Source organism: Archocentrus centrarchus, chromosome 5 (genome assembly GCF_007364275.1).
Source record: "Archocentrus centrarchus isolate MPI-CPG fArcCen1 chromosome 5, fArcCen1, whole genome shotgun sequence".
Taxonomy (NCBI): Eukaryota; Metazoa; Chordata; class Actinopteri; order Cichliformes; family Cichlidae; genus Archocentrus; species Archocentrus centrarchus.
The window spans coordinates 12627172-12699260 of NC_044350.1; the positions used below are offsets into that span (position 1 = coordinate 12627172).

The window sequence follows — 72089 nt, forward strand, 5'->3', positions numbered from 1 at the left end:
CCAAAGTCACTTTGCTACCTGAGTACACTCACTACACATCAATGAGGTTATTTGGGGGTAAAATATTTGACACATTTTTATTCCTGATTTATTGCTACGTGTTGCTATTACTTAAATATGTTAAAATATAGTGTGTAAAAAAGTGTTTTTACACAACAGTAGTAGAAACACACTGGTCAGCTGTGGACATCATTGGATACACTCTAAATTTACTGAGTCCAGAGGCTGCGTGATGAAGCGTGTACATGTTTGCTTTTGACAACGTGAAGCTTATGTTTCACTGAATATAGATGAGTAAGAAATGTGAAGTCATCAAGTCTGCAGTGTTGCATGCATATGAGCTAGTTCCTGAGGCGTATCAACAACATTTCAGGAATTTGGGGAAGAAGTAACATCAAACTTGTGGCGTTTGTGAGTGATATGGTGGTACAGTTTAATCAATGGGTTAAAGGTTAAATCTTAAGATTTGTGTGATCTAGTAGCACTGAAACAATTTAAAAATTGTGTACCAGACAATAGTGCAACTTACATAAATGAACACAAAGCTAAAGCATGCCAGGAAGCTGCAGTTGTGTCAAATATATCTTGATTCCTAAGAATACTTTTGAGAGAGATTTTTTTTTTCATATCTGAGCATAGTACTAGAAAGAAAAATGATTCTAACACATGCCAGATTTGCCATTGTAAAGGACATTGGAAAAACAAATGTCCTGCTCTTAAAGGAAAAGATAAGTTTTCCAATAGCATGTCAGTAAAACCTGCTGTTCTGGTTGTGTGTGCTTGTGTTCAAGACTGTGTCCCTTCCTGTTTCTCTGGGTCCCACTCTGGTTAAATCTGGACACAAAGGTGATTATACTGCATTCCTGGTTTTCAGGTACCAGTGCACAAAATGAATACACAGAAGCATGCAGTTACTGGGTAAGTTGCTATTAGGGCGTATCCATCACTGCCCATGTAGGGAATCAACATAATTCTCGGCAATGCCCTTGCATCACTGTGGTTTGATGCTAATCTATCAAATCACCCAGGTTCCAGCACCACTGACTCCAAGGTCTGGCATGAAAACACCAGGATCTGATCATGACGTGGAGTAGTTTCCTGTTTGTGTAGTAACTAAAGCAATAAGTTGCAAAAAAGTAATCAAGAACACATAAATTGCAGAAAAATCTGTAGCAATACCTCTGTCATTTATCTCACTTTCTCATAGCGAGTTGGTTCAGGAGCAGAACTCCTTTTCTTAAGGTTTGTTTTGAACTCTTGTCCCCTGTAGAGCAGATTGAAACTATGCCTTAAGGGTATTTTGTGCAGGATGATGTCCTGGTGTGCAGATGGTATGTTCAGGGAGAGGATGGTTTGGGAGAACTGGTCATTCAAGTTGTGGGACTTGTAAAATGCAGAGAATATGCCCTGAATTGCACAGAGCTGGGTCATGATTGGGGCAAAGGCCTGCCTTTGGTTGCTCATAGTTACAAGAAAGGTGGTCCAGGTGAGTACTGGATTTAGTCCTAATGACGTGGTTTTTGGGTATGTGGTGCATCAGTATTTTCAGGCACAGAATGAACATGGCAGGGAAATTGGGAAGAGGTAGGTTAAAGAAATCCCACAAGAATATAAAATTCAATGCGCAAAAGTGACTATTGTGTAATAAAAACTCAAGATACCATAAAGAAATATATTCAACAACCAACAGTTCACAAGACAGAAGCACTACATGCTAAATGTGTAATAATTAGGACACACATGAACATCAACAGGGAGAAACAAAGAAAAATATGAACTCCCAAACTCAATAAATTCTACAATAAACTCCACAATAAACTTCAGCATCAGTGCATTAGATAAACAACACCTACATGTGGTATTTGACAAAAACAAACTCTTTGAAGGAGTCAAAGCTCAAATCCAGCTGCATCCTGATGTTCTCCACCACTGGAAGCTTCTTCTGTTTTGGAGCTAGCTTGGTTAGATGCTCGCTAATTAAACTTGTAGGGTCTTTGGAGCCTCTGTACACAACCTACAGAAGTGTCGGACCTCATGTCCGCGTTTATGCTTGTGTAGCTGTGTGTGTTGTGTGTGTTAATTACCTTGTGGTCGTGTGCTGCAGTGCCAGCTTTGGTCCTCCCTCTTTGTGTTCAGTTTTTTGGCTGCAAACATATTTGTTCCTGTTTTTCCACTTCCTTCATTTCCTCACGTCCATCCCGACAGCAGTCTTCCTCCAGGAATTTGCTGACATTTGTGAGGCCTTATACTGATGCTTTGATTATTATTCCTGATTGTTATTCTCTCACTGATAAAGTAGACGGAAACGCACAAGGACTGAACAGGTTAATCACAGTGTTGCGGCAGCATGGACCCGCTCTGAACCCGATTGGCTCAGAGCGACTCTGCCGCTTTCTCGTGCACACGCACGCACACAGCTGCCCGACGGCGTGCCCTGCTTAAACTCGGAGAGCGGAAAAATGATCAATCCACAATAATTTCAGTTAGTTTTAGTTAGTTTTTTAAACTCACAATACAGTTTTAGTTAGTTATCGTTTTTTCCTTTTAATTGTAGTTTTTATTTATTTCAGTTAACGACAATGTTTTTTCAATTTCAGTTTTCGTTATTTCGTTCGTTTTCGTTAACTATAATAACCCTGGAGGGGGAGCGTGAAGGGTGTTTTGCAGGCACATTTGAAGAGCATTAAAATCCCTGCTGGAAGCTGGTAGCCACTTGGACGAGGGTAAGTGCCAGCAACAGGTTTCATTGATCAAAGGTAATGCAGAGCTTTTTTTTAATCACAATCACACGAGCATGATCTAGATGCCAACCCACCAAGCAACACTTTTATCGTGTTTCCCCTGATATGAGAGCACATCTGGAGAAAGAGGCACATTTCATGCTAGATAATGGCATAGCAGAACTCTCCAACCCCAGCTGAGCAGTTCCCTGTTTACTAATAATAAAAATAAAAGATTTTAGAAGTTTAAACAGTGTCGCAAAAGCAGATGTTTCCATTGCCACGCATTTGTGAGTAAATTTGACTTGTTTAAAGGATTCTGGCAGGTTTAACTGTTTCTTAGGGCCCAGCAGATTGTAACACCAACCAGCCTCTAGCCCTACGAGGTGATGCCTTTTGGTTTGCGTAATATCCCAGCCACATTCTAGTGGTTTATGAACTATGTGGTGCACAGTGTCTCTGTTTGTGCTGTGTAGCTTGATGATGTGGTCATCTTTAGTAACACTTGGAAAAAAAAACATCAACCGTCAATATGTGCATTGTTTGACAGATTTCAGTGGGCATGGTTGACTGAATTTGGCCAAAATTAATGTGAGTTTGCTAGTGCTACCATTTGCTGCTTGGGAAAGGTGGTGGGGCAGGGGGAGGGTCATCCAGCAGAATCAGAAGTCCAGGCCATCAAAGACGTTCCACCTTGTTATTGTGGTGTACTGTAGACGTTTTTGTAGAAATCTCTCTGCAGATGTGGGACCCCACCCCAAAGTTCAATGCATATCAGATGAACTATTCTGTCATTGAGAAAGAGCCTCTTACTTGCAGATTGCAACATTTTAATGTGCCTCTTGGCTGACCCCGTGATAGTGTACACTGACCACAATCCCCTGACCTTTTTTTTTTTTTTCTCCAGTCGTACTGTAATTATGATTCAGTTTCCCCAAATGGATACACATGCCAAGATTACTTGTGAATTGTTTAAAAGCTGGAATGCAGAGCAGCCAGCTGTGTAGGAACCCTAAAGGGCTTCTAAAATCTCCTTATTCTGCTAATGAAGTCTATGGCAGTCCTCACAACCAAAAGATACAGTAAAACACTGCAAAATTTGACAAGTGTGACCTCTTCCACTCTGCCTGCTCGGTCCTTCCTCTTTCTGGTTTGTGTAGGAAACAGGCAGGCTGTGAGAGGTGGGGCCTTGGAGGAATCACATCTGTTGTCACTTAGGTAGTTGTTTAACCTCCTAAGACCCAGCAGTTAATTTTTCTCCTCTGTCAGGGACATGAATCTGAGACCTGTCAAGTGTCATTTATGTAATCTATGAGCCGTACTTTAATGTCAAAGGGGGTATCCTGGGCTTTCTATCGATGCCACATTTGTGGGAATTGTGCTAACAGAGTACACAGACTGTCTTTTCAAAATGAACTGTTTCCACAATTTATGGCTACAAAGGCGGTTAGGTGATGTGATATTATGATTCTATTGCTAAACTCATTGTTTGTTCAATTTGAAAGTCAATATTAATTTAATAAGATTTCAGAAATGTACAGTAATTTTACCCCTTCCAAAACAAAACCTTTATTCAGTGTCCTTTGTAGTGGACAGCAGGATTTAACTGCTTCACATTTTCAACCAAAGTCCATTCAGGAAGCAGAGGGCACGATGAGGCAAAATGGATTTTACTCAGAGGCAGGCCAGGCATTAGAGCAGGAAGGCGAGAGCTCAGAGGAAGACATCAGCTTTTGAGGAGCCTGAGCAGGGACAACGTGATGGCATCCACTGTGTTGTTTAATGTAGGGCTCTGAAGTTTTTAGGAATTGTGAAATCTAGAAGGGGAAATAAGAACATTTTCAGTTGAATATGCAAGCACGCATGCACCAACCAGGGTTATAATAGTTTTGGATTTTACATTATAGTTTAGTTTTAGTTAGTTTTTACTTTTTTTTCTCTAATTCAGTTAGTTTTAATTAGTTTTCAGAGTGGTTTGGCTCATTTTTATTAGTTTTTATTTTTGGTTTCATGCTTAGTTTTAGTTAGTTTCAGTTAGTTTCAGTATTAGTTTTAGTATTTTCATACCTAATCAGGTGCAAGATTCAAGGCGCAAAAGTGACTATTGTGTAATGAAAACTTGACAAAAGATACAGTTTAAAGAAATATAGTCAACAACCAACTGTTCACAAGACATGCTAAATTTGTGTAATATTAAGGACACACATGAGCATAATCAGAGAGAAACAAAGAAAAACATGAACTCCCAAACTCAATAAATTCTACAATAAACTCCACAATAAACTTCAGCATCAGTGCAGTAGATTAATAACGCCTACATGTGGTGTTAAACAAAAACAAACTCTTTGAAGGAGTCAAAGCTCAAATCCATCTGCATCCTGATGTTCTCACCACCTGAAGCTGCTTCTGTTTTGGAGCTAGCTTGGTTAGATGCTCGCTAATTAAACCTGCAGGGTCTTTGCGGCCTCTGTACACAACCTACAGAAGTTGCCGACCTCATGTCCGCATTTATGCTTGTGTAGCTGGATTGTGTGTGTTAATTACCTTGTGGTCGTGTGCAGGTGTTTGTACTCAAAGAACCTCCATACGGGACTCGGCAGACCGCAGCCATTACTTTGCGGACCAGCGCGGTGAGCGCACGCACATGCGCACGCACTCACACAGTTGTCCTGTGGCGCTCCCAGCTTAAACTCGGAGAGCGGAAACAATGATTTCATATCAATCCACAAGGCTTAAAAAAACCCCAAAAAAACAAGTAAATGAAAGTCAGTTTATCGATAATTTCAGTTAGTTTTAGTTAGTTTTGTAAACTCACAATTCAGTTTTAATTAGTTATCGTTTTTTCCTTTTAATTATAGTTTTTATTTATTTCAGTTAACGACAATGTTTTTTCAATTTCAGTTTTCGTTATTTCGTTCGTTTTCGTTAACTATAATAACCCTGGCACCAACTAAGGGTTTATATTCTAAAAGTGAATTCAACTTTGAACTTTGGGAAGTGAGACCTCTCTTACACAGAATGTAACAAGGCTGGCGTGAAAAGATCACAGGCCTGTGTCTTGTATGGCAGTTGAAAAACTAAATCCCACAACTTCAGAGCCCCAGCTTACATAATACTTCTCATCAATAACAGATTTTGGGTGTCGTCATTTTGCCCGTTTTCAGGCTCATCAGAAGCTGATATGTTCTCCTCTTAGCTGTCACCTTCCTGCTCTAATGTCTGGCCCTCCTCCAGCTCATCTCCAGCACTAAGTATGACTTCACTTCCACGGTTCTGAGTAAAATCCTTTCTGCCTCACTCAGCCCTCCATGATCAGTGGTAGTGCCATAGGTGACAAGTGCAGGATGGAGTTTAATAAAAAAAAAAACCCAGACTATTAGGAGTTATCTGTCAAAATGATGTTTTAGTGTTCAGATGTGTTTCCGTCATCTAACCATTTTAATATTCATGGCATATTTTTTTAGGCAGAAATTCAAACATTACATCACATCTGTGAGTAAGGACCTGATGTCCACTACAAGGGACAAAGGAAAAAAAAAAATCTGAAAAAAGAGGAGATAAAAGATGTAGCATGTTTCTTTGACACACAATACTTAAATATTCTAAAACGAAACCTAAATAATAAAATATTTTTTCTTCTGGGTCTCAGGAGGTTAAAGAGGCTTTGTAGTTAATGTTCTCTCTTCTCCCAGCAGTCAAGCCTGTGGATTGTTTAGGCTTGGTTTGGGTTTAATTCCTTTTCTTTTCTGCTCAATTTAATACAATAATTAAATGACATTAAATTTTGTCTGAACTCGGAGTTTCATAACACAAGCTGATTTGGGACAGGTCTCAACGAGCACCCTAAAACTGCTGCATTAAAGCTGGAGGTGTGTTTATTCAAGGTACTACTGGTTTCTTTGAATCACGCCAGGTTTACTGCACTGGATAAGCCCAATTTTAATCTGTGGATTATTTCAGGAATACATCAAATCAAGGGTATTTTCTAAAAATTTCTACTTTAAAAAAATGCAGTCACAACTGAGATTCTAAATTGAATTATTTTTGTCCTTGCACAGTGCTAAAAGTGGACATAGCCATCGTGATGCCACCCACTGATTTGGGGCTCAGTGATAATGATCAGTGATTGCTTTTGAAATTTCATTCACCAGAACTGAAGCACAAGCTTCTTGCATTTTGTGTTACTGCATATTGTGGCGTCTTGGGATTGCTAGATGGAATCTCCCATCATGGAACACTGTATTTACTGTAGTTATTATGCAGCTGTTATAGTTTTGGTTGCCAGTACTACAGTGCTCTACTATGGTTTACAGTTGTTGTTGAAAAGAGATGTTGCACCATCAGTGAAGCTATGTGCAGGGTTAATGATCCCCTTGGAACCATAAGATTACAATGTTTGAAAATGCTGAATAAAAGACAATCCCCTTGTGGCTGTGCTGAGGTTATAGCTGAAGCTTCTTACCTTGGTAACTGCTAAATCCTCAACTCACTACAATATTCTTAGTCTAAAAATTCACGCCCCAAATGCTTTAAAACACCCCATAAAGACACATTTTAACACAGGAGTCTGTGGAGATTTTGTTTTGTCGCCAGCCTCAAGTGGCCATTAGAGAAACTGCAATTTTTGGCACTTGTCAGCTTTATTGAGGTTGTTGCTTCAGTGGGCGGGTGCAGGATTTTATTTACTTTATGTGTCAGTCACAGTCAAACAACATCTGTGCAAATGGGAAGTGAGCAATTCTTTGATGTTTCAAAACAAATCTTGATCTTGGACTTCCTGCCATTTTGAGCAAAATAGACTGTAATGAGCTAAAATACAGTTTGGATAAAGAAATGGTGTGTTGCTTTGAATAAATAATTCTTCTCTCTCTGGAAATTCTGGAGAATTCTGGGAAGATCTGAGGCAAGGAAATGTAAATAAATAAGTCAACTGCTGTAATGGGTCTTTTCAAAAGCTTTGCTTGTTTTTCCGCCACCAATCGTTCCTAAAATTGGCAGAGGTTTTTCGTCAGACCAAATCACAAACATTCTCAGATAAAGCTTAGATTTTTTTTTACTCTGCTGTTAACCTGTTTTTCTCACAGTTTAAGATAACTGCGTGAAGCTGCCGTGGCCTCTGTAACCTGCTCAACTGCTTTGTTCTCTTTATGCTGCCTGCAGCTATATTAATTCTTCTGTTTTGTCTTTTTTTGAGGATTCAATCGAACAAAAGTTTCTGAACCCAGAACATTGCAAAATCACTACAACAATTTATGGTGCTCTCAGTGCTGCCTACTTGACATAGGGTGTGCAATGAATCACTGGAGGATGGATAGAAGTTATTGTGTGTGTGTGTGTGTGTGTGTGTGTGTGTGTGTGTGTGTGTGTCATTACTGGTCGTAGCGTCTCTCTCTCTCTCTCTCTCTCTCTCTCTCTCTCTCTCTCTCTCTCTCTCTCTCTCTCTCTCTCTAGGGGAGGGTCACGTCACACCCACCATCAGTATTTCAAGCACAAAGAGGGACTACAAATAGGAGTGAGAGCAACAGAGAGACACACAGAATTCCTCTGTGAGCTGCAGACTGCCTGAATACACAGTTTGTTCAAAGAGCACAGCAAGAGTCATGGCTCAAGGTAAGGTGTCTCCTACTTGTTTAATTATGGTGATATCATTTTTAGCAGAACTGGAATAAAGTGTCTCTGACAATAAGAATTTGTTACAATAGTTTAGAACTTAACTTCATGTTTTAAAAACAATATTGTCACATAATTTTTTATTGGATTACTCAAGTCAGTTCAGCAGGGATGTTTATTTCTCCCCGCTGTATCCAGTGTGGATGTCTATGTTGATGTTACTTTGACTGTAACTGTGGTATTTAGTTCTCTTCAAGAGAAGAGCATGTTCAGAAACTCCAGGGGTTCAGTGCTGGAGGGAATGGCGAGGACATGTTTTCATCAGACATCTGAAGAACTAAAACAAAATTACTCACCATTATGTTTGAACAGATGATTGTCTCCCCAGGACCCCAACACTTAATAATAGCAGCTGAGAGCAGCTGGAGCTTCCACTAGTTAACTAGTGCTATCTTTACAGGTTCACACAGGACCTAGAAATAATTTCCCCTGTACCCCTAAGAAATTCAGAACTCCAACAAACAGCATGACATGTCTGTTTAATATGAATCCCCACTAGAAATTAAAAGTTGTTGCCCACCTGTGTGTGAAGTCAAAGAGTCCAAGATACCAGAAATATCTGTGGAGTGTGGTTGGACACTCAAATAACCTATGTGATAATTGGAACGACCTAATCTGAATAATAACTGAAGTGAATTTGCTAGACTCTGAATGAAATCTCCAGTTGTTTTCCATCCTGGACGTGCACAACGTATTTATTTAAAAGTGAATGTGGCTGTGATGGAGAACCTAAGTCAGCATGGGTGTTACCTTGAAGGCTGAAAAGTTCTTTTTACTTCAGAGTGTTTGCTTATTTACTTTTCCAGGATTTTAAACACTGTCAACTGTACCTACTAATACACAGTTGTCACCTACAAGATTTTGTGTAATTTTCCTTATAAGGCTTATAGTGGCCTCAGTGACACCAACCATGAGCCACATACCGCAGTCCCCCTGTGGTGTGTGGCTCATGGTTGGTCGAGTGGAAGCGATGTCTGGGTGCTGTCGGTATATAAATGTTAGAGAAGGAGGCAGGGTCAAGGCTCAGGAATCTTTGTCCATGCATTTTAAAAGGAGCACTGTCCTGATAAAGTATGCATCACTGCAGGAGAAACTGCAGTCAGTTTGGCTTCATACCACACATGCATACCATCTGTCATTCCAAAACTGCTTCCCTTTAAATAAAGCATTATGCTCCATTTTGGGAGCAAATTAAAATGATTTTCTTTTATACCACTGATGTAGCCACAACAATCCCCGAAAGAACTACAGAAAGGATGATGTCAGTTTCCCACTGCACCATTAGCCTGTTCTCTCTAAAAGTTTTAAGTCACAGACATACATGTGTTATTAATCTAAGTAATAGTTTTCACATTGTGTAAGCTGAGGGCATGTTTTATTGGATTTTCTTGTCTCCAGGTGGCTCCTATATAACTTTTTATAATAACTGTGCTTCAGTACAATGCTCAATTTTTTTCAAATATGTGTCAATTGGCTTGGGAGCATGAAATGACTAAACAGAAAAGCCCTAATTATGTTCTGACAACACTCTCCAGCTGTGTCAGAATACACTACACTAACGTGTTGTCAGTTAAGACTGGGACTAAGTTCAAGATCGGTAAAACATCAGAGGCATGCCAAATCCTGAGGAATGATCCCATGGGTTTCATGTAAAACAGCAGGAAGTCTTTCTAGTCTAGTCTTTGTTTACTTAAGTCAACGCCAGCCCTTCATGCCTGTTTGGAACAATAAGGCATAAATATATAGGGAGAGGCTAACCTCCTGACATGTCCCAGTGCAGAATGACCAGCGGTTTCACAGCAGCAAAAGAAACTCTGAGTCATCATATAGGTGGGCCCTCAATCAGCGAGTGGAATCCTTTTAGTTGAAAAGGTCACTGGAGCGCAAAGGGAGCGACCGTCTGTCTTTGGCTTCTGGTAAATTAATACAGAAAGATCTGTCAAATCATATCATCCTTGAATACTGGAAATGACCGAACATCTTGTGGTTCACAGTCTTATTTCCAAGTGTGTCTTGACTGGCCTTTATCTGTTTTTTTAAATCAGGCAATAAGGTGAAGTCATCATGAAGCAGAAGCAGCACAGAAAGCATGAGCTGCATGCACAGCTGCAACACATGAAATCCAGACCCTGTTAACTGCTTTTTTTTTTTAATTCACCATTAAAAAAAGTTGTTTTTAGAATATTTTTTTAATTAGATTTCCCCATTTCCTGCTCAGAAAATAGCTTTTAAATGTCTTCTTTGTTGCTGCAACACATGTGCTCCATATACATGAAGTATAAAATATTATTTCCTATTATTGTAAGACACAGGAGCATGATTGATGAGCTAAAAGCATGTATATCCTACACAAATTTAAATGATTATTCTAGACTGAGAGCCTAATTTTTGGGCCAGTATGGAGAAAAATGGCAAGACAAGGGATATTTTTAGAAATAAACAATAATTTAAAATGATTGAAAAAAAATTTAAAAAGTTAAATTATATTGATTATTAGTTAGCAATTTAGAAGTCATTGCTTGACTGCTATCTGCTCAGCTGTGCATGTACTCAGCTAATGTGCTGCAGACAGTGATTGCAGATTATATTAAACAGAATGAGGCACAGGCCAATAATAAAAATAATAATTGCTGACCTATGTACTGCATTTGTCTAGCCTTCCTAAAATATCCTGCAAAATTTGCTGCAGTATGTAGAGTAGTATTTCAACCAAATAACATTTCTACATGAAAAATAATAGCACTCTTTTTTTTTTTTTCTTGAGCTGCATTTTTGTAAAGAAAAATTGAAATTGTCATTACCAGTGTGGCCTACTGTAGCCTGTACTGCATACTTTAAATAAGAAACATCTGTTTTACTGTGACTGAGTTTTTTAACTCTGGTTTGTTTTTTTTATTTTCCATTTTAGGTCTGGATATTGCTCGCTGGGACTTGGAGAGTGAGTTCAACAACACTGACCATCGTACTGATCTCAATGGCATTGACCGCCTCATCGTGAGGAGAGGCCAGCCATTCTCAATCAGCCTGTACCTTCGCTCTGGAAACTACCAACCAGGAGTCAGCACCCTTGACTTTGTTGCAGAAACAGGTGCTACTCTTGATTCTTATATTATAATGTTTTTTTCATATAAATTTATTCTTGTTTTAATTTAACATGCACTGTATCAAAACAATAGGAAAATTAAATGAATAAAACTTCCCCTTCACAATAGGAATGTGAAAGTGTAGTTAAGAAAAAGCATTGTGCCCTCTCATTCAGGAAGTTCACAGCAACATGGAACCACCTTTGACTGTTTTTATACTGAGACGGGAAAGAAACAACAATGTTTATGGAAAGGGAAGTCCTTTTTTCTTGTTCAGTGATCACTGAGACTGAGCTTACTTACAGTAGCTGAAAGACTTTTTCCATTTTGAACCCCAGTGAACTCAGTTGTTTTGTTTGGAGTCCCGGACACTGTATCTTAAACACTCTGACAGTATAAACTGTGCAAACTATCTGTCTCTTGGCCTCTTCTAATATTTGGATAAGCCTCTTATGAAGAGTGTGATAAGACAACTGTTGCACATCATCAAATGCGACTCTTCAAACAGGAAAAGTTGCTTGCCAAGAGGAAAGCATGTGTGCAATCACAGATAATGGTATCAGCCTTTGGAAGTCAAATGTGCTTTAATGGATATGAGCAGCACCATTCATCCCTTCCAGTCTGTGATCCAAAAGCTCGCCCTTGCTTTAGTTGGCTGAGTGGGTGATGTCAAAGAGTTGGCTCTGTGGATCAAAGTGAACCCAAATGATTTTAAAAGTGTGCAACATGCCAGAATTAGCAACAGGTTATATAAGTAAGTAAGTAAGTAAGCCGCTATTCAACAACAATGTTATCTGCTGATTAGAAGGCATGCTGGAGATGTTTGGAATAAACTCAATAAGGGCTGGGAATACTGTGGGTTTCCATTCCCTAGACACAACTGTTTCACTAAGACCTCTTGACCTGTTCTTTCACAGTCAGGGGATCTAAATAAATTTGGTGTTTCATGCAGGTCCTCAACCCTCTGAACAGTATGGCACCAGGGCCTCTTTTGGTCTGTCTGCCAGCATTGACACTTCTCGCTGGAGCGCTGCTGTCACCAGTCCACCTGGGGACATGGTGGCCCTGTCGATCTGCTCAGCACCTGATGCACCCATAGGCCGCTACACCCTCACCCTGGGGCACTCGGCCAGGATCGAATTTATTCTGCTTTTTAACCCCTGGTGTCCAGGTGGGTAAACAGAAGCTGTCACGAAGGGGATCTTGTTTGGATCCACTTTGATGATCATGTTTCACACCAGAGTTAGTACGGGAATTTTTCAGGAGCAAGGGTGAAGGACCGTTTAAGGGAAGGGTTGTTTAGTTTTGTGCTTTTTAAACAAAAGTTATGCATTGTAGCAAAAATGATCAGATTGTTTTTTAAAAGGCTACCACACAATTGCTTAATTTAAAATAAAAAAGCAAAGTGTAAAAGCGACACGTTAACATTGCCAGGGATTACTTGCCAAATAAGATTCCTCGGTTGTAAATAGCCACTTCTTGTGGTGCTGGACTCACAGTGATGTTTCTAGACAGAAGACAGCTTTAACGTTTCAGTTACTTATCTTGAACCAAGCTAGACTTTTACCCCTGATTTTCAGGTTTGCTATATTAAGCTTTCTTAACCATCTGCTGCCGGTAGTCTCTCCTTAGGTACTGATAGCAGTATTTTACTGTGTTTTCAGTTTTCCAATAGTTTAAGACCAGCAGTACATCACTTTTGTCCCAGTTAGGGCATGTTTTAAGACAGTTTTTGTAATGTTTCTTGGCAACAGGTGATGCAGTATACATGGACAATGAGGAGAGTTTGGCAGAGTATGTCTTAGCTCAGGATGGAATCGTCTTTCGAGGCACCTACAAACATCCTGTACCTACTCCCTGGAATTTTGGACAGGTGCCAGCAACAACACTGACACAATCAGTCTGCTTACATCATCCACACAGTCGATCATACAAGTTCACACTCATTCTGATAACAGAAAAAATATTTCCACTTTTGACAGGATTTGTGAAATGTTACATAACTGCAAAGACATAACTCTGAATATTGCATACAGGATATAAAAAGAGGGTTGGCAGCATACACGTGATAAAGTGAGTTTGATCTTCTACTGTATATCCTCCTGAGATACAGGGGAAAAAAAAGGTTTGGGTTTTCTGATATTTTTTAACGCTCTAACTCTGACTCCCTGAATTCTGAATATTCCAAAGGGCATTATTCTTTCCCCACTTATCACAGACATTAAGACAATTTGTTACTTTAATGGACTGCCTGATCTCAACTTATTGAACTCTCTTTAACTAGAACACATTATAATGTAATCCTACGGTATCCAGATGATGCCATGAACTGCCTTTGGTTTGTGTGCTCTGACATTTTTTTTTTCCAAAGATCCTGGTTGCCTATTGACTGCTCGAGGCAACCAGAGGGCCTCAAGTCTTGGTGGTTGTTGGCAGTGTTGTCCTGCTTTCATGTTAAAACCTGTTTCAGCCTGATTTCAGTAGGGTTGAAATTGAATTTATAAAGAAAGGAGAGGTTATAGTTTAAGGCACCTTTAGCAAATATATTCTTAAGTATATTAGGGCTACAACAATTCATATATATATATATATATATATATTTGCATTTAAGAAAATGTTTTCTTCCAAAAATCAGATTTTAATATGGCACATAAATACAATGAAAGGGTCTAGTTTTTGTGTGCAGTTAAACAATTAAAAGTTAAACTTTTAAAATATTGGTTTCTATTTTAGAAATTACATATAGAAAAGACCTATGTTTTTTCCCTTTAGAATATTTATTATTGCTCATTAATGAGACAAAAGTATTTCTTATCCGATCGATAAATTACTTGATTACTAAAATAATCGATAGCTGCAGCCCTGAAGTATATAAATCAACAGAGTGAATAGTTTAACAAATCAAATTTTTAGCTTATTACATACTCTACATTTACAGTATGCATGTGTGTAAAAGGATCCTATTTCCCCTTCTACACAATTTAATGCATAAAACTTCAGGGCGCTAGCTTACACATTGCTTCTTATCCATAATGGATGGTGGGGGCCGTCACTTTGTCCCTGCTCAGGCTCCTTGAAGCCTGGTATGTCCTCTGAGCTCTCACCTTCCTGCTCTAATGTCTGGCCCTCCTCCACCTCATCCCCTGACAGCGGTGAGTCTGAGTCCCCTTCTACAGTTCTGCTGTGCTCAGCCCTCTGCTTCCTGAAGTATGGAGTTAGTAAATCCTGCTTTCCACTACAAAGGACACTGAATAAAAGTTTTGTTTTGAAAGAGTTAAACTGTATGTCTGAAATGCTGCTAAACTGAAGTTGAGAAGCTCACATTGAAAAAATAATTAGATTTTTAGCAATGGCAATCTGCACGAAAAAACAGAAACAAAAAAACAACCCAAAACAGTTCCTTCCCCATTGCCATAAGATGTGGAAGCTGCAGTGCCCATTATTTTAAAAAGAAAAGTCCATTTTCTCTGTTGATCAAACCCACGCAAATGTGGCATCGTTAGAAAGCCCAGGATGCTCTCTTGATGTTCGCTCTATACAGAGGGACTAATATAGATTGCATAAATTGTGCTTGATGTAGAGGGCTCAGACTTTAGTTCTTCTCAGAGGGCAAGAATGAATTGCTGGGCCTTAGGAGGATATCTGAATATACTCTGGCATTACTGGATTATTACTGGTGTAGCTGTTGAATTTTTTTATTATGACATTTTTTTTTTCATCCAATTTAGCATATTCAGAACTGTGCAAAAGTCTTGAGCTATCCCTCATTTCTTTGTATTTTTCTTCCAAGGAGCCAGACTTGTAATTTTTAAGAAGCTTCTCGAAGCTTTCAAAGTTTATACCTGACCATTTTCAGAGGAGTGTGTTTTTTTTTTTTTTTTTTTTTTGTATTGTTTTGTTTTTGTCTGCACATAAAATAAAACTTAGAAAATAACCAATTTTAAATTTGTTTCTTTAGCCACTTTCTTACTAGCAGGCGCTCACATTTGATTCCCAAAGGGCCCCAAGCTTGGCACATTTCAGCAACTAATCAGCATGGATGTGCCTTATGTTACAGTTTGAAAGTGAAATCCTGGATATCTGTCTGAGGATTCTCGATATGAATCCGAAATATCTGAAAAATCCTGGGAAAGACTGCTCAGGGAGAAGAAATCCTATCTATGTGTCCAGAGTGCTGAGTGCTATGGTATGTCCTATTAAGTTCTGGATTTTCTTTTATTTTAAGAGATACTTGTATCTGTCTGTTAACTTACATAGGTATGTTTGTGTTTTATGCTGTGTGTTTCATAAATGTAAAAGCATTTCTTTCTTTTGCCTGGCAGGTGAATTGTAATGATGACAATGGGGTGTTGCTGGGAAAATGGACAGGCGGCTATGAAGGAGGCATGAGCCCCATGTTCTGGAGGGGCAGTGTGGAAATTCTGCGCAACTGGGACACACAAGCCTGTCAGCCTGTTCGCTACGGACAGTGCTGGGTGTTTGCTGCAGTGGCCTGCTCAAGTAAGATAGGACAGAGCCAGGCTTGGTAGCCTATCTCTAAAAAACACTTGCTTTGACTCAAGCAGACAAAACATTATACCGTACCATACATGTAAGCACACAGTTATGATATGCATTTTGCTCCTCCTTTAAATATTATAATACTGAAGTTGTTGTTAAACCCTGTCAGTTTCCAGAGCCCTGGGCATCCCCTGCCGAGTTGTGACCAACTATCTGTCTGCCCACGACACCAACAGCAACCTGGTGATCGAACGCTACGTCAGTGAAAATGGAGAGCCCCTTCAATCCAGAGACATGATCTGGTGAGAAATCTTTTAAGCTGTACATACACAGATGACTCAAAACACTGTAACGACTCATAGATTAATGTAAATAATTAATTGATTATCTTGAAATCAGAGTACAGTATATGTAAGGCCTCAATCTGGGAGTCAGGAGCAAGTCAAAAGACCTGAGTTACTTTGACGATAGGCAGAGGCTGGGTCTCAAGTGTTATCTGAGCCACAGATTCCTTCAACTGGCAGCATACACAACTTAGAGGCTGTTGGTCCCAGATACAAAAGAACGCTTTAGAAGTCTCGTGTGGTCTTCCCCACTGCTTGTTACAGCTGCTCTTGTTCATCATTGCACTTGGTCATGTTGTAGGATGCATCATTATAGACAATGTTCTTGAAATATTGTATATTCATAAATAAAAGCGTATTTAAATAAAATACAAGAAGAGATATTTGTGTAAAATTTGTGGTAACTACTGCAAATTATTTGAAAAGAACAGTGTAATCTAACCATTATTTACAGTAAATAGAAAACACTGCTTAGTGACTGATATAATACAGTATTTACAGCACTTAGGTGCCATTTCCATGAATATAGAAGATGTCTTGAAATAGATTGCTTGTTACAGTTTATACAAGGATGGTAGATATTTACTGAACACTGAGGCACAGTAATGAGATCAGAACAGCCATAGCTGGGATGAGCTGCTTTAAATGTAGCTATCCAGCTGATGGTATGCATTGTATTTGCAGGAACTATCACTGCTGGGTAGAGAACTGGATGACTAGGCCGGACCTTAAACCTGACTTTAATGGTTGGCAGGCCTTTGACCCCACACCTCAGGAGAAGAGTGAAGGTAAGAAAATGTGTGCATTAATGAAAATGTAAAAACATTTGTTTCCTCAAGCAACATGCTCACCTTTTTTTTTTTCTTTGCTCTGGCTTCTTCCTGCTTTCCTCAGGGGTGTACTGCTGTGGCCCCATCCCTGTCAGAGCCATTAAGGAAGGTGAACTCACGTTCAAGTACGATGCCCCCTTTGTCTTTGCTGAGGTCAATGCTGATGTAATTACATTCATGAAGAAGAAAGATGGCAGCATTTCGAAGATTTTTTCCACCGCAGCAGTTGGCCAGAAGATCAGCACCAAGTCTGTGGGCAGTGATGCCAGAGAGGACATCACTCATCTCTACAAATACCCTGAAGGTAGAAAAAAATTCACCACCCCAGCTGGATCAAATGCGTTCTTACGCTTTGTCAAGAAGTTAAATCACAGAACGGAGATCTTACCTAAGATCTATCATTTAAACACTTGTGTGCACGGTAGAAAAAGTACATGTGGGTGCGCCTGGTGTAACCAACAGATAGGGCAATTTACCATGCAAGCCTCAGTTTGCACTGAAGCAAATGCAACATGAACCGAAATGTTTGCATTTGGTGCACTTTTGCTCAGTTTTTCACTGGCTGCATGGCGCTGTAATACATCTTCCCATTCAGCATTGCATAGTTTTTAAACACACCATACATACAAACCATTCTCTCACACCTGCAGGTAAAACCAAGTTCACTTGCTAACTAAATTCCTGAACTGCTTGTCAGTGTTTTCATTACTCTTAATGTACATAAAGTCAACTCAGGACACCTTTAGTCTCCTATACTCCTACAGGCACTTTTCGAGTTCAAATATACAGCAGAAGTTTATTGTCCTAAATAACAGGACATTTGGTTTGAGGTTTCTGTTATTTAAGACATGATTTTTCTTCCATATTCCCAGGATCTGATGAAGAGCGGGAGGCTTTTAAGAAAGCCGACCACCAAAACAAGCTGCTCCAGCAGCAGCAGAATCAAGGCCTAGACCTCACTATCAAGGTGGCATCAGATATGAGGAAGGGCTGTGACTTTGATGTATTTGCCGTGGTCACTAACAACTCGCAGAGTGTGAGGAAGTGCCGCCTACTGTTTGGCTCCTGTGCACTGTACTATAATGGGTCTATGGGAGGGAACTGCGGCTTTAAAGATCTACTCAATGTTGAGCTTTCACCTGGAGCAGGTGAGTCAGCTCAGTATGTGATAGAGTGTTAGTACACACTTATCTTTTCACTCTGGGTTTGAAATATAATGTGCATGTTCTTCTAGAGAGGAAAGTTCCACTAAGGCTGAACTACTCCAAATACGGTGGTCAGCTCACTGAGGACAACTTAATCCGTCTGGCAGCTCTGCTGCTGGACCACACCACCGGAGACAGAATGCTGGCAGTGAGAAATATTGTACTGGATAATCCTGAAATCAAAGTCAAAGTGAGTAGCATGGAACAAAATAGAAACATAACTTGACAGGAAACTTAACTTAAAACTTTTGGGAGGTTTTAAAACCTAGAAGTGAACTGACCTTTCCCTTGCTGCCAAATATATCCCATTTCATGCTTCATTGTTATGAGATAATCAACATTATGTGCTTCATTTGTAATTGGTCACAATTTTTGGCCTGTTTCTGAACAGATCCTGGGAGAACCAAAAGAGAATCGGAAGCTGGCTGCAGAGATCACCCTTCAGAACCCTCTGCCAGAGACACTGGAGAACTGCTGCTTCAGCATCGAAGGGGCCAACCTGACTGGGGGACGCATCATCTCTGAGAGGTTGTCCAAGTGCCTTGCTAACCTAATAGAAGTCATTAAGATATTTTTAATTTTTCAAGATAACGCATGAAAGGACCTTTTAAATTGTATTACTGTGTGTAACGGAAATGTTACTTCCCGATTTTAATTTTGAATACTGAGATACATGTCATATTGTTTTGTGTTTTGCTGCCAAGTCTCGGTGCGGCATCCAGATGTCTGGCTGGATGAACTGCTGTTCAGTCAGGACAGGAGCCCACTGGTAAAGAAGGATGCAGTGCAATGGGTTACTGGAGCAGACAGGACATTAACTGAAAATGAATGACCAGCAGGATGTCTTATTATAGTTCAACAGCAGAAGATAGAAGGAGTATCTCTCTCTCTATATATATATATATTTTTTTATCTTATTCAGTGTCCAATAATTTACTTTACATAAATCCAGCTTTGGGTTTCTTGCCGATGAACCGTGTGGCAGCTATTTTTTTTTTTTTTATCACTGCTTTGTTTGGCCAAATTCCAGAGCAGTTCAAACACTTCAGCTCCAAGTGCACAATTGCCATAAATAGTCATACGTATCCTGGTTTGTTTGACAGTAGCAATTAATCATTTGCATGTTTATGCAATCAGAGGACTGTGATATAAAGTTTCTGGTGTTGTCTCAAAAGTAATATTTAAACATTTACCCTGCAGGTTGGGATCCCCAGTGGGACCTGGAGAAGACGCCAAGGTGAAAATCTACTTCACACCCACCCATTCTGGACTGAGAAAGCTGGTGGTCGACTTTGACAGTAACAAGCTGTGCCATGTCAAGGGCTACAGAAATGTAATTATTGGAAAATAAAGCTTTTCAACCTTTGTAATCCATTACATGGAATTACTGTTTTTCAGACCTTTTATTTTTGTGGAATGCATGGAGTTTAATCCATGTAGTGCCTTTCTGCTCAAGAGCTTTTTCACCGTCTCCTTTCATTGTTTATTAGGGTTTACTACACGGATACATATTTTACTCAGAGCCATAAAAATTTACTGTGATTTATGTATGCTTTGTACTCACTGATGCCAGTCAATTTGTCCCCTTCGCAATCTGACCTGATGATTTGCGTTATAAATACTGTGTGTCATTTGACACAATAAAAAATGTTGTTTGCTGCCTCATTATTTCGTGATGAAGTTATGTAGTTTTTCTGGTTGCAACTGATGTGACAGTCCCTACAATTGGCCTACCAGTACAGCAAAGACAATAAAGTGGAGCTGTGCTTAGAAGTTCTTTCACTTGTTGTTTATATAAAGTAAATATTTCCCTGGCTGATCACGGCCAGTCCTGAATATTTTATTTACTCCTGGGATCCATTTATACATGCATGGCTGTAACCCTGCAAATATTCCTTGTATGGAAGAATCTCCATCCCCAGTAAATATGCTGGTCTTAGGGTTTCACCATATTTCACCGCATGTATCGATAAAATAAACTCAGAACAACAGACTTCCACTTTGAAATCAAATTTTTGTCTCCTAACACATTGCATCATTTCAAACTTTCAACAAAGATCATAAACTCTCTCACTTGTGAATTTTTCATCATTGATTATACACAACCCAAGTTGTGTAATATTATAATACAAATTATGACATAAACCTTGCAGTACTCTGTAGTACTGTAGCCAAACAGCCAAAAAAAGACATTTTATTAACTTTAAAAAAATGACATATATCTGCTCTCTGCCCCATTTCTCCTGCACTTCTTTCCCCTGTATTTCCTTGTGTACTTTAGCCCCTGCACTAGACCTCTCTGGCACCTGTTCCCTTTCATCAGGCTCTCTTGGGGCCCTCGTGGCTCCAGTATCTGTGCTCCAAAGAGAGCCTCTAGCTTTGCAATCCAATCATCATTCTATTAGACAACTGCAGAAATAAATTAATAAAGGTCAGTGCCAAACATATTTAGAACTGGAACATAGCCGCAGTCCTGTGTAGCATACTCAACATTTCACAGTAAAAGGGTTGCTGGTATTGTGATCTCAGATATACTACACGCTCATATCACATGCAAGCTGAACTCTTCAATTTGTGCCGTTCCTCTAAACAAATCAGTGATATTCCTAATTTTTTCTTCTCTCCACATGAGAGTAGGCACAGAAGTATCTCTGCATTTGTGTGTCTTACTGTATTTCAAAGCTCAGAGGGAGTACTGCTCTCTGCTGGTCAGAGAGATAAACTGTTAAGTGTCAAACAGAAGCCCGCAAAGCTTTTGATGCACTGTTTGTGTTGCACAGTAGCTGGCAGCAAAACACAACCTGTCAGTTGTTTGTGGTGGCACAGAATATAATGCAATGCATGAAGAAAATCCTTTGTTTATCCCATCTACAAATGTGTCAGCTTACACACTGTAAAATGTGACTGCACGCTCCCAAACCACAGAACGTGATTCCCCTCCCAAGAACATGATTTACCTGTAATCTCACCAGCAAACATAAACAAGAAATTAAAGAACAAAGGCTCAACTTGATGAAAATAAGACTGTTTTGTCAGTCTTTTAACATGCACATCTGACAGGTATTTTTGTTGAAATCATGCACTGTAAGAATATCAGCTCTTTTAGCCAACAAAGATAAAGAATCGGAAGTTTTAAGCATTCACAAAGAGCCAGCCTGGACACCTTGAAACGCACTTAAATTCACTGAAAACTTTGCTTAATAAAACACAAGACAGAAGGCCAGTATCACAGAAAGTAGTTTATAATTCAAAATGAATGCATTTAACACAAAAAATACTGAACAGTAGCAACAGGGCAAACACAGTCAAGGAGTGATGTGACAAAAGTTTAGCCACAAACTTATATCTTTGTTTAGAAAATGATGGTAAAAGTTTGATGTGATTTACAGATTAGCTGAGGTTTTAGGGATTTAACTTAGTGGAGACAATAAAAGTCTACACAGCAAAGAGTGAATATACACAAGAACTGATATCTTGATGTGATGAGGGCGTACACTTGCATTGTGACAGACATTCTAGTTGTGGGTTTAGAAAGCTAAACATATACTTTTCCTTCAAAGCGTCAAAACAAGGATTACACAATTTGAAACCAATGCTCTCTGAAAAGTTTTCAGATAATGAAAAAGGTGTAAAATTATTCTGTTTTTCTTACAAAGCATTTGTACTGAAATACTGCAGCTTTTGGAAAATGTTCAGGTAGAAGACAAAAGGAGGTACACTGCATCTTCTGTCTGTATCTTAGGGGTTTGTTTTTTTTAAATGACATCTACAATAACACAATAAAACTTCTTCTTTGTCATTACAGCCTCACTGTTACATTAAGATAAACTTAATGCACAGAGATGACGAGCAAAGCAGCAAAAGAAGTCAATCAGATGTACTGCCAGCAAAACCATCCCCGCTCTACTGGCACTGAACAGCAGTGGAATTCAAATAACAATATTAAAGAGCGACAATCAAACCATGAAACACAAAGGGCCCCGTTAGGAGTGACGTTTCAGCCGTGTGGTAAATTAGGGTGTTGATGAGTGTCCCTCTTTACAGAGTGAAGTCATGAGCATGCAAACTGCCAGGCACGTTGCCCATTTTAAAGCACACAGCTCTCATCACAGTCAGATTGATGGGGCGAGTGTGGGTGACTACCCCGTGGCTCATACTCGACGTCCTCTGAGCCCTGACTCCGCTCAGGCTTCACCCGGAGGTAGGCCCGAACGCGGTGGTGCTGCGCCACGGTACCGCTGTAGTCAATCACACGGCACTCGTATGTGCCCTCGTCTTTTGGTTTGACGCTGGAGAGGCGGAGTTTGTGGGATATGTTGCTACCGGCCACTTTTACCACCTAACAAGGAGAAAAGACGACGTATTCTTATTTAAGGCTTGTTTGATGAAACTTAGTAAATGCTGCTACTGGACTTTTTCCAATTTTCCTTTTGGTGAAATGTCAATAGAGCATCCATCAATGAATAGAAATCAGTATTACAGAAATCTATATGTCATATATATCCATAATCATAATAATGACTCTCAATAATTTCAATAAGGAATTTTCTAGGTGGCAGCTGATACCACATCAAACTTACACTAATTTTAGTGGCATCTTTGGTAGTCTCCTCCAAGGGTACAACCTGCATGGAAACATGGATGAAGAGTTAGCAGCAGAAAGCAGACTGAGGCAGCTTTTTTAAAAAAAAAAAAAAGAAATCTCATTCTTTACAGCATCTCACTGGAGGAACGGTAACAAACATGACTGATGTTTCTGTAGTCTTTTTTTTTCTTTTAAAGCAAAGGATTACTTGTTTGAATTGCTTTTCCGGTGTAGTTACCTGGTTCTTGAAGCTGAGGTTTACACGTGCATGTGTATACGCATGCATGCAAGCACACACACTCCACAGTGCCAAGCATGTAAGCCTCTGAGTAGGAGTGTGTGTGTGATTGGGTATGCAGAGGCAGAGGTATTCTTTTGGGCATAGGTATGAATTATGCATGGAGGAGAAAGAGATTTTGAAAATCTATTTCTTTCTCAGCACCAATTATAGTGTCTAGAGGCACAACAGGGGAGCCCGACTCCCCCCCCCCGCGTGATGGGAGAGAGTCAACCTGTTCCCCCACTGCTAGCAAATGCTAATCAGCAATTATACCTTGGTTTCCATGCCAGAGGGTTTCTGCCATTGCATTTCCCTTTGACTGATATACAGTACCCTTTAGGTTGAGTCCAAGTGGACCTGCCATAAGAAATGAAGTATAAAAATTGAGTTGTTGACTGCTGTCAGTGCAGTGATAAAACTGTGCACAATGATTTAGGTTGCAAGAAATCATTTTTATAACGTATGCTCTTTTGTTTGTTTTGTTTTAGGGGCGTTGCAATATATCTTGCACCTTTTAACACCAGAATGATTGACCAAATGTTTGACATGGCATGAAAATAAAACCAGCTGGCGGTACATTTCATGCTGCAGTATTAGTGCAATCGCCTGCACAAATTCAGTGGTTCCCAACCAGTTTTTGTTAAGATTTATCCCCACAAGTTGAACTAAGGTACTCCTTCACCACACAAACATGCTGTAATGAATGGATTATAACTCCCCTGTTAACACCACTTATTGTGTTAAAGCTAACATCAAGGTTTGACTTTGACTGCACTGTGTGTAATTCAGTCATTCGTTTGTATTTATTTCGTTTATAGAAGTCAACTTTCTGGTATTCTACTACTTAGCTATCAGGACGCACAACCATGATAAATATCATTTAGGTAAAACTGATTCTATAGACCCGCGACCTTGAACAGGATAAGTGGTAGAGACGGGATGGATGGATGATTTTATAGATACGCCTTTTAAAAAAATGCTGTAATTTGCAGCTTGACCTTATGGTGGCAGTGCTGCCACTCACAGCAGCACAAAAGTGTTTCATTTGCCTGTTGACACACCAGCATTGTGGCAAGGTTACAGATTTTTTCTTTTTTTCAAGACAAACACTTGTGCCATGTTTTTGTGTGTTATTTATTTGCAGAAGAAATGTTTTACAAGCAAATAGTACATTTAATGGTGAAACTGTGAATGTTCAAGTTGTCCTGGTCAAGTTTGTGTTCATGCTACATTAATATTTGTTAATTATTTCAAATTTATTATTTTGACACATTAATTTTTACTTTATTACTTCTAGCTATTTTTAGTTGTTTGTTCATTCATTTCTAGCCAAAGTACCATTATTTCATCTGCAATTTGAATAAAGATAAATGTTTTTAACAATTAACGTATGTTGTTTGTTTGAGTTGAGTTTAGTTTGTTACGTTCTGAGTTTTTCCACCTTCACTGGGCTACAAGTGACTCCAGCTGGAAATCACTTCACAAATTCAAGAAAAGAACGTTTTTTCTCAGCAGCTTACATTATTAGTCGTATAGGGAGGTTTTTCTTGCCAGTCTCTATGGTCCTTGATGTACCACCACTGGATCTCCAGGGAGTAGGAGGGAGAACCTGCCCCACGGAAGGAACAGGCCATCTCTACATCCTCACCACTGTGTGTTGTGATGTCGTGTGGGATCTCTGTAAAGAGTGCTGCAACAGAGAGAGAGAGAGAGTCAGAGAGAGCGAGAGAGAAAGAGACATGGACTTAAGATGTCCCCAAAATGACAGAAACATTATTTTTCAGAGAGCCTCGTGACAATGTGTCATTACTAAGCCTCAAGGACAAGGTGGTGAAACCTAAGTAAATATAGTAAAGAGGAATTCATAGAAAAAAAATGATATATTCAACTAAACAGCAAGTGTTTTTATAGGTCTGTTTGCACAGCAGTATAATGCTTATAATCAGGTTAGTGTCAATCAGTCAATCCTTCATTTGACCTAATTTGCTTGGGATGCTCACAGAAACAAACATGGGCATTAAAAATTCTTAATGTGAAACCTATGAAACACATTCACAGTAAAAATCTTAACAGAATTAATTGAAACCAGTTAGTTAAAGCAGTAAAAGTGCTCAGATTAAAGATACATTAAGGATATTAAAACATAGATCAAAAGAGAAATGGCTTCAGTGGGTTGTGCTTTCCTTTGTAGCTGTTCGGACAAAAATAAAATGCAATCAGTGGAGCAAACAGGCAATAAAATGAGCTTTTCTTAAGATATCAGTGAGCTGTTTTGAGCACGTTAATAGAATACATTAAATTGTTGGTAAAGCTGACCAAGCTAAACGTTGTACAGACACAATAATTAGGCAATACTTCTGCACTCCAGTCCCACATGCATCAGATCATCCACCTATGCTGAGAACATCATGTCTGAGATGTGGAAAATGAAGCCTGGCTGCAGCAGTGACGGATTTTACAAACTCAGATTTCATTATCAATGACTGATAATTTCAATTAAATAACAATCATTAATTTCAATCCTCTGATTTATTAGAAGTTACTACGCTAATGTGTATAAGGTCTGAGTACACAAAAACATATTACACCCAGACACCGTAACATGAAATGGGATTTATGCAGCTTTATAAATCAAATCAATGCCAACACAATTTTGAGGTTACATACCATGAAATGTTATTTAATTTCAGTCAGCTTAATGCTGTGCTGGCCATTAAAATTAGAATATAATTAATATACTCTAGAGGGAAAGTTAATGCACATAAACCATCACAGGTGATTGATTAAATGCAACTGAACAGTTCAACATTCATGCTTGTTTTGGCTCTGCTCTGGTTTTTTTTTTTTCCTCATCACCTGGGGCGGGGGGGGCATCTTGCTTTTTACAGATTGGTGATTTGAATTGTCAGAACAACTGTTCAGTAAAACTGTAAAAAAAAAAGTACTGGAAGGCCTATTGTTGTATTTGAAGATAAGGAAAGAAGGATTCTATCAGGTAATATTTGAAATCTTATCAAGAGAATAACTCTGTCAGAAAAGTAAGCAAGACAGGAGTTATTGTATTTGCAAGTGATATTCATTCTGCATTCTGCAAAGATGAAAAATCGGCTCGATGGAAAAAAGCTGAGAATAGGGAAACAGGAAGAGGCTTTAGTGTCGTTGGACTGACTGGAGAGCTGTGCCCGTGCACCGCTGCTTGCAGCTGGGCCGCGGCCTCATTTGTCAGCAGGAGACCTACTGCAGTTTCGAGCCTTTGCGGGACCAAGAGGGGTGGAGGAAGAAGAGAAAAAGGCAGAAAAGTAGGATAGACAGAACACTTTGTGACCAAGTTATCTGGCCTGTATAGTAAATGTGTGTAACAGTGTAATCAAGAATGCCAAAACAATGATTTATACTTGTAAGTGACAAACAAGCCTGAACACACCCAACTATGCACTATGCTATTAACATACAGTTGCAATGTTTTTTTTCAAAATCTTAGGCACTTTAAAAATGTAATAAAAAAACAAAAAAAATAGATACATTTAAAAAAACGTCAACACGGACAGTGATGTCACTGTTCACTTATAACATCAGCTGATAAGGCTACATACTGCCAGCAAGAAAACTACTGAGGGATTTATGCTCCTGTATTGGTGTGCATTTACATTATGTGAGTTCCTCCAAAAAAAGACCAACAGCATGTGTCCTGACAGTGATGATGATGCTATGAGCAGGTAGAATCTTGACTGGCTTAATTGGTGACTCAAAGAGGGAAGTGAGAGACAACAGAGCTAACCACAGAGAGAAAGAAACATGAAAAACATTAAATCAATAAGGCATATGTACTGTAAAAACCACAGAGAATTTTACTATAAAGAAGCTCTTTGTGTATTATGAGCAAAGTTATTATAGTTTAGTATTTTTTAATTTGTTTTTATTTTCATTTAATTTTGACTTTTTGTCCTTAATTCAACTTATTCATCTCAGTCTTGTAGGCATCCAGAGTCCCAACAAACACGTCCATCAAAGTCTCAGCAGGCAAGTTGTAATTTTTACCAGTGTAACAAATATTGAAAGAATTTTTCTCTCTTTTTTTTATTTTATTTTGTTTTCCAAGTTCCCAAAGAATTCTTAGTTCTAATTTTTTTCAAAGTCTTTTATTTTTAATTTAGAAAATTGTTTTTTCACATCTAGTTTTAGCTTTTAGTTTCATTTTAGTTAACTATAGTAACCTTGCATTATGCATGTCTTTTCTGCAACAGAGGCTAAGCTGAAGAACCACCGCAAACACAAACAACCAGTGACATTACCAGTTGTTCCACAGATTTTAACACTGCCCCCTGGTGACAATACACAGATGCAACTTGCACACTACAGTCTGCAAAGCTTTGCAGAGCACCAGCGCACAACAATTTTGGCCACCTAAGAGTCTACTTTTATGCAAAGCTGAGCCATGAGACTGTTCTTAGACACAGTGAAGTTTATCTCATATGCAAAAAATGTTTACAGTGACAGTGGCTTGATGCTACTGGTATTCAGCACCAGCATTTTTACATTACATATTTCAATGCAATTCTATATGTTTGGATACTTTTCAGTTTGAGCCAAAGACATCTGGACTGGAAAACCGCATTGCAAGCTTTACAAAGACTGATTTCTTGCAGGATTGGTGTTTTAGTGTACAGGGGTGCCTTTGTAGCCTTGGATGTCTTATCTCAATACCAAACATATTGAAAAATATCGCGCATTGTGTCTCACACAGCCACAGATAATACTGTGCTGCATGGCCCCAAGTGATTTTCTCTATACTGCACTCTCCTTCAACCACAGCTGTGAATACGACACGTTCAACAGAGACTCTTCCACAAGGTCCTAACGTCCTGGTTTCAGTATTTGCTCTGATAAAAACAGCTTTTACATTGACAGACCAAAAACCCAAATATAGACACATTTACTTTACTTACATCTTTGAAAAGCTTCTGAGACATCTCCCAAATGAAATAACTTACATTCAAATACTTGATACTTTACAAATATTATTTATTTATGACAGATAAAAGAGCAGAGACCACCCTGTATGTGCTGTACGGTATCTCATGTAAACAGAGCCCATGCAAAAGGTTTAAAGCTTAAAAATACAGTCTGTAACAAAATATGCTGACATGATGAAAGTGAAATTATGAATAAAAGATAAGGCTTTAGCTCAGGTTGAAATGTCATTGTGGACTACAGAAATAAGATCCACTGGGTAACAGCTAATTCTGTCTCCTGTATATTTCTACACGCACGACACAGTACAGACATTTTATAAGCACTGTGTCCACTCTCATTGTAATGTGAAGATAAAATGGCACTAAAAAGAAAAAAAACCCTTCTATGGACATTATTGGATTTTGTTTTTAAACTTTATAGATCCTTTTTAGGACACATGAGTTACACACATCTGAACAGAAAAACAGAAGGAGGTGCAGATCTACGTAAAGCAAAAGGAAACAAAAACTGTAAATGTATCTGCAGTTTTTTTCTTCTGATTTTGCTGCACAGTAAGCTGCATCTGCTGAGACCGTTTCCTGTAGTGCTAACTACCTCTTCAATGCCAGTGCAGACTGCAATCACAGCAGGCACGAAGATTAACTGTAATCTGATGGTGCATGCCTTTCTTGGTAGGAAACCACAATAAAGCAAATTCATTTTGAACAGATCAAGTCTGAGAGATTCAGAAACAGCACCTGTGAGAAACTTCTGATGATTGTTATAAAGTGAAAGGATCTAGAAAATTGTAACACAGTGAGGCCTATAACCTCTGCCAAAAACCAAAAAAAAAAACTAAATATTTTTGAGAAAAGACATCTTTATGGTTTCATGCCAACGCAGCTCAATGTTCTGCAATGAAAAGCACTCTATAAGAGCATACATCTCATTATTCAGTAGTGGCACTCTGCCTCTCAGATCACTGATGAAGAGCACAGATGTCAGGCAAAGCTAATAACAATGTCTCGTTATATTTCAACATATGGTGCCACAACTGAAGCCAGGAAAGGAAGAGAAGTATGCCACGTACAAAATCTAAGAGCAAAACAACCGAGGGTGGCATTTCAATCATCTGGGTTTTCTTACTTAATGCAGGTTCTTACACTTTTTTGTCCTCCAGATACAGTATCAACAGCCAGCGGCAGAGCACTGCAGCATGTGTCATTTGGAAAAGACTGCAACACTGCAGGAAAAAAAAAGCTGTTTGTGTGACATATTGTACAAAGAAAAAGACACAAGGCAAGTAAGCACAAAAAAAGGAAGTAACACACATTTTCTTAGTGCTTTATTAATTGATCAATATATAGGTATTAATACATCCATCCATCCATTAATTCGCTTCCACTCATCCTGTTCAGGGTCGCGGGGGCGCTGGAGCCTATCCCAGCTGTCATAGGGCGAGAGGCAGGGTACACCCTGAACAGGTCGCCAGCCTGTCGCAGGGCCAACACAGACAGACAAACAACCTTTCACACTCACATTCACACCTATGGGCAATTTAGTGCAGCCAATTAACCTAATCCCAGTAAGTGCATGTCAACAGCCTATTAATGTTTTTGAATCACACTGTAGAAGGAGTCTAAAACAGTGCAAGAATTATATTATCCAGGCGACACGGTGGTGCAGTGTTTAGCGCTGGAGCTCACAGGAAGAAGGTCCTTCCAGTGGTATGTGGCTGTGTGTAATTTGATATAAATAACATGCACTTCTCATTAAAATTAAAGGAACACTTTGAAAACTCATCAGATCTCAGTGGGGAAAAAAAAATCATTCCAGATATCTATACTGATATGGACTGGGTAATTTGCTAGGAATTAAAGGATGCAACATCATTTGATCCATCCATCCATTCACTTCCACTTATCCTGTTCAGGGTCACGGGTCCCAGCTGACGCAGGGTGAGAGGCAGGGTACATCCTGTACAGGTCGCCAGCCTGTCACAGGGCAGACAGACAACCATCCACACTCACAATCACACATGTCAATTTAGAGTAGCCAATTAACCTAATCCCAGCAAGTGCATGTCTTTGGAATGTGGGAGAAAACTCATGCCAAGGGCCAAGGTGGAATCGAACTCAGACCTTCCAGATGTTATTCTAACTGTGAGGCAGCAGTGCTAACCACTGTTGAGGTATTATTACTGCAAAGGCAAATGCAAATGTAACAAAAATGCAAACACTTTAATTTGAAGTCTTTGATGAAGAGCGCAGGCTGTGAAATGTCAAAAGCTTATCTTACATGACACGGATGAATAACATTCCTGAATGAGCATGGGAAGCATGTCAGACCAACAGTTGAGCTAAATAACTTTGCAAAAACCTTACATTCTGACATTGACTGGATCATGACCGGTCAGATAGTCAGTTTTAAAAGGAAAATGTCAAAAATGTTAGATTTTTTTTTTCTTTCAGCCAATTAACAGTTAATGATTAGCCAGTCAGAGTAATAATCAAGCAATGAATCATTATCAAGTAGGGGTGCAACAACTATTTTAAGTCAGCTTTCAATCAACCTCATGCTGAGCTGATGTTCCCTTCAACTATCTAGCTAGCTAGATCTGATAAAGTCTGTTTCTGAAAGGGTTCTTTAAACTTATAATCAAAGCAGAGAATAAAGGAGAACTCTTGAAAAATTACTGATGCTAGCCGGGTCTCCACAGCCACTTAAAACCACAGTGTCTGATGCCAAAGTCAAGTCAAGGAGAAAGCTGCATGGGGAATCCTCACACACTCCATCCGGAGCTACAGTAGCAGTACAGGCTTATAGCTGTAAGGTGTATCTTGCACTTTCCCATTTCCCCAGCCAGCCAATAACACCCTGATCCTGTAAAGGTACGATTTCCCCTCAATTTTCCACTTCTTTCTCTTTCCTTCCATCTCTGTCTCACCAGCCCACCAACATCTTCCTCAAATCTCTACCTACTATTATTGAAAACAACAACAGCGTTTTTACTCTTCTATCTCTCTTTTCTATTACCCTGTCATTTTTACTTTCTAACTATTAAGTCTCCTTTCTCACTTTCCTCCTTTCTTTAATTTCGTTCCCCTCCTTACTATCTGCTCGCTGAGTGGGCAGTAGGTGTCTGTTGCCGTTCCAGTGTCTAGCACAAAGAATTCTTCCAACACTCTCAAGAGTAGCTCACTACATCTCCTGGAGCCTTGCCCACTGGCTTTGGCAGGTGTTCAGCATCCTGGGAGAATTATCCTGTGTGTAACTCACTGTGTGGTGCCCTATGGCTTGAATTCAGTATAGTGTGTGTGTCTGAATGTAGATATGTAGATTTGAAACACAGTAAAAAGATTTAACATATTTCTCTGTCACAAATTGATAGTAATAATGCAGCTGTGTTTCTGCTACATGTTTCAATGCACAAGTTTTCCTAATAGAACAAAATCCACGCTGAGGGATAGGCAGAGAATAACGAGCAGAGGAGCTTCTACAAACATCATTCCACAGCATTTAACATCCGTATGTTTCCGTTTATGTAATATACAGCATGCACACATTAACTGTCCGGCAAATCTCAACAATTCAAAAAAGATAAAAGGAGAAAATAAGAAATCATTTACTGGATAAGGCAGGAAAATGGCAAGTGGAGAAAAACAATCCGTGATTTTTCATATTATTTGGTGACAGCCTAAGAAAAAAGAATATCATCCATCCATCCATCGTCACTTATCTGCGTTTGGGTGGCAGGGGTAGCATAGAGGTCCAGACCTCCCTCTCCCCAGCCATTTCCTTTAGCTCTTCTGAGGGGACACCATGGCATTCCCAATCCAACCCAGAGATGTAATCAGTCCAGCATGTCCTGGGGCTACCCCGGGGCTTCCTCCAATGCCTGGAACGCCTTGCTTAGGAGGTATCCAGGCATGGCCCAATCCACCTTGACTGGCTCTTTTCAATGTGAAGGAAGAGCGGCTGTCCTCCAAGCCCCTCCCAAATAATTGAGGTCCTCACCCTATCTCTAAGACTGAGCCCAGCCTTAGTGTAGGAATGTAGATCGACCGGCAAAACTGACAGCTTCGCTTTCATGCTCAGCTCTCACTTCACAACAACAGACCAGTACAGCATCTGCACCCCAACCTGTCTGTCAATATCCCACCACTGTCCTCTCACTTGTGAACAAGGCCCAGAGATACTTAAAATCCTCAACTTGGAGCAGCAACTTGTTCCCAACCAGAAGTGGACACTCGACCCTTTTCAGACTAAGAACCATGGACTGGAGGTCATCATTAGATGAAGCCAACACAGCCACATTGTATGAAAAATCAGGATCTCTGCAAAAGCCAGAGAGGAGATCCTAAGACCACCAAACCCAACACTTTTCACCCCTTGGCTGTGCCTAAATTGTGTCCATAAAAATTACGAACAGACTCAAAAAAGAAAAAAAAAAGGCTCAAGAAATGGAAAAAATAAAAATAAAATTTTTGTTAAAATCTTTGAATCAATGACAATGATTTTTTCTTCTTTTTTTTCCTGTAAAAAGGAAAATAGTTCCAAAGTAAAGTTGGACACATACTATAGGATTTTTGACTCTTCCAGATAAAAGAGCCACTTGAAAGAATTAGGGTGACATCATAATCCTACACTGATGGGTTTAAAGTTGGCTTTCTTGCAATTTAGTTCTCAAAGATAGAAAACGGGGGGGATCTGACAGTGTGGATGCAAATTAAGTCTACTAAACAATAATAATGCATTAGTCTTATATAGCACTTTTCTAGACACTCAAAGACACTTTACAATTTCATACAATTCAATTCAATTTTATTTATATAGCGCCAAATCACAACAAACAGTCGCCTCAAGGCGTTTTGTATTGTGGGTAAAGACCCTACAATAATACAGAGAAAACCCAACAGTCAAAACGACCCCCTATGAGCAGCACTTGGCGACAGTGGAAAGGAAAAACTCCCTTTAAACAGGAAGAAACCTCCAGCAGAACCAGGCTCAGGGAGGGGCAGTCATCTGCCGCGACCGCTTGGGCTGAGGGGAGAGAAAAGACATGCTGTGGAAGAGAGTCAGAGATTAATAACAATTAATGATTAAATACAGAGTGGAGTATAAACAAAGTAAATAAGGTGAATGAGAAGAAACATTGCATTGTGGGAACCCCCCCAGCAGCCTAGGCCTATAGCAGCATAACTAAGGGATGGTTCAGGGTCACCTGATCCAGCCCTAACTATAAGCTTGATCAAAAAGGAAAGTTTTAAGCCTAATCTTAAAAATAGAGAGGGTGTCTGTCTCCCGAATCCAAGCTGGAAGCTGGTTCCACAGAAGAGGGGCCTGAAAGCTGAAGGCTCTGCCTCCCATTCTACTCTTAAGTATCTCAGCAGTCTGAGAAAACCAAAGCACTTTGGTTTTAAATGTGCTACAATATAAATATAAATACATTTTATATTTATATTACAGTAGACATACAGGACCAGTCAAACTTTTGACTGATCCTGTATAAATAAATAAAATGTACTTACTTATCATATAATGATTGCTAAGAACTCATACTCTGTAGGCACCTCTAGGAAAGCTAAGTTAAAAATAATATAACTGTGTCATATTATATAAATTTATAATATTAATATATAAATATTGCTGATGCACACAAAAAAAAAATTCTCTCTGAACTCGACTGTAGTTAATTTGCCAGTGATAATTATCCATGGCAATAACCATAACTAGAAGGCTCGTAAAGACTTCTGTCATAATGTAAAATGTATTTCATGCAAGAGTGCAAATAAATACATAAATACTGGTATTTGAAGTGTATTAATTGATTCAAAGAGTTATCTCATGCATTAAATAAAACATGCAAGAAGATATTCTGCTCTCTATAGCTGCCACCTTCAAACAGGGACTATGGATTTAGCATTACTTTTTCCTGTCTACTTACCTCAATAGCTGGAGATGCCTGACCTTTTCTGATTCCTTTTTTTGGTAAGCATTGTCGGTCATGTTTTAGTATTTTACATTCTCTCCCAGTCCTGAGACTCACCTTATGACAGCTGGGAGAGACCTCAGCCCCCATGCAACACTAAACTGGATAAACAATGGATGGATCAATGGATATTCACTTCCACTCTGTTAAAGTTACTGCATTACATTCTTTATACACGCTCAACATTTCTTTTATCTCTTTCAATTTAAGAGCCCTCTAGATTTTCACTTGACAGAAACTCTCCATTTCTTATTATAAGAATTATTGAGAACATATGGTACATAAGATTATCCATGGATATGGTATTAATCCTTGACAAGTCCTTATTAATTGACAACTTATTATACCACACAAGTGAATATGTGAAGGACAGACACAAAGGTGGAGAGTGGTAACATAAGGGAGGCCGATCGTACAGCACATTTAGGTAGAGCAAAGAGATGTGAGGAGGATGTAGCGGCTGGTGAAGATGGTAAGAAATCAGAGATCATTCCAACATCTGATCATGTAGTTGGTTCTAGTTTACTGATGTATGTAAACTTATCTCTGTGTCCTGCTTACATGGAAGCCACAGTTCAACCAGTACTACACACTACACCTGTAGTGGTGTATCATAGCATACAATGATTCAAACATGACAAAGTGCAGTTAAACCCTGCATGATCCTCGTTGCTCAGTAGTAATTTTAAATGGAGCTATATTTATGCCTCTCCCAATTTCACATCTAACTAATGGATGGTGTTTCTTCGGTTTTCCATCAAGGAGCTCAAAAATTTTTTAACTGAACTCTGGCATATTGATACATTCTGTCTGATTCTAATGTGCAGTAAGTCTTTTTTTTCCCCACCGCATCACACTTTCTTAAGTCTATGAATACTGGGAATAAAGTCATTTTTCTATTGTAAGTAAAACATCATTATTTAATGCAGGGACTGGAAGCACAGAGATTTCCTTTTACTAATTTCACTTTAAACACTCTAAATATGAAAAATGAAACCCAGCAATGTATCTGAATTTATCTGCATTTTTTTTTCTTTGCAATAACTATCTCGTAACACTTGATAATACAGCCAGAAAAAAGAAAGAAAGAAACCAAAGGGGGAAAAAAAAACATCTGGGTAAAAAAAAAAAAAAATCAGATTTCACACTCTAGTTTAACAATTCACAATCTTTTAGGGGGTCAACTCAGCAACTCACTTGTGCACATTCTGCTTTATGATCAAAAATGATGTACCTTTATTGTTCTGACTAAAGAAGAGATGAATACAATGGAAGGAGAAAAAAATGCCAAATCGCTAAAGACACATAAAGTCGCAAAGATTGTAAACTCTGCAGACAACTTGAGGTGAACACAATAAATGAGAATATTTAAACTTTATTACTGCTAAATGCCCTTCATTCTCGCTTAAATCAATGCTGTCAAAAATATAAGCAATATACAGTGTGTGCCATTCTGTAAGCTCAGACCCTTTATCAGGTTTTGATTAGCCATCTGACAGCTGTCAAATTGCCTCCAGTTAGCTATGCAGGAGCCCTTCTCAGCCCTGCCTGTGAAACACGACTTGTTGACAAACAAATTGTCTGCTGGTGTGCAGTGTGCCAGTGTCGGGCCGTAACAAGCCTGCTCAGCAGACATCCAACTGTTTCCTGACTTTAATCACACAAGCATCACCAGAAAATCAATCAAATAACCTTGGTAGAATGCTAAATCAACACAAAAGCCGACTGCATTGGTGGATTTTCATGGCCCCCGAACTGGCTGAGAGAACAACGAGAACGTGCACTTCTGAAGTGGATATTGACTCCCAGGGAAATCTTAAGCACACTGGGTTGTCTCATTTATAATGCTATATAGCTGGCAAGGAATGAGTTTGCTTGGCTTGGCCTTGTCTTAGTATGGATTTTCATAAAGGCAGTGCTGTCGGAACCATCCTTTAAGCAGAGGCAGGGGGACGCTTGTCTGAAGATGCAAGTACAGTACATGCATTTTTAAAGTGGCCCTCCTTGCCATTTTTCACTTTATTGCTTAGAGAGCAACGATAGAAGTGAGCCCATGAGAACACAGGGGCAGCTGCTCTCTAGCCACCAAAGACTCATTAAAAATGAAAAGAGGAAAATAATGAAAGAAAACAATCCAGTGGAGGACATAAATATATAAACAAAGGCAAATACATTGTTCATGCTCCAAAGAGACTATACTTTTCTAGTAATGGTGAATATTTTTCAACTTCAGGTCTCAGGCAAAGTGACAGGGATAAATCCAGTATGAGTGGCAATGTAAGGTCAATGCATCAATCCTCTCTTTCTCTCTCTCTCTCTCTCCCTGGTATGGAGGAGCTTGAGCCATTTGAGGATGACTAAATTACAGGCGCCTCATTAGCATGGATGAGAAGCAAGTGTGACACCCGTATCTTTCCTTGTCCATGCTTGTATGCTTATGTGAGCAAGCGAGAGAGAGAGAGAGAGAGAAGCTTGCAGTTTAAGATTGTCAGCACCCCTGAAAGCTTCTGGGTTTTTTTCTTTGTGAAACCATTAAAGGATATGTTGTTCTATATTCGTCTCACTGTCAGTTACTTCAAGAGATGAAAACCAACAATCTCTTGGTTTTTCCTTTGCTCTCCTCAATATGCAGTTGTTCCACCTAAGAAGGGCTTACATATTTACCTAAAACAGCCTGCCACTGTAGTTTTTAGTTCAATCAGGACGACTCCAGTCAAAGAAAGATTCGTATCTCCACCTGAAACGACGTACATATGCACAATCATGCATATAATCAAACAATGCGGGCAGCAGGGTGGCGTGGTGGTTAACACTGCTGCCTCACAGTTAGAATATCATCTGGAAGGCCTGGGTTTGATTCCACCTTGGCTCGGGCCTCTCTCTCTCTCTCTCTGTGGAGTTTGCATGTTCTCCCCGTGTCTGTGTGGGTTTCCTCCCACAGTCCAAAGACATGCACTTACTGGGATTAGGTTAATTGGCTACTCTAAATTGCCCATAGGTGTGAATGACAGCATGATTGTGAGTGTGGATTGTTGTCTTTCTGCCCTGTGACAGGCTGGCGACCTGTACAGGATGTACCCTGCCTCTCACCCTGCGTCAGCTGGGACCCGTGACCCTGAACAGGATAAGCGGAAGTGAATGGATGGATCCTAGCAAATTACCCAGTCCATATCAGTATAGATATCTGGAATGATTTTTTTTCCCACTGAGATCTGATGAGTTTTCAAAGTGTTCCTTTAATTTTAATGAGAAGTGCATGTTATTTATATCAAATTACACACAGCCACATACCACTGGAAGGTTAGAACCCAGGACCTTCTTCCTGTGAGCTCCAGCACTAAACACTGCACCACCGTGTCGCCTGGATAATATAATTCTACAGTGTGATTCAAAAACATTAATAGGCTGTTGACTATAAACTGCTAAAGCCAATATGTAACACTGGGACACAAACTTCAATACAAGAGCAGTAAATTTAGGTCAGAGTAATATCACAAACTAACCACCTGCTATTACCAGTTTTTTTTGGCCACAGCAGCGTTTGTTAGGAGTGGAGAGAGACAGGAAATGGGGGAAAGACACGCGGGCAAATTGGCGACAGGCCGGGACGCGAACCCACGCCGCCCGCACCGCAACACGGCATATGTATGTGGTCGACGGCTTCACCACTAAGCCACCCAGGCGCCCCTATTACCAGTTTTAATTCATTTTCTATATAAACAAATACATTTATATAAATATGTAACGATGTATACTTGTAAGTAATTTCAAACTGAATTTCTGTTATTACTGTGGCCCCCCTTGGCTGGACTTTAAGAGCCACTGATCTACAGTATTATTTGTTTAGGGGGATCTGATTGTGATGTTGCGAAGCAATGCAGTGCAAGTGGTAAGTAAGTGTAATCAAGTACCTTTTTCTAATGTGTCTTTACGTGTAGGGTTTTTATGTATTACTCATCTTAAAAATTACTAAATTAAAAAAAAAAATGTCAGTGAATCATGTCAAGGTTATCTTTTTTCAGTTGCTCCTGTTAGGGGTCACCACAGCAGATCATCTGTTTTCCATTTCTTCCTCAGTCACGCCAACCACCTGCATGTCATTTTGACAGCACACCGATAAGTCTCCTCTTTGCCCTTTCTCTTTTGATCTTGCCTTGCTGCTCCTTCAGCTTCCTTCTCCCAATGAATTCTGTCTTTCTATCTTTCTCACATGCCCAAACCAAATCAATCTTGCCTTTCCTACTTTGTCCCTAAACTGTGAGCTGACACACTCATTCCTAATTGTGTCACCTCAATGTAACTATTTACACTCCAGTGTAAAATATGTATTCAAGAAGTAAGAACAGAAAGTAGATTATGATTGCAATGTATAGATGCCTTACAGGTGTAGGTGAAAGCATATACTTGCTTAAGTTCTCACTTCTTCAATTGTGTCTATTGAGAATTTAGAGAGCAATACAGTATATAGATGCACAGCACAGAGTATTGAGAAAACTCAGAAAAAGACCACAGTGGTTATGTGGCTGCTCTGAGCCTAACTCCAGGGCTGCTTTCATGTGTCAGTCCAGTCCTACAGAGAGATATGAGAAATGATGCCTGGTAGCTGGAGGAATTGTAGAAATCCTTTTCTAAGTTAAGTGCAAACATTTTTCACCTGAAAAGGTGCTGCCTTACGGGGACAGCTAGTAAAATCGGGTTCATTGACTCAATGGTGCCATTTGAGTCACATCCATAGGGCACTGAAGAGAAGAAATGATTCATTAAGAAGGAGAAGAAGAAAAAAAAAACTGTAAATACCAAGACATAAAAATACAGCTAAACAACATAACTTTGACCAAGGTGAATGTAAATAGCCCGTGAACAGAAACCCCCTGAGAGAAGGGATTTCACTAATTTGATGAATGGGTTTAATAATCAGGGGAGCCCCGAGGGAATAGTAGGTGAAACAACAAAAAGCTGCAGCAATAAAGAGACCTGCTGCAGATACAGATATTTATCTTGATCTTTGAAAGCTTTAATCCTGCATCCAAAAACGACCTACTGAGAGTTCTCTTAGATTGGCGACTATGACACAACCCTTTAGGGATTACAGCACTTTCAAAACATCTTTCAAAATAGTCAAGTGGTACTTTTTTAAAACCTTTATGCATATATAAGAAAAATATTATTATCACCTTGCGTTATTGTGCCAATAGATTTCTGTACAACAGCTATGGTACAAGTGACAGCAAATAGCCAAATGCTGGAAATAATTACACTGATAAACAAAAATTTTCCAGAATATCAATAAAGCTGTATTTGGGCCAAAATCAGCTGTGGGGCAAACAGGTAGGAGTCTCCTTGGGGAAATTATCATTTACTGTGAGCCCTTCAGCCTGATTTCAAGGTGGAAGTTTAAAATAATGAAATAAGTGTGGAGCCGGCATTCAAGCAAGCAGCTGTCCGCCTGTTGCCACTGATACACCAGGCCTGTGGACTGAATTTTTCATAGCCCTTGGGACACAAGACTCGGAGGCTATTTCTGCGTTTCCTCCCAGTATGTGGCTACATGAAGTAGCATGTGTTGTTGACAACACATACCAGGGCTCTGAGGCATTTTCGAGATTGCTCACCGTACTCCATCTGGAGCCCAGGGTAATGAAAGACAACATTATGTTCTTTTCGTCTATGTTGCCCTTGAGATCCTTTAAGTAATAGTGTCTGTGTTTTCCTTGAGTTGAGTGCAGGAGCCTTTGCTCAGCATGTCCAGTCTACACAGTTTCGGTAAACTAAACTGGACATTGAATGTTGCTACATTTGCTCTTCAGTTGTTCTGGAATTAAAAGTGGCTGCATAATATACAGAGCTTGTTAAACCAAGAAATCATAATCACAAATGTATTATACAGTGGAGGGAATAATTATTTGATCCCCTGATGAATTTGTAAGTTTGCTGCTTTACAAAGAAATGAACAGTGGAGGGAGCTGAAGCTTCAAGCTGTCCAAAGGATTTCGAGTTTCTGTAAAGAGGAGTGTGCAAGTGTGCAAACCTGGTGACCAACTACAAGAAACATCTTACTGCTGTGCTTGACAGCAATGGTTTCTCCGTCAAGTATTAAGTCACATTTTTCTTGGGGATCAAGTACTTACTTCATTGAATGATATGCAAATCCATTTATAACTTTCATGTAATTTTTCTGGATTTTTGGTTGACATTGTGTCTCTCTCCATTAAAATGAAATGACCATAAATTAGAGACTGTTCATTTCTTTAGAAATGACCAAACTTGCACATTCAACAGGGGATCAAATACTTATTTCCCCCACTGTATGTTCTCAACCCTCTTTCAACCCTCTTCATTAAGCAACCTTGAATGTCCACAGTGTACACTGGGGTTGTCACAATACTAGAATTTCAAGCTACCCAGGAAAATATTCAACACGATACCATTTTTAATAATGTGGAGGCAAAAAAAAAAGACCTTCCCAAAAAGTTGGTATTTTTTAATTAAGATTATTATAATACAAACAATATTAGTGACAATATTTTTAAAATATATTAACAACTGTAATGTGTACATAATGTAATGTGTAATAATAATAATAATAAACTTTATTTGTATAGCACCTTTGAAAAACAACATTATCATCAGGTATAGGAATACTGGCAGTACAAAGAGATTCAAAGCAAGGAATAAAGAAAATTAAAAAATTTTTAAAAGGAAATAAATTAAAGCAAATTTAAATTTAAAAAAAAATTTTAAATCACTAATCGAAATGATAAAACTATTTCAAAGGACAACAAAGAAATAACTCAAAATGAAGGTACAGAAAAAAACCTGCTTATACAAATATGTCTCTTAAAGGGATTTAAAAGACAATCTGATCTCCTCAGGGAGATTATTTCAAAGAATACTTGCCCTGACAGGAAAAAAAAATTTTTTTTTTTAAATCTGACCACTCCTGGTTCTCAGCCAGGCTGTGGACCTCAGGCTATGACCTATGGGGTGTCTGATGTCAGGAGAGCTGAAATATACTTTAGTGCGAGCCCCATGAGGACCTTAAAATTCAACAATAAAATCTTAAAATAAATTCTAAAATTAACAGGTAGCCAATGAAGAGAAGCTAAAGTAGGAGTAACATGTTCTCTTTTTTGATTTTGGTTCTTTAAAAATATATACATACATGACAAATATTTTAAGATTATCTTTAGATAGTACCAAAAACAAACAAGCATAAAAGACAACAGTATTTTTAGGTTGAGGTAGTGCCGTGCTTCTGGTGACCACAGACAGTAAAAAAAGATGGATGTAGCTTACTGGTCAGAAAAAATGAAGCAAATGCTGAAACATCTTAAACCTATATTCTATATGAATGCCAACAGATGGTGATAGTTACGATTGCAAAAGATGTCTGGTACTGAAGTCTATGGGAAAAAGGCTTACTTTCTTGACCGCGAACACGCTGTTGCTGAGTAATGGTGGTCTTAGTTGCTCATTTTGGGTCATCCTGAATCAACCATTAAATCTATTTTGTAAATCTAGGTCACACCACCGTTTCAAAAAGTTGTTGTTGGTAAACTTTTTGTAGCTTCAATCAAAGTCTTTTAGCACAAATAATTGGATTTTCCTGTTAAATTAACCCTGTCTGTTAACATTAGAGAGAGACAGTAATGTAACATTTACACTAACTCCCACAATAATGTTATCATTTTATTGACAGCCATAGCTGCTAACCACTATCTCAATGATAACTCAACAGATGGCTAATGTGGTTATCAAATATAGGTAACATTGGCTGCTCCTTTATTTACTCAGGGGTTGCTACAGTAGATGTATGTTTGATTTGGCAAAGCACTGGATGCGCTTCCTGATGCAACTCTCCCAATCATCCCGGGTTGGGCCCGGCACTGGGAGTACACCAGCTTGTGAACCCCTGTGGCTGGATTTGTGGCTGTCGGGTAATTGCAGTTATGTGCACACCAGCTAGGTTAATGTTTATGATAACTGTTCAATACTTCAGTGTTGTTGAAAAGGGAGCTTTACTTGACCTCTCACAATTCCTCCTAAATATTGTTCAGTGTTGTGAACGTTAACTACTTCAGCTGGTAGTGAGGGGACAGGCTGTGTGCCTGCCTGTCTGCAGTGGCGGCAAAGATAGCGCTGTTGGTATCGACACTGTTGCAAGTGAATAATGTAATCCAACAGTAATTTTTATTATGGATTTAGTGTTTTAGAATGGATTTTTTTTTTTTATTTGAGAACCCAAGTGTACACTACTCGTTAAAGGATAAGGCTACAGCTCTCAGACTCATCGATGTGTTATAGTTTGGAAATACTTTCCTCCTTGCATTTCAAGCACCAAATATTTTTTCTCAGACCATTGTCATATAGCAAAATCTTACCATTATTTGAGTGCATCAGGTAAAACAAGGAAGCTCTCATCATGAACAATGTGAGATATTTTCACCTTTAATTGAGCAAATCACAATCTGTTATTGGAGAAAAATATCAGCAGATTAAATCTTTTTTTTTTAAATGACAACTGCTATTTTTTCAAAAGAAAATATTTGTTTTTATCAAAAGTCTTAACTGGTTAAACAAACTTTGATGCTTTAAATAACGTAACAAAAAGTACTTAAAGTCAGGCAAATGTTCAAAACTTGCTTTTTTCAGACAGATGTCTGTGAAATCAGGTGGGTTTCACAGAAAGATCAATACAACTGAGAGAGAGAGAGATGTTTTTTCAGATCAGATGTACTCCTGTCTCCAGAAGCTTCTCAACCATTGTTTGACTGCCCTTCTGTTTCCTACCAAGCCTCCACTAGCACCCTCTGCTGTGACAGCATGACTGTACAATCTGTTGCCCCCCCACCTCCTGCGCTGTCAAAGCGCCATCAAATTAAAAGCCAATGCAAACTGGCTTAGCTGGCTGTCCTCATTAAGAGGACACCAAGCAGAGGACTGGCTGAGGATCTCAGGCACTTTGGAAGCCTAATGAATTGATACGCCCCCCACACTGTGAAAGCAGTGCACTCACAGTGCAGGATGAGCATTACCAAAGAACACGACCACTGCAACGTCTTAAGCTGGGAACGAAAGGTTCTCAACGTGTGTCGCGTCGTCATCATCGTCACTTTGTGTTATAAGTTATCCCCAAGACCCCCACAAGCAAAAACATATAGCTTCTTCCTCTTTCATTACTGCTGAGACCTGATCTTTATGTACTTGTGGCAGGTAACAGTCATGCTCTGACACACGGGGCAAACAATGGGGGGAAGCTACTGATGCATCTAACAGGGGTGTTTGTCTTCATACCAAACCTATCATTTTGCATCATAGGTGATTCAATCTACACTTCAGCTCAGGTGGAAACTGGGGTGCAAGGGTCAGATGCACTGAAACAAATGAGTCAGGGCTAAATCTAACAAGCACTTTCCAGAACTGTGCATCCAGCCTCTCTGCTCTGCATAAAGGCTCGGCTTCCCTCTGTTTGAGCCATCTATCACAGAGTCTGATTTAAAAAACAAAAACTTTAGAGGATTAAATAACCACAAAGGATGCTGCAGCTCTGTTGTCCAGTGCTGGAGCTGCTGTTGAGCAAATTTGACATTAGAATGCTTCTAATTTGTTTTCTCAGTATAGTTTTTCAATCTTGTTAAACACAGGGGCACTCCTCCTTTTTTGCCTGAGAAACAGAGTGTTAACGAGCACATTACAGCCAATTTTAATTAACTCCCTTTGGGTTGATTTTCCAACCTGTCCAAGGCGGTCCATCCACTTGGAGCCACTGCAGAATTTATAGCGATCAAGCTAAAGCTAAAATGCTAAACACAGCAAGCTGAAGGGACACTCGGTGTGCGGTTACCACGCAGTTTAATTAGATAACAGTAAGGTTTGGAGCTGCAGGAGAAATGTAAGATTGCTATTAAGCATAAATGACAATTCTGTTCAAAGTTTGACAGTGTATGATGTTAATCCCAGATAAAAAGAGAAGACCCACAGAAAGAGAAATCAGGTCATTTCCGAGTTGGCTGAACTGACTAAACTGTGTAAAGATACAAATAACAAAACTGTAGTCTCAGTGACTAAATAATGTATGTATGTATGTATATATATATATATATATATATATATATACACATACATATTCAAAAGATTTTGTATATTCTATAGCTGCATGCTGTACTCGGTGAACTTTATTACACATTTAAATTTGAAGCAGGTTTTATCTGTGGGTCCGGATCAACATGTTGTTGGAGGTGCTAACATTTGACCCTTGAAAAGTAAAGAATGAACATACTATGACCCCACAAACCCACTTCAGCTACAAGAAGTCAGGAGGTATACTGTTAAATACCAACCCGAGAGGAGAACTGGACTAGTTTCCAGACAAGAGGCAGCCAGCTGTAAATATGAAAGATGGAAAGGTACTTCAGTACCATAACAGGGCATCTCAAGCCTCTACGCACATCCACAGCACAGGACAAGAACCTCACTCTCTTCTGGGTGAGTACTGAAGCTGTACTTTGTCTCTGGAACACAAAATGTGTACATCCTTTTGCATTTTTTTGTTGTTGTGCTTTGGCTTGTTATAATTTATTTTGTTGTACATCAAACTAAAGTACATTACTACATTAGTACATTAGTACTGGATTTGTTATACATTTCTACCTTCTCATACAGTAACTCTACTGTTTTTGCTTAGCATTATTATGTTTAATTTAATACCATACTTAAAGCTTTTTTTTTTTTTTGGATAAAGTATAACTCAAAATAAAGTTCTCAGAGAAATGTAAATCTTTTTTGCTTAATACTTCACAGTGTCTGAAATGTTAATACTTCGACATCACTGTAGTGGTCTCAGTTACGGGCAGGCTACCATTTCACTGCGCAACTCTGATTTTGAAGGGAGTCCGACCCTGCACGGTCATCCCGTCTCCTCTCTCCTCAGGTTCTCTGTCTGTCATTGCCTAGTGACTTGATAAAAAAACAACTTAAAATAATTACTGCTACAGTATTAGGATTTTTGTAGCCTTAGTTCAGACTAGAAATTGATCACCTCCAAGGTTGGTGGATTAAACCCCAGGCTGGATTAATAGCACTTCTGCCAAAGTTTCTGTAAGCAAAGCACTAAACTCTCAGATACATGCATATAATAAATAAAAGCTATTTAATTACTAAAAAGAAGTTTCAGGGTTTTGGTGAGCAGGTTAAAAAGCTGAATCAGTTAGGTGTAAAGAAAAATTAAAGACAAATGAGTTTATATTTTTAGAAATGAATGCAATGAGATTATCAGTGGAGCTGGTATGAAGTTTGTTTCAAACCCACAGAGATGCACTTACAGCTGTTTTCCTTTTTCTTTTCTTTTCTTTCTTTTTTTGGTCATTTCCAGGCAGACCAAACAGTAACCATGACTGCGTGGCTAAGAACCAAAGAAATGAAAGATAAGTGATTTTATTATAGCTTAGACCAGTCTTATATTTTCTCTGATATTTCTTTTTTTAGTTTATTTTGAGCTGACATTTAGGTGAGGGATATATTAACATTTACCAAAGTTGCAGCAGCTTTTTTGTATGCCAAAATAATGAATTGAGCTACTATGAGACATTATGATGAAATATCTTAATGTACACAGGCTTAAAAAGCCTTTGTGCTGCCCCTACTTTCTGTCACCCAAGTGTTTGTGTGTGTGTGTGTTTGTGTGGAGGGAGAAGATGGGGGCCTCTTAATGAGTATAGAAAAAAACAAGTTTCATATGCAGGGATATTAAAATCCTCAAACAAGCTCAAGCACGTTGGTATAAACACAATAAAACGTGATCAAAGTGCAATACATTGTTTTATTCAACCTCCCCGCCCAAGCGTAATGTATTTGAACTCATCACTGACATCAAATGTTCTCTAAACCCCACCCAAACACTTAAGAGTGAGCGCAATGAGATCTTCATCTTCCAGTCAAGCTACCTCCAACAAACACAAGCATGACACAACTTACCATTCCCAGAGATGTGATTATCCACCTCTCCGTGTCCGTCGTTGAGAGCTGCGTTAAGTTGAATGTAAAGTCCCGCGTACTGTAAAAGCCCCATTATCACTCCAAAAGCTCCCATTGCTTCAGCCGGTATTTAAAACAGTTATATTAAATGTTCACGTTAGATGGAGAGCATCGGTAACGATATATCCCCACCGGCGCAGAGCAGCCCTCGCAGACATACAGCTGGAGCTGGAGGACGCAGACGCTGAGACCCGCTCGGCTGTGAGGGAGGAGATGATGCGGCCAGCGCGGGCGGAGGGAGAAGCAGCGTGTAAACAGGTGCGGCGGCTCACACCGGGACAGTCAATTAGGCGGAGGGATCTGACAGAGACGTTACTGTCATTTTAAGTTTGTTCTGCACCCCCCCTTTTGAACCCCCTCACTCACTGCATCTCCAGAGGTTAGATAATAGTCCTCAGTAAATACATTAATGCATATTTAATGTAGGGTTTAGAAGCTGGCATTTGCTTGTTTCAGGCTACTGATTGGTGTATTTTTAAAGTATATATCCTTGCTTTACTAAGGAAGTTATAGGAATAAAAATAGTTCCAGTTAATGCCAATAAAGCACAACGTCAATGAAAGCAAAGTGTTTTTTTTTATGTTTTTATTTATTTATTTTCTAGTTCTGGCAATTAAAACAAAAACCCTATATGATGTTTTAAGGGTAATATTTGCTTTCCTCCTTGTATGTGCCATTACCTTATGGTCCACTTAAAACTCCAGCTACCATGCTATTAATTTTCCTCAGAAAACTGCAAAGAAAAAAAAGCAAAGAAACTATTTGCCTTTTAAATATGGAATTATAAAGTCTAAACTAGGACTAAAAAAAATTAAATGAACTGCTACCCTAATTACTCTAAAAAAATGGGCATGGCAGCATTGTGGACTGTAATGATCTGCAGTCTTAGATTGCCTGCATGGTCTAATGGTCAAGATGCAAATTATAGTTTTTGCATATTAATGGTCTTTGTTCATGGTGTGCAGCAAAGTCTAGGAGTCTCAAAATCAAAATCCAGACTCGATCACGCCAGTATTTCTGACTGTGCTTTTGGATTCACCTACACATGATACAGAGGTGGCATGTGAGTGTGTGTTGAGCTGTCCAAGGCTGACAGAACAAACACAGTCTGGGCTCAGTGAAGAGACAAGTGGCCTTTAGCCAGTCTTCTTTCCTTCCCAGTTTGACAGCCAGATGAGTCACATTAGAGCTGAAGGACATCGGTCTGATATTGTAGACAGAGACGAGAAGAAAATTCTGTTCTGTTTTCACTTAGATAGGGTACCTTTTCTTTTAAACAATCACAAAATGAGCAAGAAGTTCATCCCTGCTAGCTGAGGACACAAATGCTTTTGAATGTTTCACGTTATTTCACATTGAGACCATCTTCCATCTGTTCTAAAAGAGTAATTTCTGCTCTTTTTTCATTATTCAGCAACAAACAAGCGCACAATGTAAAGTAAGAAAATTATGAGATGGTTCTAATAGGCCACTGCATTACTCTGAGAGGTCTAATCCCTTCACATTTAGCGTCACACATGCATATGCATTTGTTTTTGCTCGAGTGTGTAATTAATTATTATCAAAGGCAAGGGAGCCCTTTATCCCTCTTACTTTGATCCATCTGCGCGAGCAGAGCCTGACATGTGGAGCTCACAGCATGCATTTTAAATTTTCTGAGGAGGGTGGAATATTTTTCTTTAAATTAAAGTTTGAGCACATTTAAACTGTTATTCTGATCGCTTGGTATTGTATGAGTTGTAGTAGAGTCATATGGGGACGCAAAATCAATTTGTCTGCTTCGACTTTAATGAGGTATTTAATACCAAGGCACCTTCTGTCTTCTGCTGGTGTCAGTAATACTGGAAAATGATTTATTTGGTGTTAAGACATTTGGGACATCCACAGCTTAAAGCGTTTTTTCCTGCAAATATGAGCGTGAACAGACAGAACCATTTGAGTGGCTTAGATATCATTTCGCTGCTACAAAAGAAAACCAGTTAACCTTAGAGGTCTTTGAGAAACCCTGCCATTTTCACCAAGCACCAGCTGATCGAAAGAGGCTCATATAGCTATTTATTTTTGCTCTTGGCTGATGGTGCCTTCGGCTCTCCTCCTGTGACTGCAAGCTTGGCTCACAAGCCCCGAGAACTGAGGGTGAAATTGAAGCTGATGTATGCAGACGTGAGCCTCTAAGATGGACACAACACCTGCCTGGTAGCTGTGAGATCAGCACCTTTCTAGCACTAACTGCCTCAGACAGCCCCAGCTAGAGATGAGGTAAAAATGCCTGTGTGTGCCTGTGCCTGTGTGCGCATTTGAGATGATGGGCCCGTTAAATGTAAAATGAAGGGAGTGAACTGGGAGTGTGACTCAACCGGGGAGTGGATTTCAAAGCCAACAGCTTCCACAGAAGCTTCATGACATCCATTATTTATTCACTTCACTTTGACACATTCAGTTCCTGCTTTTACCTGCTGCTTTTTAGAAAGGAAGCCTGTTTCTCTTTATGAGCAAAGCAACATAATCAACACATTGTAATGCACAATACTTGCTCTCAATTGGATAAATTTAAATATGGTCAGGCCATTAATCATATTTAAATGCTTGTTTTTGTTTTTGTATTTACCTTTTGAAGAAAATGACCTTTATGAATGTCTTATGTGGACAGCAGTTTATAAAAGAGAAAGTGCAGAAATTTGCACCCGATTCCAAGTTAAATAGCTGTTAATTTTTTATTTTTAAAAATAAATAGCATGAATAAAATGGTTACTTCCAAAGCACTTTACTTTGATTGATCTGACTCCATCTCGTGTTCTAATGTGACCTGATCATTGATTCCTAAATGTAAGCTCCCCAACATTCCTGCTGGTTTTCTGTTACTAAAGTGTAACACATACTGTGCTAAAGCACTTTGACAACATCTAAAATATTTCTGACATCACTGGACTGCTTTTAGACAAACATCTGAATCACTGCCAGTATATATAATCTCTAAAGTTAATCAGCCACTAATAAATTTAAGCAAAGTGGCTTAGTTAAAGAGCTTAGTTAAAGAGCTCCTTTCCCACAGGTTCCTCCCAGCAGTGTCAATCAGATCAGATAGATTCAAGACAGCCGTCTGCCTTCTTAGTTCTTATCTTGCTGCCGTGTGGTGTTCAGGGCTTTATCTTTGCCAGTCACAATAGGATGGCTGATATTGTTTTCAGGTTGAGTGTATCTGTGTGTGTCAGCATGGCAAGAAAAAAAAAAACTAAATAAACAAAATAAACCCATCCTGGTAAACACCTACTATAACAGGTACAAAGGTGGTTTTGAAACTTTTGCCAGGCACTTAAATCTCTGGGCTGACAGTTGTCAGTGTGATGGCATCACAATCATGAAACCCTGTGTGTAGTTTAGATTAAGTTGACGGTTCAGTGAGTCCCAATCTAAATTATTCATTTCTCCACTGAGAAGCTTCCTAACATAAACACAGCGTCTAAATTAAATTTGCCAATTTAGTGAAAAAGGTACCTGCTAATTTAGGGGCTGAATTTCCACTATTTTGTTTCTCTTCTTTTTGGTTGTTTTGCCAGAGAACATGATTTTGTATTTATAATTCATATTTATAAATCACAAGCAAATTAAACATAAGCAAGAATACATCTTCAGCAAATTTCACCACTCACAGGGCTCAGGGATTCGGACATGCATGTTATTCAGGGATTTCAAGTTTATATATGCATAATATAGACAAAAGTACTGGGACTTACCGACGCCATAAAGCTCAGGGTGCACAGTTTTTAGGTAGATGGTGAAATATTTAGAAGGCAAGAAATTTCATGAACACATGCACATACATATATACAAGATGTAGCCAACAGATTAGAGCTACTAACCCCTGCCATATCCTTGCTCTGAACTGTTTTTATGTGATTCCTGTTGAAAAAAAGGCACACTAATAAAAAATAAACTCCACTAAACCAATATTTAGACTGATTTAAGGCTAATTTTCCCCAGTCCATATGTAGCAGAGATGAAATGTTTACTCACAGCCTGAAAAAAAAAAGTGTCTCTTGAGGAATCAAGATCTGCACGCTTGTTCTCAACAGCAGTGGCATGGGGGCATAAATAATATACACAGAAAGCTCTCTCCCAGTCCTCTGCAGCGCATCGGAAAAGATGCAAATGGAGATAAACCTCTAGCAAATTTAACAGAAGTTATGGGCATTTTTGCTGACCAAACCCCATGAGCATGTCACTAATGATCTATTGCTACATTTACATTTGTTATATATACAAAACAATATATATATAAAATTTAATATGTGTGTTTTTTTGTTTCTACCTTCCCAGCAAAGACCACCTGTTGGTTAGACATCAAAGCTGTGCAGCTTCCCTCCTCCTTTGTTTAAATGTGTTAGCTTAACAAAGACAGGGGCAGAGAGAGCATCACCACACATCTTTCAGCTGCTGCACCACGCAACACAGAAATTTAGACTTCATGGGGAAAAGAACAACATATTGGCGCAGCTACACATACAGCCTTTTTCCTTACATTTTCTTTAGCTTTTGACTGGCTGGGTAGGATGTGCAAAGCTCACCTCTGCCCACAGCTAGTCCCAGTCTAGAAAGACTACATCTTTATTTTCTATTCGTGCTGTGAAAACTGCAATTCATTTCAGTGTGTTTTGCAAATAAATATTTTCATCCCGAAATATTATTTGATCTAAGTTCTGAAAGTAAGTTACACGGATATTTAATGGTGCTGTGATCAAACTGATAGTGAGTTTTCTTAATTTACTTGTGTTTTGTCCATTTATGTGTTTCCTTGCATTTTAGTACACTGAGCTCTCAGGGCCCTTTTCCTTTTCATGGTGCATGTGTCTAACCATCCTTGTGGGTTGTTGTAGTTTTGACTTTCTTGTCCATGAAATTCACCTTAGTCCATTATCCCTCGGCTTCTTGAACTCTGTACTATATTGCAGCTCATGCTGCCGGTTTAAAAAGGATGAGGAAATGACAGTGGGTGTGTGATAAATGGGGTTTCCACTCTTTCTTCAGTGCTCTGTTTACCAGGCCTTATAACAATATTTCTTTTTGCTGTAGATTGTGCAGAGCTCCCAAGCTGTTCAGCACATCATGAATATTAAACAAAGCACCAAGCCTTGGAAGCTACGTAACATCAGCTTTAATACGATGGGGATTTAATATGTGGGTGCATTTGCTAACATGTGCAATCATTTTTGTTTATCCAGGCAGTTTTGGGTTCTTTACACCATCCTCGGGGATTTAACGCCGTGGCACGTATATTTAAATCCTGAGGCATCACTTCTTCTCTCTTACCGTCTTTGAATGTCTGAGCTTTTCAGCATGTAGATGGTGAAGGTATTGCTTTTAAAAGCAAGGCAATTTTGTGAGTCAAATGTTGCCACACCTTTGTGAAGACGTGCAGGGCTTACACAGAGAGAAAACTCTACCTCTTGGGGGTCGAATGGAGGAGAAAACTGATTTGAGCAAAAAAAGGCCAACTCTCTGAACTCTCAGTAATTGCTGGGCATTAAAAGTACATCACAAGTATCACACAGGGAAGATAATACACTTTCATTTTGATGACTGTTAAATATAGCATTCCCTTACTAATTCCTTCCCTGGTTCAGTACTTTCAGTGAAAAATATTCATGCAAGGATTTAAAAATGAAATAAAACACAGAATTTGTTATGTGGTTAAACCGTCACGTATTACAGCTGCCGAGCTACCAGACTGGAAACTGCCAAACCAGTCTTTTGCAGGTCCAACCTTTCTCATTTGTCTCGACAAGACCCTTCACAAACATTACAGCATGACACTAGTTCTCAATAGACGGAAAGTGTTTTCACACTCTACGGAATTCATCACCAGTCAAGCACATTGTTGGACAGCCTCTTTCCCTCTGTCTCTACCTGTCATCTCACTGAATGTTCAGGAAAAATCATATGATGGCAAGAACCTCGCCACCATTTCCTGGTTCACTGGATGTGGCTTTGCGCTCCAGTAAATCTTTACTGTTCATTTCTGGTCCAATTTTAACTGGCTGTCGAAGAGATGCATCAGCTAGCGTCCCGGCATGTGCAGGTGCAGAACATTAACCACCTCTCTCTTTACCACCTTCCTCCTGAGGCTAATGTGGCTTGACAGAAACATGCATAATGAAAGCTAAAGTTCCAGTAGTGATGAATGCTGTGCACATCATATATATATATATATATATATATATATATATATATATATATATATATATATATATATATATATATATATATATATATATTCAGATTTGTGAAGTAGAAATTTAGTGCGGTAATTCTGTCGTTCTACAATAAGTGTGGATAAGCATACGTTGTAATTAGACTAAAAATACTACCGTGTCACGACATGAAAGGAATCAATAATCAAAAATTACCTTCAACATGATAAATGTTCTTCATAAGCAAAGGACTCTTCAGCCAACAGCTTTGCAACCACTACACATAAATGCCACTTCTGTGGACTCACAATGCCTGGCAGTCTATGGGGAGCTGGACCAGCAAGATCTATTCTCCCTATTAAACGGTGCAGTGTTAATACAGCCTCATTAGAGCAAGCTTTTTGCACAGGAGGTGATGCAATAGTCTGTGCTCCCACTCTCAGCAGCCCTTGGCATTTCAGCACAGTGGGCAGAGATTGTAGTCAACTGCTTTTTAATCTTCTACCAATTTTCATCAGTACTGCAGGGTCTGGTTTTCCACAGTTCACAGTAGCCTGTTACCTGCCAGCTAAGTGACCTGTGTTTCGACAGACAAGCAAAAGCAACACTAACTAGACACTTGACCACATATGGAGGCATTTTAGGCCCTTAGCGTCGTCTTACACATTCATTAACTCATCAGCTTAGCTCTTAGTTTCAATTTCAGTTTCACTTTCAACATGTTCCTGAGGGCTCTGCCTTCTGAAACAACATAATAAAGACAGTGATTTGTTATGGCAGTCGCTGTATATTTTTTAAGGAGTGTGTCACTATTTGAAACAAACAGGGAGCTCTGTTGTCCCTTGTAGCTATTATGTGTTTTCATATTTCAAGAAAAATGAAATAATACATTTCCAAAACAAAGCTTGTACTTGAAAATTTCCCCAGGGAGTTGCGCTTCCTGTCCTGCCCAGCTGGCAAACATAAAGCACGCATTACTACAGCCCTGAAATGGGAGGATTTTGGTAACATTTTATCATCCTGACATGTTGAATATCCTTATATATAGTTCCTTAAAACCCATTCCACATTGGATTCAGCAATTCTGTTTAAATCATGTGAACATATGCTCCCTCAGATCACAGATATCCTATTTCCTCTGCCTAGATTTATGCACTGTCAGAATAATCACAGACTTGAGGCCAGATGCTGCGGTAACACGTTTGTTTGCCATCACACATTATCAAGATGGGTAAATGTTTTAAAAAATTTAGGACATCTACCTGCTCACGAAAAAAAAAAAAAAAAAGTGTACTGCACACAGAGAAAAGGCAGAGATTAAAAATGCACTTGATAATTTCTGAGGTGTTGTAGAGTCCTCCAATATGTTGTTTTCTAATGCCTCACCCCATGTTCGTCGGCATTCCCAAAGAGAGAGCGCACATTCAGGGTGCATTATGCAGTGTCAATCAATTTTGCATTTTCTTGTGTGCGCACCTACTTAATTCCAACTCTCTGCCCTGTTGTCATGACAACATTATTATACATTGTCATCTCCTTCAAAAGGAGATGAGAGGTTCATCATTAAGCATTCACAGTGTCTGAAATGCGTGAGCTAGGTAGCTTAACAGCATGTGAGAACACTGTTGATCACAGCGTGTTTAATAGGTTGCCTTCTTTGGCTTTTATCAAATCTTCATGAACCCTTCGTCTTTTATTTTTAAGAGAAGCAGTGTTAAAGTGCGTGTGCAGGTGTCTAAAAACAAACAGCATACTTTTGATTTTTGCACAAACATCTAAAAATTACAAGCCAAGCCTGACACACACATCCAGAGGACAAGCTTCTGTTGCAGTGGACTGGCTTGCCATCAGTCTTCTAACAGATGGATTTTTATTACAGTTTCATGTGCCGAGGGGCCAAGCTCACCCAATAAACTGGCATGTGCTCCAAAGCACCCCTCTAGCGAATTCATGCATCTTACGAACAACAAGGGTTCTGGTGTAGTGTGCCAGGACTGTAAAAGAAATCAGCTTAACAGCAGCACTAGGAAAGCATCAGTATGGCTCCAACTTTATTGTGATGATAAAAGGCAGAACAGGCAGGGGCTGTTCTGTCCAAGAATGAAAGAGGATGGTTTTGTATTTTCTCTTAGAAGTGTCTGAAATGTAAATGCCACCGATTTTTCCCATATCATGACCAGAAAAGGATGTCACAAAGGTGTGTCTTGTTTTGTTGATGTGGATTTTTTTTTCATTATTATTCATTGTACATACAGTGATGTCACACAATGACGATAGATAGATAGATAGATAGATAGATAGATAGATAGATAGATAGATAGATAGATAGATAGATAGATAGATAGATAGATAGATAGATAGATAGATAGATAGATAGATAGATAGATGGATGGATGGATAGATAGATAAATAGATAAATAGATAGATAGATGCACTGATGTTAATGCTAAAAAAGAGAGAAGAAATTATTGTTTTAGGTACTAACAGTGTCTGAATATAAAGAAAATAAATGGTACAGATCCACTAAGTGGAACATCTGGAACTATACTGAAGGAATAATTTTTAATCTATACACTAAATTGTATATATATTACATTTGGATTTGTGAAGATTTAGCTGGATTTTCATAACATCAAACTACAGTGAAGAAAATTATTGTTACTTTTAACATCCATCCATCCATACATACATACACACACACACACACACACACACACACACACACACACACACACACACACACACACACACACACACACACACACACACACACACACACACATCCATCCATCCATCCATTTTATGCCTCTCCCCAGCCACCTCATCCAGCTTATCCAGGGGAACACCATCACGTTCCCAAGCCAACTCTCCAGTGTATCCTGGATCTGCTCTGGGTCCTCCTCCCAGTTGGACATGCCCAGAGCACCTCGCCCACACTGCTTGTGGGTAACACATCATCACATCACATCAAAAACTCCATGGACTTCACCAACAAAGTCCGCAAACTAACTGGTTCTGTTGTGTAAGGAACTTACAGTTCCTTACACAACAGAACAGAACACAAGAGAAGAGTTTTACCCCTGATCAGATTAGCACACTATTAAACCTCTGCTTTACTACCACGTATTTCAAATACAGCGGGGGTTTCTACAGGTATGGAGGTGCCATGAGCTGCACAGTGTCAACCATTATAGCCAACCCTTACATGGAGGAAGTGCAAAGTAAAGCTCTTGGCTCTTTCAAAGGGATAGCTCCTAGCCACTGACACCTGGGTCAAAATCAAAACCCAAGAAATAGAAGCCTTCACTGAGCACATCAGCTCAGTGGACAAAAACATTAAGTTCACCGAGAAGGATACCAAAGATAATAGGTTTCTGTTCCTGGACTGTACTGTGCTTACGGAGGAAGAAGCCTCAACACTGAAGCAGTGTTAATTTTGAGAGACAATTTTGATTTAGTTTTAGTCATAGTCCTTTAACGAAAATGTAATTTAGTTTTAGTTGTAATTTAGTCATCTGAATAGTTTTAGTTTTAGTCTAGTTTTAGTCGACTAATTAGTGTAAGAATATAGTTGACTAAATCTACAGTCAATTCAGTCGACTAAAATATAAAGGGTATAAAATGTAAATGCTTTTTCTTCAGTTCCCTTAAATTAGTCATTATACACAACATTTATTAAAAGTTATGGAATATTATTAATGCTTGAAAGACCAATACACACACAAACATATTGAACAAACAACATCTTTATTTACCTGACCTTGTTTATTAAGCATAACAATAAAATATTGATGCGTAGGCCTGCTCTGCCTGAAAAATTCACAGGCTAGTGTGGCCTTCCTGGGTTTAGATCAAATCTGTGCGTTTGATTGGATGTTTTCCTAACTTGTCCCTGCCCTTCACAAAATTAAATAAGTTCTGATTGGATGTCGTCCCCTCCAAGCATTCCACTGTGAACAACCATCACTCAACAGAGGTGGTGGCTCACGACACCAGCTGTCAGCCACACAATGCAGTCTTGAGATCCCTTTCCAGGTGCTTCATCTCCCACTCACACCTTACTTCAGGTGACCTCAATGGGTCACATTATATAGTGAGGCAAGGTCTCACAGTGATTTCACCCAAAACTAATGACCCATGCCTTTTTTCACACCTTGGCTCATGTGAGGATACACATGACTAATAGTGGATCAATGACCATCGCCAAAGAGGACAACCCCCCCACTAGGGACTCTCGTACCTGGTACTAGAGTACTAGTACCTGGGACTCTCCACCTTTTGGTTTTACAACTGAAGAAGCCTCTTGGGTGAGAGGTGAAACAGCTTTGAAATATTGAAAGAAGTCCAGTCACTTTTTTCAAACGCTGACTGAGAATCTACATGGATGAACTCTTCCCCCTATCACTACAGGAGAGTCCCACCAACCTTTGGAGAACCTGATTTCTGCCACTTGTAGCAAGAATTCTCTTGGTCACTACCCAGAGCTTAGGACCACAGGTGAGGGTAGGGATCACAGATCAACAGATCAAATTGACAGCTTCACTTTCATGCTCACCTGTCTCTATACCACAGTACAGTGTCTGCATCCCTACATAAACTTGCATCCCTACTTAAATTCCTCCACTTAGGGCAGCATGGTCCCCGTAGGCCAAGGTCCAGCCACCAGGTGGTCTCCCTCAAGCTGCCTCTCCAGGCCTGGCTCCATGGTTGGGGCTCTGGTAACCCTGTCCCGGATAGGACAAACTAGTCCCTTGATTGTTTCTTCATAGGGGTTTTGTAAATCACTCACCCGGGTCCACCAAGGACATACAAAACCCTCTATGACGGTAAGGTCAGGATTCATGGAGGGGTTTTATTTTATTTTATTTTATTTTATTTTAATCTATAGAGCTTTCTTGCTGTCTTTGGTTGTTGCTCTTTATTTCCTTGTATTGTTTTTCTGTTTTTCCCACCCCTGTGATTGTGGCTCAGGAGGTAGAGTGTGTGTAATCAGAAGGTTGGTTGTGCTATTCCCCTGGCTCCTCCAGGCTGCATGTTGAAGATATGAGTAGGCGTGATAGTTAGAAAGCCATGGAGAACAAATTTTACTCACCCATTTTATTTATTTATATTTTTCCCTGCAGAGGTTCTTCTCTTCTGGTGGATCACTCTCAGACTTTTGTATGGCTTTGCCTGCACTGACTTTACAGTCATCTTGTGTTTGGCTCTCTTCCCTACAAGTCTTTGTTCTTTCTTGCTAACTTTAATTAAAGTTCTCTTTTTTATCCTAGTCATCCATATGGGTCTATGAGTCTGAACTCCAACATTCTTTAAGTGAACTTTCATAAGGCTCTCTCTGTCTAGATGTCAACTAAACTGTGCCCGAGGGAACTTATTAGCCATATAACTAAAACATTTCTGACCCTGCTTTTATCATCCTTCATCATACTAATGGATACTGACCAAAATCTCGGTCATTTCTCTGATATTCAGCTATTTGCTATATAAAAAGTAATGAGTATCATGAATAATGAAAGTTGTGCATTAATAAACGGAAATCCATATAGTTTTTTTTTTTTTTACTGAGCTTTGAGGTTGTTATTCTACTATTATAAACTTAATTATTACAGGTCAACAAATACTACCCATTATTTCATTAACATAATACCAAAATTTGTCATGTCATGTCATATGGACTGTGCACATATGTATACAGTGCTAAGAAGCATTACATTCTTTACATTATAATTCCATAATAGATTACACAGCTCAGCAATAAAACTCTCAAGATTCTTGCTGAAGCAAAATTCTTCTTGCTTGACAGATTTGCTCTTGCTTTTCCTGTCCCCGTGTACTTAATTTATGCCTTTTTAATGCATGAATCGTACAACCTGTGAGTTATAGACACCTTCCATGCAGTGTTTGCATTGGAAATGTCCTATAGGCAACCATAAAAATGTCAGCACTTTGACAACACCATTAGTACAGATGAAGAGCATTGAAAGGTAAAACAGAGGTGATAATTTCAGAAGGTCTACTGCTCTGCCAACACTCTGATTACCTTTAGCTTCCAGGTATGTAATGACCTGCCAGTGCTGCTAATCCATTGCACAGTTGGGCACAACCTCCTCCTCTTCTTCTTCCACCTCCATCAACACAAAAGAGCTGTTTGGACTAAACATAGACACACTCACCTGTCGCGTCATTGGTTACACCATGCTAGTACCAGGTTGGGCCCTTTTGCCTTAAATCTTTTGATCCATATTAGCATTAAGCAGCTGCTCAGATTTGTTGGATGCACATTCATGATGCAAATCTCCCGTTCCACCACATCCCAAATGTGCTCTATTGCATATATAGTTGCGATCAGAAGTTTCCATACACTCATCATGGGCATGAATGTCACGGTACTTTGGGGCTTTTAATGATTTATTTTAACTGCTCTTTTTCTAGGGTGGATTGTACAGCATACATCTTTAATGACTGACTGGGTGCACAACTTTGAATTTATTTGAGATTTTCTCTATTTTCTCTTGCTTTAGGTGCTGTTCTGTGGTGAGTATTGCTCAGATCTTTTAGTTTGATTAATTTATGTATTTCACTGAACATTTCTGGAATGTATAATTTTACGAGGTATCTGTGTAATTATAAATAATTATAAATAATATTCTAAGGTCTAATATATATAATTAACATCTTGAATTAACAAGTGTGACGACTGCTTTGCTTTGACTGATCGGTACAGGATCTCAATACTTGAATACTATAATTCAAAAGTCTTCATCACACTTTTCTTTGAACTAATTTAATTTACTTTTTATTCTCTGAGAAAGAAGGGAAAATGCTGCCTGCTGTACTCTCTGTGGTGAAAATGAATGAATGGCTTTAAGACTAATGCATAATTTGGATACTTCATAGATCTCTAAAATTTCCCTTTTCAGCTGCCACTTCGCCCTGAGCATCCCTGCACAGACTCTCTGTTATTGGTGAGTTTTAAAGCTGAATTTACGGCATTCATATACTGTATGATGACGTAGTAAATGTATTTAATTTCCTCTCCCCATATCTGTAAATGTGGATGAAAATAGAGTATAATAATTGCTGCCAAATGGTATGAAATATAGGCAGCAATCTTTTTAAGACAAATATTTTTATTTCTTTTTAACAGATCGAGACATGTAGTGATCAGCTGTCAAAGGTTGGCTGTACACAGACTTGCAGCAGAACTCGGGTGCTGTACACTGTGAAGCCCATGCAGCATTAACACTAACTTCAAGCTTCAGTGTATGGATGCATGGTTTGGAAACTACAGAGCCTCTCTTCAGTGGATGAAGAACAGGACAAAAAGACACTTTCCTGACCCCAGGGTGTGCTGAGATTACTTCCACTTCTGCACTCCTGGGTGACTCCAGTGGGTGTGTCAATACTATCATACTGACTTCCGTAGACTCTGAGACATTCAGCCCATCCAGCTAAAGAACATTTTCTTCCAGCATCTTACATGTTGCTCAGTTCTGATTTGATGCAGAGCTCAAACTTCTGAGGTGCATTTGAGAGACTGTACTGATTTCACATCCAAGGATCCTCAGACACCAGACACTCTGAAAATACAGAAATGCCTGTGACAACCCAGAGGGCATCAGGACTGCCCTTTGGTCTTTGAAGAGTCAGAAAACTCTGGAATAGCTGCTGCTTTGTTCTTTGGGCTGCTGTACACTTTGTACCTCTGAGTTTAAGGATACCTTTGAGTGGCCACAGCTGCCGTCTAGTTGGTCTCGGGGCTAGAAGGCAACATACTTTCAAAGGAAACACTAAAGACACTGAGTGGTCCCAGTCCCACTTAACTACTTTGCTGTGAGATAGTTTACTAATTTCACCATCTGTTTCCATAGCACCTCTTCATGATGGCTTTTAAAATCACAAAAATTCAAAGAAACCTTAATGGCTTATGGTGTTGCATTAGAGATCCAGGAGTGTTTTTCAGTGCTCTGTTATATTATTGACTGTGTAATATTGAGAAAATACAGATTCTTGGTAAATGAAGTATGGTTTGTTTATTACCTCACTGCTTTCAAAAGTGCTTAGAATAAAAACTGTAGCTAGTATTAGTTAAACAAGTATTTATAAGTCCAGTTTGATCTTAATGACACTAAAAACACTACAAACATATTAAATAGTGGTTTAGCAGCTATAAAAATTGAATATGTAATATAACAATAAAGTGAAATAATATATTGGTTTAACATAAGGTCAGTAAATCACTTAATATAAAAAAAGTTCAAACGTAAACGTAAGCATTTCATGTTAAATGAACATGAGATAATTATAAAGACATGAATGAAAAACAAAAACAAAATGTAAAAATAATGTTTATCTAACAAATTAAAATTGTGTAATTACAACATATACAACTATTCATTCACATAGAAATATTTTTTCATGTCAATCCAACAGATTTTTTTTTTTTTTCCAGTGAGCGCTGTCATGCTGTTTACACCAAATTCTCAACCTGATATCTGAAGCTGCACTGTTTTTACCTCACTACCTCACCCACTGATAGGTGGAGGGACGTTATGTATTTGGCTCCACTGGTCAGTCTGTCTGTCCGTCTGTCAACAGGATAACTTAAGAACAGATTTTGATAAACATTTCTGGAGTTTTTGGGGATGGTATGAGTAATAATTGATTAAATTTAGCTGAAAAAAAAAACATGGTAAAATATAGCTGAACCTGACGGAGTATGACTGCACTGAGTGGTATCTATTGCAGTGTAGTATCGGCACATTAACAGTTTGAGGTGGGCGAGGTATGCGTTCTACTGAGTGCCCTTCTAGTTTTTTGTTTTTTCATTTTGTTTTGTTTTTTAACTTTCTTGACATGCAAGAATAAAAACAAATTAAAACTCTATTGTTTTGTGAGCAGGAGCAACTCTAACACAATACACAGTATATAAGACTAAGCTTAGCTCTGCCCTGGGCGTAGGAACAATGGGGCACATATGGGGCAACGCTCTAGAGATTTCAGACAAGGCTGAGCATTACCAGCCTTCAGCCAGTCTGACCTTTCCTTCTTTCTTTTTTTAAGTTTGAAAGCATCTCTTTGCGTAATAGGACTTCTCTGCACATTTTTACAGCTTTCTAAATAAACGTTTAAAAAACGTGGACCTCTCTGTAAAGAGACTTTAGAGTGGATACGTTTATGTTTTTATGTCTCACTTGAGTGAACCCTTTTGATGATTACTGTATACAATTCATTCATTTATTTTCTAGAAATGTCATTGGCCCCACGTCATTTATAATTTTTTGCAGGTGAACTCACTGATTTTGCTAATTCCAGGGGCCAAAATTTAACAGAACTTGTTAGATTTGGGTTGCAGGCAGAAACTTCTATAGAAGGACTCTCTCTGGCATTAAACCAACAACTAGCACAAGGGTACTGAAGTGAAAAATAAAAAATGGGATCCTGTCAAGCTTAATGTCATGAGTGTGTTTAAATCAAAACCATGATCTTTCCGCAAAAATAACCAAGCAGTTCTGGAGCTTAAACCTAATCAAAGAGCGAGTGAAAACTGAACTAATACAGCAACTGCAGCAACTGAAGGGAAAAAACAACATTCCTACATGGTGTCGTAGCGGGCGGTGAGACAGGCCGGAATGCAAATGCAGGACTCCAAAACAGGTGCAACTTAAAGGGTATTTCTTAAAGAAGAAGAAAAAAAAAAAAAAAAAAAAAAAAAAAAGCAAAAATCCACTTGGGAACTAGACCAAGAGCAAAATCCAAAAGCAAGACAAGGCATGGAAACAAACCACTCGACCAAAACAACATCAACGACACAACAACAAGCAGAGAAAACACAGGACTTAAATATACAGGAGGGCTAATGAGGGAAGTGGAAACAGGAGGTAACACAGGTGAACCAAACTACACTGACGAGACAAGGGCACGCAAAAACTAAACACATTGCAGAAGTAACAAGACACTACCAAAATAAGACAGGAAGTAGAAACAAAAAAGTCAAGACTAAGACACAAGAACTTGACAAACCTTAAACACAAAAGCACTGGGCACAGCCCAGGACCATGACACATGGGAAACAAGCACAAGTTTCCCAGCAGCTAATGCTGTGTTTTATACCATCACCATCCATCCATTCTACAAATGACTGCAGTACCTATTTTTCTATCTAAAAGATGACTGACAGTCATGTGATGTCATTGCGAGCTAATGGGCCAAAAACTACTGGCGTCTTGCAATTTTAAAGCCTTTATTGTGAAAGTACACATTTTTGCCAAGTTGACCAGTGCGCCAGTAAAACTGTGACACATTTTTATGCGAGGCTCGGTTGAAAATGGACTTGCCAAGTTGTGTTTTATGTGGGGGAAAACTACTGCTTTAAATAACTGCAAAATTTGCCCAGTTTCACATTTTCCTCCCCACATTGTCGAGATTATTCTTGCTGCTATTAAACTCACTGAAAGAGATCCTGAAAAGCCTGTTGCTGACCATGCACTATCCTCATTTTCCATGAGAGTCATTGCATATTAAATACACAATTATTTTTTACTTTCAGTTTTGGAGTAAAATGGTTGGTTGGCACATAGTAAATGAGTCCAGAATTGCGTTGAGCAGAGGCAGTACTGCAATCCCAGCAGGTGGAACACTCACTTAAAGTAACCTATTGCCTAAAGACATAGAGTTACATCTGTGGTATAAGTGTCAATATAACTGCCAATATATTGATAAAATACCAGACTTTCTCAAGTATAAGTAGACTGAATCAGAGTGTGATTAAAATGGAAAGCGTGCCTCCCCCGTGACACAGAATACAATTCTGAGATGTTTCAAAAACCCTAATCACTTGGTTGCAATGGGAAGCACATTCCTGCACAGTTGCGGCCATGAACAACACGGATTAGAGGCTGAGGATCAGAGTGTGACGCCTCAATTGGAATACAGTCTGTCTGTCTGCATACCAAACAGCTAATTCTGGGGCCTGTGCTCCAGTGAATTCTCTCACATAAAGACTTCAGTCACAGACTGACCCATAGACATTGTAATGGCTGCTAATGTCAGAGTGCGGCTCTTAACGAGAGGAACCAGCTGGGAATAATTTCACGGGCTAAACCGCAATCAGTACCCCACAGTTTCAGCAATGAGAAAGAGAAAATGTCAAAAGAAGCAGTCATATTGTATTGTGCAATAAGTTTCACTAAAATATTTACTTTATTATCTTCTGTGACTTTAAGTTATAGTGATGTAGCTATTTAATCAACTTCATGGATTTTTTTTTTTTCTTGTCATAGCCCACCCTGGTCTGCTGCAGTGAGAGGTGTGCCAATCACCTGGAGATTAATCATGTTATGAAAACCAACAGTAATAAAGGGCTAATAATGAAAAGTCTGTACACACATAAGAGCAATCAAAGTGTAGGTATAAGTCCAGAATGTTGTGCGGCTGATTTGCTATTGACACTTCAAATGTTACTTTTGTATTTTCCAGTCCAGCGCTTCCGAGGTATTAATGTATATTTATTGCTCGGTCTTGAAACATTTAGCTACATAACCTATACTTAAAAGCCAAACCTATTTACATGCAAGCGCAGATGCCAAACATAAGTTACCAGGCATAAACCCAGCAGAGCTGATAATCTCTCACACAGTCAGCAATCCATCAGCAGTCCTCTGCTCTGCTCATTTGAGATAAAAGAAGTCAGGCCAGCTCCCCGGGGCAATAGGGAGCACGAACACCTTCCACCTCTCAATTCCACAGCATGTAATTCCTGTTAGAGCATCTCAGAAAACCTCAGCAGGAAAAGACCTAATGTATGAAAGCCAACTCAAATCAGCATAACTTGTGCAACTCTTTGAAAAATATCAAGCTTGAATGTGAAGAGAGAAACCATAAACAAAAGTACCTTTACCAGATCCATAACTTAAGGAAAATGTGATTTTTGTCCTTGTCATATTACACAATTTTATTTTCTTTGTCTGAAAACTGAGCAGAAAATATTTGGACTGACTTAACCTGTTTACTATGTAATAGTTACTGACAATCTTACTGACATTAAAATGATGTGCTTTTGCATGCAGTGTATGCACACCTTTTCTTTGATATCAGGACAGTTTCCTTAGAAAGAACAATAAGCCACAAATAACTCACAATAACTTATTTATTATAAATCCAATTATTTTCTAAAAAATATGTAACCTGTGTATTGATTAATTTTGGACAATAAAAATGGCATTTCTGTACTTCTGTGTACTTTAGCAGGTGTGAGTTCACAGCATATCCTCTTTGATTGCAGTGCAAAGCTACATTTTGATGCTTGACGTGTTCTTATCAACGTGGCGCTGCCCAAAGCTGGCATTCCCAATTATGACAGCTAACTTGACAGCAGTCACTGGGAGGCAAATCAGAACTGCAGGCTTTAGAAAGCCTCTTATAGACAAATGTTACAGACAGTCTATGTCCTCTGCCTCCAGTGCCTTATTTTGAACCTATTTCTTTCATTTGCAGGTGGAGGGAACAAGTTCTGTCAGACAGGCGTATCCTTTTTATCAAGCATGTTTAATGTTTATAATGGGCTCACAGTACCTGCAAGGGTTGTCTCTTGATTTCTGGTGCACTTAACCTTGAAAGGAAACAGTGAAGGAAAAAAGAAACTGAGATGTTGAGAAGAAAAGAAAAATGGTAACCTTACAAGAAAAAAACATTAAAAAGGCATATGGAAAAGGTGAACATTCACTGAGATTGTCACTGGGATTGTTAGATGCACAAAAACATTCTGATAAATTACATTTCAGAGCATTTGTGAAGTCAGACACTGATGTTGGACGAGAAGGCCTGGCTCACAGTCTCCACTCTAATTTATCCAAAGGTGTTCTGTCAGGTTGAGGTCAGGACTCTGTGCAGGTCAGTCAAGTTCTTCCACACCAAACTCACTCATCCATGTCTTTATGGACCTTTATGTTGGAACAGGAAAGGTCCATCCCCAAACTGTTCCCACAAAGTTGGGAGCATGAAATTGTCCAAAATGTCTTGGTATGCTGAAGCATTAAGAGTTCCTTTCACTGGAATTAAGGGGCCGAGCCCAACTCCTGAAAAACAACCCCACACCATAATCCCCCCCTCCACCAAACTTTACACTTGGCACAATGCAGTCAGACAAGCGCCGTTCTCCTGGCAACTGCCAAACCCAGACTTGTCCATTTTATTGCCAGATGAGAAGTGTGATTCGTCACTCCAGTGAACATGTCTCCACTGCTCTGGAATCCAGTGGCAGTGTGCTTTACACCACTGCATCTGATGCTTTGCATTGTGCTTGGTGATGTAAGGGTTCGATGCAGCTCCTCGGCCATGGAAACCCATTCCACGAAGCTCTCTACACACTGTTCTTGAGCTAATCTGAAGGTCACATGAAGTTTGGAGGTCTGTAGTGACTGACTCTGCAGAAAGTTGGCTGCCTCTGCGCACTATGCACCTCGGCATCTGCTGACCCCACTCTGTGATTTTATGTGGCCTACCACTTCATGGCTGAGTTTCTGTTGTTTCCGATTGCTTCCACTTTGTTATAATACCACTAACAGCTGATTGTGGAATATTTAGTAGAGAGGAAATTTCACGACTGGACTTGTTGCAGGTGGCATCCTATCACGGTACCACACTGGAATTCACTGAGCTCCTGAGAGCGATCCATTCTTTCCCAAATATTTGTTAAGGCAGTCTGCATGCCTAGGTGCCTGGTTTCATACACCAGTGGCCACTGAAGTGATTGAAACACCTGAATTCAGTGATCTGGATGGGTGAGCGAATACTTCTGTCAGTATGGTGTATGTTTGAGGTGACAGATTTTGTCTACTGTTGGTTCTTTAATGTGTGTATGTGGAATTTTCTGTTTACAGGCAGCATCTATGGGGTGATCCAGCCTTTCTAAGTGAAGTCTTGTGGTTTCTTGGGGGTTAAAATATTTTTTTTAGTCTTTAGTTTGTTTTAGTCTTAGTACTTTTTTTTTTCTTGTGCATTCTCTACTTTAATGATATAAAGTGATCGGCTACTCCCAGCTTTTGCCTAAGAGTTTATCTTTTTTAAGGCTCTTATCTGAATCTCCACAAACTTAAAGTCAAAAGATACTATTAGCTTTATATGATAAACACATAATACATCTATGTTATATCTCATGTTGTTAATTCACATCAGTACCCTTCCCCAAATCCATTTCCTCTCAAAGGTCACAATTCAGGAAACTACAAAGAGGAGGCAGCTGGAGCGAAGCTAGTTTCATCTAATCCTGATCTTTTGCTCATGTTCACAAAGGTGGTGCTTTCAGGTCTTATCATTATTTGAAAAGTCCCACTTTTCCAAACATATGGAGCTTAGCTTAAGGTGTAAGTTTGGCTTTTAAACCACTTCCCAAGAAAATCAAAAGGTGACATCGTGCCTCAATAGATCCAGCTTTATACAGGGTCTGTGGCTTCACACCTCACAAGCTATTGTGGGGATGATACAAATTAATTATAACATGTTCCACTGTGAGCAGCAGAGGTGTTCTGGTAGACAGATTTTGTAGAAAGAGCCTGGTAAGATTTCGTTCTTTTCACTCCATTCTTTTTTTTGATTACAAGTAAAGAGGACTGTCCACAGTTTTAGTGAAAAAACCCTCATCTCTCCATTCCACTCTTTACTTTTAGTTCATGAAAAGCAAGTAGACATTCTGGCACGATGTAAATTTAGATAGATGAAGTGAGAGTCAGCTGTGTTTTTTCTTACAAAGCATCAAAAGAACTCTTTGACTTTCCCCAGAATTCAAGCTATCTACTTTGTGTTTTCAGATGAACTTGTGGCCCCTCACAGCTGAAGAGTGAACAAATTAGAAGAGCACCATTCAAATTATGCCTAATTGGCAGCCCAGTCGACTCTGCGATGAAAATCCAATACCAGATCTCATTCGGCTGCATTCTCTCCATTTCAGCCAGCAAATGAAGTAGCCTCAACAAGATGTGATAAAACTCATACATTTTAACAAGTCCTCTCAGGCTTCCTCTCTCCTCATCTGGTCTCTTCTTAGATCCATCGCCTGTCCAGCTCCATCAAGGGGTGAACGGCCAAAAACTGTGGGGTTAATCAGTGTCACTAATGGAGGCTGAGCAGCCTGGAGACATGGCCATTACAAGTGGAAGAAGAGATCATGGTGTATAGGATTGTACAGTCAGGAGGAATTTAAATCAGGAATCCTTCGTGGTTGTAGGAGCAGGGAAAGAAAATGTAATTGTGCACTGAACAACTTTCTCTACAGAGGAAAATATGAGAAAGATGTTTACAAATTAGACTTGGCTGAAAATAATTTGCCTTACCGCACGTGTGCCCTCAAATACTGTATTAACAGGTTTATACTGAGTGCAGTTAAAGAAAGTAGGAGGTTTGATCATTTTTTTAACCTTACAATCTGAATTAGGCTAATTACCCTTGGAATTTGCCTCGGTACAGTGAGGCACAACAATCACAAAACAATGCAGACCAACCCTATCAGCCATCTGTGGCACCCTCTTGGAGCACTTCCACAAATTTGTTTTAGCCGCTTGTCCAACACTGGGCAAGAGGCCAGCTTGGACTCACTGTGTCTAGCGAACATGCACATTATACATTGACAGGCATACCAAACCTCACCTTTAACCTTCACTAATTAACAGGCTTTATTTGATTGGATTCATTTGTAAAAGAGAGAAACACAAAAATATATGATTTTATTACTGTAAACTAAGATGAGCAAATTGCTTGTGGCTCCACACTGAGTGAACACACATACTGTATGTCTCACTTTTAAAACAGGAAATGGACATATGCAATATGTCAAATTATTCCTTTAATCAAAGAAGGAAAGACTGACAATATGAACCAGCAAGCCAGTGACAGTGTGACATGTCGTTGTATTGCTGCTGTTAGCAGGGATGACCATCCTCAGCAATTAAAATGATGTCTGTTTCAGTTAAAGGGGTGTTTGCAAGACAAACCTCAGCATATGATTTGTATTCTCTAGTTGGATTCTATTGATAAGACTCTGAGATGAAGCACCGATCACAGAGCCATTTGTTGAATACTGAGGGAGCTCTCTGGCTGTCAGATTAAAAAGTGGCAGGGGGTGGAACCAGTAAAGCGATGGTTGACTGTGTGTAGCTGTGGTGCAACATTAATCTAAATCAGTCAGGGCCAGATTACCTTTACCCTGGCTCACTGGGATAATTAGCTTTGACAGAAAACAGTGAATCAGGACAAAAACCTCACCTTCACTGGGTTTTTGGCTTACTTCAAAACACTTGTGCTGCTATAGCCCTTAATATCGCAGACCACCTACATCAGTGATATTTGTTGATTTCACTCAGCTCCGACCTGATCAGAGTCTTTTGTGTTCGACCTCAGCGGGTGTGAGTAAGTGAGTGGGTGAGTGTAGTTTAATTAGGATTCCTCTAAGCTGTCAGACGCACCGAATGCTCGTCTGCGATATTGGCATGGGGGCTAATTAAAATGATTTGACCCATGAAAAAGATATGGGCCTCATCAATAAGATGGAAGAAAGACTGTGTAGAGAGTGAGGCGAGGAGATTGGTCTACTGACAAGTAGTAGTAAATACATGTAAGACTATCCTGTGTGTGTGCACTCACAAAAAAAAAATAAAATGAAGCAGAGAACACAGCAGCAACTTTTTTTTAAAACCTAATAAGCACTGAATGCACTCCAAGAGCTTGACAAGCTATACTGCAGCCATGTGTGTGGGTGTGAGCATGTTTTTATTGTTTTTATTCTCTGTATCCTCTGTTTTCCTGTCACTGCTGAGCATGCGCGTTGTGAGGGAGTAAGCTACAGAAGTCTGCGTTCATTGTAAGAAACATCTGTAATGCATTTATGGCTGATTATATAATTCTTCTCTTTAATTTGATGGCTTCTCTCAGTTTAATAGCAGAGTAAAGTGATTGTTGGCTTAGAGCGTCGTGGCTGTGAAAGCATTTATCATGCAGCTGCCACAAAAGCGCTCCCCGAGAAAGCAAGTTTTTACTAAAACGGATTCCAAAGTATTCACTTCACACTTTTGTTCCACCTGATGCCACCAAAATACCAACATCCTGAAGTGATGAGTGAGTATTCAAGAGGAAGTTTCCTCCAATCTCAAAACTATTTAAGATTCTCTGTCTTTTCCCCCCACTTTCCTGGTAGTACATTCTTCATGAGTAATCACCAGGTTGAATGCAACTTTATGTATTTATTTATTTTCAGGACAGTTAAAGTTGCTTGATCAGTTGTGGCAAATCCTCTTCTACTGTAAGGTGCAAAGATATGCTGTTTCTCTTCAGTTGTCACTGTCGACTGCTGAGCCAAGAGAAGAGAGTACTCATTTTTCTTTTTTTTTCCTATTTGCATTAAAAGTACACTGTATATCTGACATGACAAGCGAGGGATGGATTGGACTGAGAAACCAAAGCACACTGCATGCTCAAACAGTAAAGAATTGTCAGTCAGATGGTGGACCCTCCCTAAAGTACTGTCTGCTTTTTAGCAGAGTGATTTATTAAATGGACAACGTGCTGTATTCAACAAAACTTGAAACTAGAGACTGAGTTCCCAAAACTCATTGGGGAAAGCATTTGCTGAGACTGCAGAGCAAGGGTGCAGGGTGCAACAGGAAGAGTTGCCCTCTGCTGGGCACTGGGAGGAAAAAGACAATTCCACATTGCTTTCACTTTCAAGCCCCAAGTCCAACACCCATCTTTAATTTACTCTGTGCTGTTTAATCAGGCATCTTCTCATCAAAGTTTGGGTCAAGGGTACAGAAGAGAGTAGAGAGAGGGGCTGGGTTTGATGAGAAACTTGGCGATGAGTTTCATATTGAAAAAGAACCGTTATACAAAAATACTCTAAATGGATTTTTTGTAAGCTTACTGACGTTATAACAACTGAATAAATTTATTATTTGAATAAACCCAGACAAATAGATGCTGTCACCTGGGAAAATATTGTAACAAAAAAAAAAAAAAAAAAAAACAGTAAAGTTACAACACTATGAAGTGCTTTGCCACTGCATCACACTGTGTGGGCTTCATTTAGTACAGTTGCTGCCTTTCAGGTGAGTTTAATTTTGTTTCTGAACATCTATTTCTGTTTTTGATTTTCTGAACAACTCGGCTAAGCTGAAACACACTCAAATGCACACACACACACACACACACACACACACACACACACACACACACACACACACACACACACACACACACACACACACACGTTCACAGAAGAACTGAGGAGAAAGGGCAATTATTTTTACACCTTTCATGGACCACAGACCTCCATGAAAGTTGGCCAAAGGCTGGTGAACTCCTGGTGGACTGGGACTGTCTGTATGACTGATGTTCTGTGGCTGGAGGAGAACAAATGGATTTTCTATATTTGTAGCTGATCACAAGACGGCATTCAGTTCTCTCAGTCACAGCAGATCACTGCAGCTCGCTGCGTCTGATCCAACTGTGGAGAAGAATGAGCTGATGGGGAAGCTGTTCTTTTTTTGTGTATGCTTTGTTTAAATATGAAAAGCTAGCAACACGTCTTCAACGACAGTGTTTGCAGCTGCTTATGACTACAGTTTAGAAATAAGAGGTTAGTTTCATAGATTGAGCTAGAGTTGCACTTATTGAAGCCCATGCAATGCAGTTGTGCAGCCTCAATACGTGATGTAATCAATATCATTTCAAACACAATGTTTTTAAATATATGTTGGTTTGCTCGTGTCTAAAGGTGCATATTCAGGAGTAACCTTTTCTTCTAGAATCATTTAACACAGACACCAGCACTTGCCCTGACCTGAGTTCCCCTTTAAAAATAAAAGTGTCTATAACCCACAACTATAACAAAAGTGGCTCAAACTGTATGTAGTTTTATGGCCTTTAGTCTCTAAGTGAGGTAATGCAGCACCTGTCCAGTAGGTGTCGTCAGTGACTTCCTGAACCCCATAGATCACCTGACTGATCTTGTGATGTTGCCTTTGTTTGTGCCTCTTCTTGCCTGTCATTAGGACCACTGACCTCTAACTAACATTTTAGTATTGCCACGGCCATACTTGGTAAAAAAAAAAAAAAAGTTTCTGTACTTAATTTTTTTCTTTGAAACTTATACTTTTCAAAAAGACAACTTCAATTGTCAAGTTTAAATTGTGTGTGGATGACATTGTAAGTCCCCTTCCATCCCCCTCTTCTGTTTTCTCCTAACGGAGGTAATCATTTCCCCCGATAGGTGCCAACATGTCGACCTGTCACTGCCTCTTTACGGTCCCCTCCACTGCTGGCACCTCCCTGCCTGTGACACACTATCATTTTCCCCTCCAGCAGTTTTCAATTTAGATTGTTAAAACCAGCATGTTCTTTATAGACAGCGGGGGAAGTAAATCTTAAAAGCTGCTGTGAAAGCACAGTGACAGTGTTTTCTGTAAAGCTTCTCAGTTTGACCCTGGGTCATGAGCTAGGCTGATCTGATAGAGGCTGACATCCCATTAGTCTTGCATAACCTCACAATTTAATCTGGTTTTTATGTTTTCTCTTGCTCGATTTGTCCTCTGCTATAACATAAGCTTTTTCAAAAGAGCCCAAAGTTGATCAGCACAGTGTCTCTGTGGCTATTTGTTTAAGTGCAGTTAAAAGGAGCATAGACGTAAATGCCATCAAGCCCCAGCAGAGATGATAAGGTT

The 72089-nt window shown here is 39.3% G+C and overlaps 2 protein-coding genes across 2 annotated transcripts; one reads left to right on the forward strand and one right to left on the reverse strand.

Annotated features, from left to right (window-relative positions):
* The first annotated feature begins 8201 nt into the window (after positions 1-8201).
* On the forward strand, positions 8202-20000 carry tgm2b (transglutaminase 2b). The gene is made up of 13 exons (XM_030730079.1): positions 8202-8330; positions 11299-11478; positions 12426-12644; positions 13228-13346; positions 15531-15659; positions 15796-15973; positions 16143-16275; positions 17002-17105; positions 17212-17451; positions 18020-18295; positions 18382-18542; positions 18744-18880; positions 19553-20000. Exons 1-13 carry the CDS (start codon positions 8321-8323, stop codon positions 19701-19703), a joined length of 2037 nt encoding a protein of 678 aa, XP_030585939.1. The 5' UTR covers positions 8202-8320; the 3' UTR covers positions 19704-20000.
* Positions 20001-21578: 1578 nt separating this feature from the next.
* On the reverse strand, positions 21579-46388 carry vstm2lb (V-set and transmembrane domain containing 2 like b). Its single transcript, XM_030730080.1, has 4 exons — positions 46136-46388; positions 24738-24907; positions 22933-22977; positions 21579-22691 (listed from the first exon to the last, which is right to left on the reverse strand). The coding sequence occupies exons 1-4, from the start codon at positions 46248-46250 to the stop codon at positions 22440-22442; spliced, it is 582 nt and encodes a 193-aa protein (XP_030585940.1). The 5' UTR covers positions 46251-46388; the 3' UTR covers positions 21579-22439.
* Between the last annotated feature and the right edge of the window lie 25701 nt (positions 46389-72089).

Coding starts and splice junctions, on each gene's coding strand:
- tgm2b (XM_030730079.1), top strand. Junction 13,347..15,530: donor CTCCCTGGAATTTTGGACAG/GTGCCAGCAACA, acceptor CTTATGTTACAG/TTTGAAAGTGAAATCCTGGA. Junction 15,660..15,795: donor CCAGAGTGCTGAGTGCTATG/GTATGTCCTATT, acceptor TTTGCCTGGCAG/GTGAATTGTAATGATGACAA.
- vstm2lb (XM_030730080.1), bottom strand. CDS start 46,250: ATGGGAGCTTTTGGAGTGATAATGGGGCTTTTACAGTACGCGGGACTT. Junction 24,908..46,135: donor TAATCACATCTCTGGGAATG/GTAAGTTGTGTC, acceptor TCTCTGTTGCAG/CACTCTTTACAGAGATCCCA. Junction 22,692..22,932: donor AAGATGCCACTAAAATTAGT/GTAAGTTTGATG, acceptor TCTCCTTGTTAG/GTGGTAAAAGTGGCCGGTAG.